Source organism: Platichthys flesus, chromosome 1 (assembly GCF_949316205.1).
Source record: "Platichthys flesus chromosome 1, fPlaFle2.1, whole genome shotgun sequence".
Taxonomy (NCBI): Eukaryota; Metazoa; Chordata; class Actinopteri; order Pleuronectiformes; family Pleuronectidae; genus Platichthys; species Platichthys flesus.
Window position 1 is genome coordinate 15,943,401 of NC_084945.1, and position 62,806 is coordinate 16,006,206.

The 62,806-nt window shown below is 41.7% G+C and overlaps 5 protein-coding genes across 6 annotated transcripts; 1 reads left to right on the top strand and 4 right to left on the bottom strand.

Moving 5' to 3' along the window:
* The first annotated feature begins 5,171 nt into the window (after nucleotides 1–5,171).
* cstf3 (cleavage stimulation factor, 3' pre-RNA, subunit 3) lies at nucleotides 5,172–17,047 on the top strand. The gene is made up of 20 exons (XM_062386867.1): nucleotides 5,172–5,367; nucleotides 6,172–6,276; nucleotides 6,459–6,554; nucleotides 11,030–11,062; nucleotides 12,201–12,298; nucleotides 12,399–12,465; nucleotides 12,554–12,588; nucleotides 12,677–12,803; nucleotides 12,896–12,973; nucleotides 13,073–13,235; nucleotides 13,621–13,730; nucleotides 13,844–13,960; nucleotides 14,051–14,269; nucleotides 14,361–14,463; nucleotides 14,576–14,645; nucleotides 14,735–14,930; nucleotides 15,022–15,172; nucleotides 15,321–15,415; nucleotides 15,535–15,595; nucleotides 16,444–17,047. The coding sequence occupies exons 1-20, from the start codon at nucleotides 5,341–5,343 to the stop codon at nucleotides 16,641–16,643; spliced, it is 2,151 nt and encodes a 716-aa protein (XP_062242851.1). The 5' UTR covers nucleotides 5,172–5,340; the 3' UTR covers nucleotides 16,644–17,047.
* Nucleotides 17,048–17,660: 613 nt separating this feature from the next.
* Nucleotides 17,661–28,614, bottom strand: depdc7a (DEP domain containing 7, paralog a). Of its 2 annotated transcripts, none has more exons than XM_062386869.1 (9): nucleotides 28,476–28,614; nucleotides 22,177–22,639; nucleotides 20,695–20,825; nucleotides 20,399–20,591; nucleotides 19,581–19,801; nucleotides 19,326–19,468; nucleotides 19,120–19,245; nucleotides 18,764–18,842; nucleotides 17,661–18,656 (listed from the first exon to the last, which is right to left on the bottom strand). In XM_062386869.1, the coding sequence occupies exons 2-9, from the start codon at nucleotides 22,629–22,631 to the stop codon at nucleotides 18,433–18,435; spliced, it is 1,572 nt and encodes a 523-aa protein (XP_062242853.1). In that variant the 5' UTR covers nucleotides 22,632–22,639; nucleotides 28,476–28,614; the 3' UTR covers nucleotides 17,661–18,432. The 2 variants fall into 2 exon arrangements, with proteins under 2 accessions (XP_062242853.1, XP_062242852.1); XM_062386868.1 differs by lacking the exon at nucleotides 28,476–28,614 and adding an exon at nucleotides 27,345–27,424.
* Nucleotides 28,615–32,227: 3,613 nt separating this feature from the next.
* Nucleotides 32,228–44,047, bottom strand: qser1 (glutamine and serine rich 1). The gene is made up of 13 exons (XM_062386870.1): nucleotides 43,557–44,047; nucleotides 41,453–41,562; nucleotides 40,890–41,027; nucleotides 37,531–40,782; nucleotides 36,893–37,197; nucleotides 36,412–36,528; nucleotides 36,188–36,321; nucleotides 35,912–36,099; nucleotides 35,366–35,503; nucleotides 35,183–35,280; nucleotides 34,760–34,906; nucleotides 34,242–34,337; nucleotides 32,228–34,098 (listed from the first exon to the last, which is right to left on the bottom strand). The coding sequence occupies exons 1-13, from the start codon at nucleotides 43,664–43,666 to the stop codon at nucleotides 33,958–33,960; spliced, it is 4,974 nt and encodes a 1,657-aa protein (XP_062242854.1). The 5' UTR covers nucleotides 43,667–44,047; the 3' UTR covers nucleotides 32,228–33,957.
* Nucleotides 44,048–44,363: 316 nt separating this feature from the next.
* Nucleotides 44,364–49,582, bottom strand: prrg4 (proline rich Gla (G-carboxyglutamic acid) 4 (transmembrane)). The gene is made up of 6 exons (XM_062386871.1): nucleotides 48,969–49,582; nucleotides 48,408–48,571; nucleotides 48,297–48,324; nucleotides 47,787–47,925; nucleotides 47,092–47,286; nucleotides 44,364–46,275 (listed from the first exon to the last, which is right to left on the bottom strand). Exons 1-6 carry the CDS (start codon nucleotides 49,132–49,134, stop codon nucleotides 46,248–46,250), a joined length of 720 nt encoding a protein of 239 aa, XP_062242855.1. The 5' UTR covers nucleotides 49,135–49,582; the 3' UTR covers nucleotides 44,364–46,247.
* A 3,849-nt stretch (nucleotides 49,583–53,431) lies between these two features.
* On the bottom strand, nucleotides 53,432–59,410 carry eif3m (eukaryotic translation initiation factor 3, subunit M). Its single transcript, XM_062386872.1, has 11 exons — nucleotides 59,261–59,410; nucleotides 58,448–58,580; nucleotides 58,103–58,241; nucleotides 57,698–57,821; nucleotides 57,438–57,532; nucleotides 57,230–57,313; nucleotides 57,037–57,136; nucleotides 55,349–55,430; nucleotides 54,822–54,965; nucleotides 54,387–54,447; nucleotides 53,432–53,672 (listed from the first exon to the last, which is right to left on the bottom strand). Exons 1-11 carry the CDS (start codon nucleotides 59,300–59,302, stop codon nucleotides 53,549–53,551), a joined length of 1,128 nt encoding a protein of 375 aa, XP_062242856.1. The 5' UTR covers nucleotides 59,303–59,410; the 3' UTR covers nucleotides 53,432–53,548.
* Between the last annotated feature and the right edge of the window lie 3,396 nt (nucleotides 59,411–62,806).

Here is a 62,806-nt window from a genome sequence, read left to right on the forward strand (position 1 = left end):
ACATTGTGAATGGAATTGAAAATGAATGAAATGTACATTTCACTTGTGAATGAAACACATTCATGTTGTAGATTTACTCACCTGAAGCTGATAAAAACACATCCACTGGAAGTTGTTTTTTTAACTCTAGATATAGCTTAAGTCAATTCAAGTTAATGAGAAAATTGTGAATTAGTATTTTACATGCATAATATACATGATAGGAAGTAGATTCTATAGAGATTCTACATATATAGATGGTAAAACATAATTAAACTCTTTAACCATACAAATGTAGATTTCTTTTCTAATATGATCAAAACTGTGATTTTCACACAATCAAAATATCCCTTACTTCATTGAAGTTTAAAGTCACAGGTTTTGTCTCAAGTCACTGTTCTTGGCTATTTAGCTACTACATAAGTTTATTATCAATGGTCTAGATTAGAACATAGTCTAGGTTTCAGACACAGAATCTAGACTAACGATGTTCTTCATACAGCATCTTAAGACCATTAAACCGTATGTCTGAAATGATTGCAACCAGCCATACTAACAATCTGGATGTAGAAAATCAAAAACATATTTTCAAATGCATATCAATGAGTCTATTAAGTATATACTGTTACATTTAGAGTTTTATTTTGATGATCTAGCTATGGTTAGCTAGCCAGAAAAGAAGCTAGCGAGCTAACAGTTAGTTACACTACCGTTCAAAAGTTTGGGGTCACCCACACAATTTCGTGTTTTCCATGAAAACTCAAATTTGTATTTATCGAATGAGTTGCAAAATGAATAGAAATATAGTCAAGACATTGACAAGGTTAGAAATAATGATTTTGATTTGAAATATTAATTTTGTTCTTCAAACTTTGCTTTCGTCAAAGAATGCTCCATTTGCAGCAATTACAGCATTGCAGACCTTTATCATTCTAGCTGTTAATTTGTTGAGGTAATATGTAGAAATTTCACCCCACGCATCCTGAAGCCCCTCCCAAAAGTTGGATTGGCTTGATAGGCAATTCTTGCGTACCACACGGTCAAGCTGCTCCCACAACAGCTCAATGGGGTTGAGATCTGGTGACTGCGCTGGCCACTCCATTACAGACAGCTTACCAGCTCCCTGCTTCTTCCCTTAATAGTTCTTGCATAATTTGGAGGTGTGCTTTGGGTCATTGTCCTGTTGTCCAGGGTATGACATGGCGTAGCAAAATGGAGTGATAGCCTTCCTTATTTAAAATCCCATTTACCTTGTACAAATCTCCCACTTTACCAGCACCAAAGCAGCCCCAGACCATCACATTACCTCCACCATACTTGACAGATGGCGTCAGGACTCTTCCAGCATCTTTTCACCTGTTCTGCGTCTCACCTGTTCTTCTCGGTGATCCAACCACCTCAAACCTTGATTCGTCATAACACTTTTTTCAAATCTTCCTCTGTCTATGTCTGTGTTCCTCGACCATATCAATCTTTTATTTTTTATTGGCCAGTCTCAGATATGGCTTTTTCTTTGCCACTCTGCCTAGAAGGCCAGCATCCCGGAGTCACCTCTTCGCTGTTAGACATTGTCACTGGTGTTTTGTGGGTACCATTTCAAGAAGCTGCCAGTTGAGGACCCGTGAGGCGTCAATTTCTTAAACTAGAGACTCTAATATACTTGTCTTCTTGCTGAGTGGGCTCCCACTTCTCTTTCTACTCTGGTTAGAGCCCGTTTGTGCTGTTCTCTGAAGGGAGCAGTACACACCGTTGTAGAAAATGTTCAGTTTCTTCGCAATTTCTCGCATTGAATATCTTTCATTTCAAAGAACAAGAATAGACTGGCCAGTTTCACATTAATGTTCTCATTTTCTGGCCATTTTGAGGGTATAATCGAACCCACAAATGTGATGCTCCAGATACTCAACTCAAAGGAAGGCCAGTAGTATAGCTTCTCTCTAGAGCTAAACAGTTTTCAGCTGTTATAACATAATTGCACAAGGGTTTTTCAAGGGTTTTGTAATCATCAATTAGTCTTCTAAGGCGATTAGCAAACACAATTAGAACCATTAGAACACTGCTGTGAAAATTGCTGGAAATGGGCCTCTACACACCTAAGTAGATATTTCATTAAAAACCAGACGTTTCCACCTAGAATAGTCATTAACCACATCAACAATTCATAGAGTGTATTTCTGATTAGTTTAATGTTATTTTAATTGAAAAAAACAATGCTTTTCTTTGAAAAATAAGGAAATTTCTAAGTGACCCCAAACTTTTGAATGGTAGTATCGTATTGTACATATTTCTTTCTTCGCACTAGTAATGGATTGTGAAATAAAACGGACATGCATAAGATATGGAAGAAGAAGCAGAGTGAAATGAATGGCAGGTGTTCCCTAGTGAATACATTCTGTGTGGGTCATTTTTTACCCATGTGTGTAAAAGTGATGTAAAACAGTTACATTTACATTTGCTTATCAAGTAGGAAAGAAAAATAATGATTTGCAGCAATCAAAAATTTAGGATAACTTAGAATATTAAATGATAAAATGTATTTATTTCATACATTTAGCAAAGAAACACTCATGTATGAAATAACACAATAAGAGATAATACAGAGATAGTAGAGATAGCACCACCTACTGCCAAAAGGAGGCAAGTATCGTATTACAACTTAATGTTTGCATCCAGCAACAGTGACTATGGAAGGGACAAGATGAGGCGACCGATGAACGCTAAACGGGCCCCCAGAAAACGCCCCAAGGCGCATGAGGTAAAGAAACCATGACTCTGTTTCTAAGATTAGTTATTAATTTCTAATACATAATTTCTAGGTGTGCAATTTCTCAATATAGAATACGTTGTCTCAGCCCAGCGATACTCATACTTGTTTCTGACTCTAGATTGTTGAGATGCCAGACCTTCCAGCCTCTCAACTTCCCGCCAGTGCCTTCAATGTACCCACCTTCAGCTTCTCCATTTCTGCTCCCAACAATCATATATCATGTCATATCGTATAACATCTTATATCATATCATATCTCATACATCACATCGCTTCCTTACTCTCCCAGAATGTTCTTATTATTTCACTGCACACTCGCTTTTTGAGTCTTTGATGAAATAGAAAATGAGTTCACAACTCCAGCTTAATCCTTTAGATTCTAGAACAAGGGAATGGGGACATTTTGACAATTGAGATCATCTACCTATACCTGAGAACATCCTGTACAATGAAGAACCTGGATTGAACATAGATAAATGATGATGTAAAATGGAATTTGTTTAGCTATTTTAACCAGATTTATCAAGAATTTCCTTTAAAGACTAAGGGGAAGTTAGCCCCTAACCATTCATTTTCAAGAAAACATTTAAGTTCACAGGAATTTCACTGCTCAAATACTGACATCTGTTTCACATTCGACCTTCGAAATTGCAGTGGAAGTACTTAATGAAGTCAGTGTGTACAACCAGCACTAATTCCTTTTCTGTCGTCAGTGTCAACAACAGAGTGTTACCAAGGAAATGATTGGCGAGGTCTGCTGCTCAGACAGTCAGGAGGCACCCAGCTGACAAAGAAAGCTGCTCATAAGCCCCCAGTAGCCGAGAAGACCAGCTGTAAACTAATCCACCAAGAGGCCTTTGTCTTTCCCAGCCTTGACCCATCCCCATCCCGGTAACAGACAACAAACCGAAGCGCCTGGTCAGCTGTAAAGCAGGTGTGAAAACCTCTTGGTCAACCTGCTGCGTTTTGAGTAAACACAGCTGGGCAAGATAAGTTGCACCCAAAGTAGGTTGTGCATGACTTAACTTCACATTTAGACATATAAGCTTACAAGCTAACGATCCTGAAAATCCTGCACTGATGCCAACTCATATTATGAAATATGTTATGTGAGAATTGTATATATATATATCCTAATGTGATGCACTGTTCTTCCCTTCAAATGCCTGGTCCACCAAGACTCATTTAAGAGTCATACAGATATTCGCTCTTCGGTCGTTTGCTCTGGTCTGTCTCTGGTGACGGACCACGCAATTGCACTCGCTCATCCTCGTGGCTATAATTTTGTCCTTTGTCTCCCCCTGTTGGGGAGCATGGTGAAAACCATTGTGCAGTGCAGAAAAAGCTTTTGTTGTGCTGTTGCCGACACAACAATTATATATTGTGATTTTAAATGCAACGACTAAATGGTGCATAGTCTCACGCAGAAAATGTTTAAAGGGCCAAAGCATAAACATCAGGAATAAGAGTTGTGGTTGCAAAAGTGTGTCTATATTTCTATGACGACCACTGCGAGACGCCCCCTATTGGCCAAAATGATGTACTTGGTTTGCAGTCATTTATGAGTCACATGAAACGCACGTGCTCGACATACATAAACACATACACAGTTGTGTGGGAAAACAATGAAATGCTAACGTATTTGACATCATAAGTTTTATAGACAAAAAAAATGTCAATTATAAGTGTTGTACATAGTGGTTGAATACAGATGACATAAAACAACAATATTTTCGATTATTTTGTTAAAAAAGAGAGATGCTCAGAGAGATTGTTATCATATCAGCCTAGAAAAAAATATCTTCTTCACCAGGGTGTCCACTAGTACATTTTCTGCAGCTTGAAAGCCATTTATTTTCCTTTTTAGGAGGTATGGCAGCCACCAACATACCAATGCAACCCACCCAGTATTCTTTCCTTAGTTTATGAATCATTATTATTATTATACATTTTTTTAACCAGTGTTTTAACTTCAATGTATTGATATAAGTTTTTTTGTACGAAAAGTAATCATGGCCTAGTATTTTTATTCAGGAACTTAACTTAACTGTCCTATGTCTAAGTTGAATGTATTTTGACACATTTAAACATATTTGAAAAACAGTTGATCGATAATAGATAAACAAACCCAGGTTTTTTTATATATCAATACAACTAACCTGAAATTTTACTGTGGACGATTTATTGATTATTCTACGGACAAAAAAAATATAACTATTATAATATTGAATAACAGTTTTTAAGCAAAGATTGGAAATGTATATATGCCCCCCCATGACAGTGAACTTGTATATAGCTGTGTTTCTGACAGGTGGTGGTAAAAGTCTAGGTGTTTTGAGAAGATTGATATTTTATTGTGAAGGGCTGTCACCGGACGTCTTATTGTTTTTACGGTTCACGGAGCGGAAGTCAAGTTCCTCGCCATTTTGAGGAATCGGCCCGCAGTGGAGCAGCTAGCTGCTGTGAGGGCAGTGTGATTGACCCTATGAGAAGCTATGCCGATGACTTAGTTCTTTGAAAAAGTCTTCATCACATTGATATTTGATCTCTTTCACACGTGGTGTAACATTTCTACCTTAGATTACTCTTCCAGACATGTCCACCGAAGGAGCCGCCGACCAGGTAGCTACATGCAGTTCTTCTTAGGGGCCGGCTAGCCCCGAGCGGACCGCTAGCATAACCTCATTTAATGTTATTCTAGGTTAATGTTAGCAAGCTTATTCCGTTACAGTGCTGTGTTGTATTAACGTCTTCATTAGCTGGTGTAACCTAGCCTCGCTGCTAACAAGGTTTGAGGCAAAGCTACAAGTTTAGCTTTTCGTGCGCCAAATTGACTGGCTAGCTTTAGCGTTTTCATTTTCGTAAGTTGTCTAACGCTAACGTGTTTAGCCTCGTTGATATCAGCCGCATGCAAAGCTGATATTAACGTACATTTTCTGCGATTTAGTCACATTTATTAACTATAGTTTCCACTGTGTTGGATGCTAGCTACAAGGGCCTAGCTAGCCAGTGAAGAACAATTGATTTATAAGTCTAATAACCTCAAGTAAGCGTTAAATAAAGGTGGATGTAGTCTTTTGATCTCAAACTTGTAAATTCCTGTGGTACAGCAGCAAGGTATCAATGTTCTTTCAAACTAAGCTAAATTAAAAATGAAAGCTCAAGACCGTGCAAAATATACAGTATAAAATTAATAAGCTATACATACTATATGCAAAGACAGGGACAGAATGCAATGTTCATAATATAAACTTTTAGACATCCTCCTGCAGTACAGCCAGGGATTAATTGTACCATCTATCATTAATTAACCCATCCATTCATTTTGAACCTGTTGGTCCCTGTAGGCATCACGGCAACACAACCATCACTGCAGCCCATTCAACATCATAACCCACTTTATCTCGTGTGTTTGTGTGTATACAGGCGGCAGCAGAGTACATCCCAGAGAAGGTGAAGAAGGCAGAGAAGAAGTTGGAAGAAAACCCATATGACCTTGACGCATGGAGCATTCTGATTCGAGAAGCACAGGTTTAGTGACACAGAGTTGCATTCCTCGGGTTAAATAGGCAAAATGGGGATCGAGGGCGGTGCGGGTCAGTGGGGCAGAGTTTGCAGATTGATTCAGTACAGTTCGTACTTTAATTCCAACATTATTGCTCCTTTTTCGTATGTTTAATAGTGTGGGATGTAAATGCATTCTCCTTCTTTAGAACCAACCCATAGATAAAGCAAGGAAGACATACGAGCGACTTGTCACGCAGTTCCCGAGTTCTGGCAGATTCTGGAAACTATTCATTGAAGCAGAGGTTAATACTTTTTTTTCTTAAGTGTGCATGGCTTGGGATTTTATAAACATGATCAACAATGTGATTTTCACACAATCTAAATGTCTCTTACTTAAATGGAGTTTAAAGTCACAATTCTGGTTTTGAGCCCATAGACCTGACTACAACTCTAACCTGTACAGCTTTTATTTAAGTTTTTTTTACAATTGAAATCATCTCCAACATGAGAAACATTCTACAGACTAAAGGACCGGGACTGAACACAGATAAATGATGGTGTTAAACTGAGCATGTCCGACTCATTAAGAATTGTGCCTTTAAACGCAACCAAAGGGGAAATTAGCTCTAACCGTTTCTTTTCCAGAAAACTCCTTTTGTTCCCAGGATTTAAAAACAAAATACATTTTCTCTGCGCCATATTTTAAATGGGGTAAAGTGAATTTGTTGCATGTTTGGTCTGCAACAGTATTAAAACTATTTTAATGGTATTGGAGTGCATTAGCCTTTTATTCACTTGTCGTGTCTATTTATTGCCTCCTGTGTCATTTCTTTGGGGTAATTTTTATAAACAAATATCTTTATTGTGTGGCCCATTCTTTCCTTGAACCAGCAAGTCCCCAACCCCCCCCACTCCTCCTAAACATGTGACCAGCAGTGACCCATTTACCTCGATGCCACCCACAGGCTTTACTGTTATGCAGTCAGGTACTGATAGGATGATTCACTTTCCCTCGCACTTTACTTCTGCTGAAGAGCCCATTTTAAATGCATTATCTGATGCTCTCCCACATCTACCGATCACTACTGCAGCTGGTGTGTAACATTAGCTTGTGCACATTTGTACAGTGATATCAAGTATCAGCATTGAGCTTCTAGTTAAATGTCCAGTTGTAGGTCTAGAAAAAGTTCACCAATGCTGTGACTAGGAAAATGGCTTTGTGTTCAGGTTGTACTGGTTGTGGTTTGTTGTGGGTTGCTCCCCTGGGTGAAATTATCCCTGCCCCTTTTTTCTCTCGCCGTCTTCCCCCCTTCAAGATTACACAGGACAAGAAAAAGCCTGGTGTAGTATTTCATGGAACAGATGTATATGTGTCCTAAATAGAAAAAGAACACAACAAGGCTCATCCAAGTGGACTCGGCTTCCCAAGGACAGTCGTCAATAACCTCATCTGGCCTCCAGGTGGCAGTATCTGTACTTGTACCAGTAAAGCTTTAGTGACCAACCATATTCATGTTTTACCCTCCTGTTAAATTTACCTCAGGCAACAAATGCAGGCTGGTTATGTAGGTTTTAGTGAAAGATAATTCATAGATCATAAGAAAGTGCAGCAGGACGGAGAGGGAGTTTGAATAAAAGACCATGAAACATTTAATGCATCAATGCTTCATTAGTCTGGATGATGGGTTGGATGTGGCAGATTTAAAGGATAGTGTCCACCTAAATGGGAAATCAAATGTAAGATCGATTACACATTGAATAGGCACATTATACTGATCATTAAAAAGGGGGAATGGTTAAATCTGACCTAACCTGCTGATCCTTAGTGGACAGACCTCAGAAGTATAGTTAGGTGAGTTGTTATCCACAGGGAGCTTAAACTATTCTGGACACTGATGTTTATACAAAACCATTTATTTAAATTGAGTAATTGGTGCACGCTGTGGATTGTCAGTGAATTAGGAAAGGTTTTTAATTTATCATTGGAAAATTGTGCTAGAGGAAGTGGCTGGTAGCTTTATTAGCCTTCACAGATGTGCTGCTAGTAGTGAAGCAGAGGGAATGAGCAGGTGAAACTATCAGATGGTAGAGACCAGAGTCAAATTCCTTATATGCATAAACCTACTTGGCATATAAAGCTAATTATGAGCTTAATGTACTGCAAATAAGATGATTTGCTTATGTGAACATTTAGGTCTTGATTTTATTTTCAGCTTATTTTCATTGTATTTCATCTCAATCTTTTTTTCTAGCTTAAACTTAGTATTCATATTGTCCACAAATTATTCCAAAACTCAGCTGTAAGATATTATTTCAGCTTATATGCTTCTACTGCTGATAGGACTCACTGGTTATTTGAACTGGCTTCAGGCATTTTAATCACTGAGAATTGAAAAAACAAAACGGAACTTCTCAAAGTCCTTTACAAGGCAGCTGTTATTTTAAATGTTAACACTTGATTTGTAATTCTTAATGTACAGATTAAAGAAACCTGTTTGGTAAGTATGTGCGTTAGCTGTCTGTTACGTCCCCCTTTAGTCAAACTTCATTTTAAATGTAGACGTTATTGTTAGTGTGTGTGTAAGTTTCCTCAGTCAGATTTTACTCCGGCCTCATTTGCACAAGTTGCACACTAGGCAAATTCTCTTTCCAAAACCAGGAAAATCTGGAGTGTGTTTAACACTGCGTTCTCAGAAACGCCCTCTAGTGTGTGAGCGTGTGTCTGTGAGTGAAGGTTGCCAACACATGACTCAAAGCTTGGGTTTATCTCTGCTTTATGTTTGGGCCCTATAGAGTCCATTCTACCCCTAGAACAAATCCTTTCCTCCAGTTTGAAGGGTTATGTCATCACACTTTAATATAGAGAAAATATCTAGTGTTTATTTTAGGGACACGAATCAGCCTAGTCTAAGTTTCTCCATAAAAGGAATCTTGACATTAGCAATATCGTTATTCCAAATACAAATTTTTTATAGTAGTTTTCACAGCTTGTTGTAAAGTTAGTGCACAATTACAAACTTGTTAACTGCAGTTCAGAAAGCTATTAACAAGTCATTGTTTGCAATTACTGTAATCTGTTTGGATACTGTGATGGTTTCCGTGTCTTTTTTTTCTTATTTTTTATTGGATTTGGCCAGAGACATTTTCAGTGTAGTCATCTTTTACAAATCATCATGCCCTGATTTACTTTCCCTCATGGAAATTGTCATCTCACTGTTTCTGCCTCCTACCGTCTCATAACACGTTTCCTCCCCATAAGGTGTAATTGTTAAGTTTGTATTAAATTATGTACCTTTTTATATGGGCTTCCTTTATTATATTAAATCAATTTCAGTTGGTTTAAACAATCACATACGTGTGTTTTTTTTTCTTCAGTAGAATTTGTGCCTCATGATTATTTTAAGTAACCTGGTACTGAAGCCTCCTTGTAGCAGTCACTAGTAGACTAGTGTGTTAATGTAACTCTCGCGCAGGAGCTGCTTCAGAGTTTGTTAACATCTCACTTGACTTAGCAATTGTTATAAACATATCACAATTTAATTTGATGGCCTATCCATTTTTTGTGTATGATGTGAAATCACTAAGGTGGCTCAGATTTAATGGATTCTGGAAGACTTCTAACTGAGTTTACATTATACAATTTATATCATAAATTAGATATTTCTGAATATATAACTTTAAAAAAATCTCTATTAATGGCCCTACATTTTTAGATTCTGTGTTGTATAATATGTGTAAATATATTTTGTGTAAATTAGACATTTTATAAGGAGATGGATCTACACACATTATTTCTCCTTGTAATTATTGGAGATGAGCAAGTAAAGTAGGTCAGTCTTTTTCTAGAGATGATGCCCTGAAGGCTCCAAAACTGCATCACATCTTATCTTTGGAAATTATTTCCTAGACAATGTACTTTTAGTTTTCTAGAGTCTAGACGTTTTTAATTATTATTTTGATTAGTGTCATGAAATACCAAAAGAACCTTTCATTTTGAATTCTCAGCTGTATTTTTTGATATGGGTGTCTTAACATTTCTTTATATACCAGGGTAGATTGAGTTTAATTTATATTTTTAGCATTTTGTTTTGGATTATAGTCATTAATGAAGTGGAAACATCCCGCACCCTCACCACTAAAAGGAATAACATCCAGTTTCAGTTGGATCATTAGCTCACAGTTGTGTACGTTCTTAATCGCATATCTCTTTGTCATGTAAATTATGAATTGTCATCAGTCAAGTTCACCGCTGCCTTTTTACTTTGTAGCACACATTAACATAGCGTCACTGACTGGATCTCCCCTTAACATAGGCCAAAGCTGCTTACCCCATGTTATCAGTAGCCTCTCCTTTCTGTGCTGGACTGGACACTGGCTTCACCAGAAAGAAACTCATTCCTGCTGCATTGTTGACTAAGGGAACACGGTCGCCCAAGTCATCATGGATTTGGATTTAAAGTTCAGATCCTTATTTCTCAGAGTAGAAGCACCTTTTCTGTATTTTGCTAAAAAATCTGCTCTCTGATCTTTTCGTCCAGATTTTCTCTGTAACACACGCTCTCTGGTGTTTTTTCCTTCTGGGCTATGTGGCACAACCTACGAAAAAAATAAACCCCTTCTTTTTATACAAGTAATTTGTCATTCTTGTGTGAATTTCACTTTGTTGATCGTATGTGTGTACGAATGTTCACGTTGTGCATGAATGCATGTTTCCTTTATTCCCCTCAAAGTAGGGGAGACTTTTGAATTAACGTTACATTTACACTCTTATTTGCAGATCAAGGCTAAAAACTATGACAAAGTAGAAAAGGTAAGTGTCCATCACACTCACAGAAGCTGACAAGTGTTATGTCTATCCCCAGGAAGAGTTCATCTGAAAGTTTTGAATAGAATATCTGTCTTCTACCTTGGTAGTTGCAAGTGATTTCCACTACATCATGCACACACTTTTGTAACGAACACTAAAACTGTCTCTGTATTACAACAAAGTCAATGTGAAAGTCCTGTAATTTGTAGCATTGAACATATACTTCAACATTATTAATTTAAAACACAGAATACCCCAAACAAAACCCTGCAGCTGGATAAAACAAACAAACTTTCCTCAGTTTGACCTTTTAAAGTCTGAAATGACTCGTTGCAATCTGGATTTTCCCATATATTTTATAAGTTTCCAACTAATGTCATTGTGTTAGCGTGACTTATTAGGTTTTTAAAATATCTTATTTCACTTCTAGTTCCAACTTTTTATATGTAACTATTTAAATGTGAACACCGAACCAACATCTACGCTGATTTGTTCCCTCACTTTTTAAATTCACTGAGTTTGTTGAAAAAAGGCCAGTTTTGTCCAGGACGACAAAAAGGACCAACATTACACAAAAATGTTAATATTTGTCAATATTGATAATTATCACAATAAATGTCACATTCTTTTCTTTCAAGTTTCAACACAGTTGCTTTCTCCTGAGCAAAGTTGTGGTGGTAAACTCTTTATGAGCAGAGAATGACAAACATTGGATAAACAAATCAATTGAGTTATTCCTCCTCACTGTGTTTACACAATGCATTAGCAATATGTTGACATATATTGAACATCTGTTAAACTGCTGTAGATGAAAATTACATTGTGATTATAAATGATATTGTTTTATTGCCAATCAAACTTCAAAACATCAACATGCTTGTATTCATCAAACAAACCTCAAACTCTGGTCTGTTAATCTGAGTGTGGTGTAGCTCACTGGGCCACCTCTGAAGCCTGTGTAATGAAGCAGGATAACTGGAGTGAGCTAACGATGCTAAGGACACGCAACCCCCATCCCCAAAATCCTGCACACCGTAAAAAATCAAATCGAAGAAACAGTGTAGACTGGTGGTTTGATCATCGCAAATAAAAAATATTTGTTTCTGTTTCCATTGACTGTGTCCTAACATATTCCCTGCAGTTGTTTCAGAGATGTCTCATGAAAGTGTTGCACATCGACCTGTGGAAATGCTACCTCTCATATGTCCGAGAGACCAAAGGGAAGCTGCCCAGCTACAAGTAAGAGCACATGCTGCATAGTGGGAGCAGTGTGTCGGCTTCCCTCTGTAAACCTGTGTAGCACATATTGAACTGAATTCACTTCTTCTCTCACCCTCAGAGAGAAGATGGCTCAGGCGTATGACTTTGCCCTGGACAAAATAGGCATGGAGATAATGTCTTATCAGGTAAACACATCTGAGCTCTGTGTTTGTGCTTGTGTGTATGCGCTTCTTTTATCGCCTGTCACCTAACAGAGCGTTGTTCCTCTCTCAGATTTGGGTCGACTACATCAACTTCCTCAAAGGAGTGTAAGTGTTTATCCCGTGATATCCAGAGGCTTCATACATTGGTGACCAGCTCTTTGAATGCTGACACTGGGGTTTGTCGTGTCATTAGTGAAGCCGTGGGCTCGTATGCTGAGAATCAACGGATCACTGCAGTGCGGAGGGTCTACCAGAGGGGCTGCGTGAACCCCATGATCAACATTGAGCAGCTGTGGAGAGATTATAGCAAATATGAAGAGGTGAGACACGCACCCAGGCCTTGTCTTATAAGAACGTGATAGTAGTGGAGTGATTTCTCAATTTCCTAACCATTTTTTCCATTCATAACCAGGGCATCAATGTGCACTTGGCCAAAAAGATGATTGAGGACCGGAGCAGAGACTACATGAACGCCAGGAGAGTCGCTAAAGTGAGATTTTCCACACAACCGGTCACAAATCGATGTATCTACTATTAATGTCTGCTGCGAGCTGACACAGACTGTTCTGTGGTGGCGTGTTTGATTCAGGAGTATGAAACAGTGATGAAGGGGTTGGACCGGAACGCACCGTCGGTACCGCCACAGAACTCCCCTCAGGAAGCCCAGCAGGTGGAAATGTGGAAGAAGTACATCCAGTGGGAGAAAAGCAACCCACTGCGCACAGAAGACCAGACCCTCATCACAAAGAGAGGTGACTGATGTGGTCAAGAGTTATTGTGTTGGTCTTGAATTTTTTTTTAAGCTTTTAGGAATTTATAATTTGGTTTTATTAATACTGATTCTATTTGTTTTATTTTAGTTTAGTAGTATTTGTTTGTTATGCAGCCAATATTCTTTAAGTCAACTGCCTTGATTATTTTAATTTTTTTTCGCTTTTACTTGTTAAGCACTTTGTAACATTGTGCTTTATAACACAAGTGCTGTATAAATAAAGTTAGTTTTTTATATTATTATTATTAGGTCATCTTAGTTATTTATTAGACCTTAGTCAATGACTGCAGCCAGTAGAGGGCGCAGGTTCTCCTCACTCTTGATTTAGCCCATATATTCTGATCAGTGTGTGTTGTGTGTTGCAGTGATGTTTGCCTATGAGCAGTGCCTGCTGGTGCTGGGTCACCATCCCGACGTATGGTATGAGGCAGCCCAGTATCTGGAGCAGTCCAGCAAACTGCTGGCGGAGAAAGGAGTAAGAAATTAAAACTTTCACGCTCAAATTCGACTTGAAATTCACAAACACTTGCTGAGAATTTTTTTTCAAAACACTCCTATAATACTTTTCCATGTTTGTTTTCCACTTAGGATATGAATAATTCCAAGCTGTTTAGTGACGAGGCAGCCAACATCTACGAACGTGCCATCGGGACCCTCCTGAAGAAGAACATGCTTCTGTACTTTGCATTTGCCGACTATGAAGAGGTGGGTGTCCGGTGGCTGATTCTGCCGTCACCAACACGACAAGAGACCCACGGACTGATCAGCCTTTGTCTTTTCTTGCTTTCCTCACAGAGTCGCCTGAAGTACGAGAAGGTCCACAGCATCTACAACAAACTCTTGGGCGTCGAAGACATTGATCCCACACTGGTCTACATCCAGTACATGAAGTTTGCCAGGAGGGCGGAGGGCATCAAGTCCGGACGCACAATCTTCAAAAAGGGCCGGGAGGATCTGCGCACACGTCACCATGTGTACGTGACCGCAGCCCTGATGGAGTACTACTGCAGCAAGGTGAGGACACGCATGGCCACACGACAAGTGTTTGTGAAAGATGTGACTAGAATCAAACCTTTTTCAAACTCTTTTTATTTCCCCCCGGCAGGATAAATCAGTGGCCTTCAAGATCTTTGAGCTTGGTCTAAAGAAATATGGAGACATACCAGAGTACATACTGGCGTACATCGATTACCTCTCTCACCTTAATGGTAGGTTGTGTCAGTTTTATTAACTACTAATTTGTAAATCAAACACACAAAGGTCTAGTAATGGGAAATAAATATGTGACTTATTTTGATTTTCTGTCTTCTCTCTCTCCAGAGGACAACAACACCCGGGTCCTCTTTGAACGTGTCCTCACCTCAGGAAGTTTGTCACCAGATAAATCAGGGTAATGTCAAGTTTGAATTAAGTTGCGTGTGTGTGTCGTTTTTTTTAAGTCGATTTAATTTGAATGTTAATTCTTCCTCCGCTCCTCAGTGAGATCTGGGCTCGGTTCCTGGCGTTTGAGAGCAACATAGGCGACCTGGCCAGTATCCTGAAAGTAGAGCGCAGGCGCTTCACTGCCTTCAAGGACGAGTACGAGGGCAAAGAGACGGCTCTGCTCGTAGACCGATACAAGTTCATGGACCTGTATCCCTGCTCGTCCAGTGAACTCAAGGCCCTCGGATACAAGGTAGTTGTCATTACACGTTCGGACCAAATGTTTAACAGCTCAAGCTTCTTTGTTTGCATGATATTAATAGATATAGTGTTTGTGTGCACAGGATGTTTCTCGTGCCAAACTGGCAGCTCTGCTCCCAGAGACGGTGGTGACGCCCTCTACACCTGCACAGAAGGACGACGCTGACCGTAAACCCGAGTACCCCAAACCCGACACCAACCAGATGATCCCCTTCCAGCCACGTCACCTCGCCCGTATGTACCCCTGAGCCGCTCGCACGCTGCCCCCGATAAATCCTGCTCATCACCGTGAAATATTAGTCTGAACATGCCCTTCCCTTCTTTTCTCTCCTCCATTGACCTGATTCCTCTTTGATGTATCTGTTTGCCTTTCTCTCCACAGCTCCAGGTTTACACCCCGTCCCTGGCGGAGTTTTCCCAGTCCCCCCGGCTGCTGTCTTACTAATGAAGCTGCTCCCCCCGCCTACGTGCTTCTCCGTGAGTCGCATCAGTTCAAATCTATCAGGCTCATATGGTGTATACCAGTAATGAAAGGAGCAGGGGGTTGCTTTCTGTCTGCTTGGACTCAAAGAGTGTGTGACTGTGTCTTTCTGCAGGGTCCCTTTGTTCAAGTGGATGAGCTCATGGAAACTCTTCGGAGATGCACCCTTCCTGACAGTAAGTAGTCCATCAGCGCTTCAGACGAATCCAGACCACGTTTCCTTTGAGCCGCATTGACGTGGCTCTGGTGATGGTAATGTCCATCCGACGGCCCCTTCAGTCACAGGGTTTGCAGGGTTCCCGCGGAGTCTTAAAAAGTCTTCAATTTAATAATCTGAATTTTAGGCCTTAAAAAGTCTTAAAAAGTCTTAAATTTGATTAAGCTAGGTCTTAAAAATGAATTGGATTAGGAAGCGACTTCGCGATAACTTGCATTCCAGTAAATATGCTTTGAGGAGAACACCCAGTGTGTTGGTGAGGATGATGTGAGGACTGTATATGAGGAACTTATCCTTTTAAGCCGGTTCTGATTTCCAGCTCCGCTCCAGGTGTGTCTGCTAAAACACGGCTCAGACGACTTCTCTCTGTTAATGCTCCTTAATGTGGAAACAACACAGTACAACATATGCCTATGAAAGGCCGGGCAGGATATGGGTTGGAATACGTGTGGTTCTATATTAACAATATACATCCTTATCTATCCATGCACAAACAGACAGCAGTCTGCGTCCGACGGACAGCTGTCTTCTTCCTCTCTGTGCACAGTTCTGTGTACTGTTATGTTAAGTCATTGTTGTGTTGAACAGGAATACATTTACTTTGCAAGTAATTCTGGGACTTATTTCTTCTTTCGTAGTACTTTTCTAAGTGGTCTTAAAAAGGTCTTAAAAAGTCTTCAATTGAACTTGTTAAAACCTGTAGGAACCCTGTGATTGGCTAAACACTGGTCCAAAGTAAGCCTGTAGTGAAAATATGATACTGCCCCCTACTTGACATATTACTGATGCATTTGTTTGTCTCTTCAGATGTCGATGCCGCTGTAGAGCTGATCACTGGCAAGCAGCCCGACGCAGGAGGCGAGGGCAACGGAGCCATTGAGAACCACGCTGTTGCCAAGTCACTAAAGAGGCCTAACGCAGACTCTGACGAGGAGGATGACAAAGGAGCTGTGGCTCCGCCCATACACGACATCTACCGCTCACGCCAACAGAAGAGGATTCGATGAAGTGACTACAACCCACGGTGAACCTGACAAGAATGTAATCTTAATAGCCGGTCATATGGGGTTTAACGTACGTATCCATGTTTCTGAGTCTTTTCTTACAGATCTGTTGATTTCTCTTCAGACGACAAACATTCATAAACACACACACACACACACACACACACTCTCACTCACACAGACATACACACAGTATGGTCACCTGAGTGTTCTTGTGGGGCTTTTTTTGTTATGTTAACAGTTTTTATTTTTAAAGACTGACCATTATACTGTAAAAAATTTTAATTCAATCATTGATTCAGCCGTTTTGACCCTGTGATCTTCCAGCGAAGGAAAAGTGGAGTTAAGGTTTTTTAGATAACTGGAGGAAACACAGTTCATTTCAATAAAAGTGAAAAAGAATTCAACTGGATTTGTTTGTTTTTTGACTTGACCTGTGTTTTTTTGTGTAATTGTCTTTCTCTGTAACTGAATTAACTTTTTATAAGGATTTCATGTAACCGTGATACTGAACCAGGTCCGATCATTACCACTAGATGGCAGTCTATCCCCTCAATGGGTTACAGTTTCTTTTTGAAAACTTAACTCTTTATTTGGGCAAGCATATTAACTTTTCCATTTAAGCTATTATTAAAACATGTTTTATTGCTGTAAAAGCGGTCCAGGCAGATCTTCAGCTGTGATAATCTCTTTACTTGAAAATAATATCTCCTACACAGTGAACATGTTTTATTATTAGCCAGCTGTTCTTTTTCACATTGAACTGATCACAGGATTATTTGTCCACCCAGCACAGCCTTTGTTCTGGGTGAGCGGCTGCTTATCTCACCTCTGAGCCAACTCACTGCCAACATTATGGTATAAAAGTGTTTATGCAGAGCACTCTGCATTTGGTAATCTGTCATTTACAGACAAATGTAAAAAAGAGAAACAAGTCAATACATCAGGTTTTAGCTTCTGAATAAATAACATTTAGTAGAGCTCTCAATCAAGACTATCTAGAAGCAATTGCTTGTTTGTTCCTTCTCACTCTTGTTTTTTCTCTCCAGTAGCAACAAATCTAACTGAACATAAAGTCCACAGCTCTTCTTGTGTTAGAGCATAAAGTTCTGCAAAATATCTCACGACCAGGAACATTTGTGGACATTGTTCTCTTTTAATCAGACAATGCAGCAAAGGGTTTTAAGTCAAAAAGAAAGAAAGAAAAAAGAAAAACTTGCTGACATCTGTTTTGTAGCAACAAACACAAAAGCCCAGAGGGATGATTCTCCTGAATGTCTCTGACTGTTTGCAACAGCACATCAGACTTTCAAATTTCCATCACATGGCTCCACAAACCATATGAACAGGCACGTTTTCTTTTTTGAAATTGCTACCACTGTTCCTATTGCAATAGCACAAAGAATATGTCCATGTAAAAGTCCTGTGCAGACTTATCCTTACTGGCTGCAGACGCAAAAAACGCCATCAAGACACAGCGCAGTGCAAAAACATAAAAAAAAAATAAAACTAATGCCAGATTGCATTTTGTCATTCTGGAGGTTTCACGGACATTTCATGTTAGTGTCCTGCACCAAATAAATATCTAAAATATAAGACAAGTAAATATGTCCTTAAATATTGCAGCTTATTAAGAGTATCTTTTCAAACTTCACATTCTTTTTCAGTAGCTTTAAATATTTACATGCCGGCTAATATTCACTATACCACCAATCTTCACATCGGCTCCTCTTTTTACATGTTTATCTTTTTACATTATAATACATGACCTTTTTTTTTTTATATACATTTTTTACCGTAGCAACATGTTGATACTGGACAATCTATTTCCAAAATACTGAACAAATATCTCCGGATGGCCTTTGTAAAACTGTCCCAGCAGCCGTCTCTTCTCTCTGATGGAGAGTTCCGTGTTCTCGTGGATCGTCCGCAGTAAAGACCAAAGCTCCTCTTTCGTGGTTTTTTGTGTGTTTTCTGAAAAGGCCTTGGGGCTCAACCTTGTGCAGAACGTCGTTCCTGCAGTGAAGAGAGGTGGAGAAACAAAAATGAAATGTAAGAAGAAAATCTTTTTCCAAAGCAAAGGGATTTCTACTAAAATGGAGGTAAACGAGACCTGTGCAAACCTGTTATCATGTCTGGATCTTTCCCTTTTACAATGTTTGTGATTCTGTCGCTCACCATCTTGTGCAGAGTTACAGGAATCTGGTGGAAAAGAGAGAGAAAAACCTGTTAAAACTCTCCTTATTTCGACTGAACGATCCAAATCAATATGAATAGAATTGTGTTAAATTTAATTATTATGTTTATTTCATTTCAGTTTGAATTATAAATATCTGATCTCTGATTGGTTGCAAGCCTTCTTCTGAACATCCTGTGTTAACAGCATTTTTCCCTCCCTGTGCCTGAGGTCTATCGCAGATCGTTGATTGTGACGTGTCTCCACACGTTCACATACACACAGTAAATGAGTAGCGCTCACTTTGAAAAGGTCGCAGTGGTTATCCATCATGAACAGAACCATCAAGTCCACCTTTCCTTTGGGGAGTCTCCTGCTGTAGACGATGGCACTCGAGAAAGACCTTTTCACCGCCATTCTGTTCTCAATCTGACGGAGAAAGGTTTAGGGTTAACAAAGATCTAACAGACACATCTGCAGACGCACACAAGACGCGCACAAGCTCTCACCTCTTTGTGCAGTTTGACCTCTTGTAATCTGGCTGCAGTGGCCATGAATCTCAGGAGTCTGCGAAGCTCCTCCCTGCTGCGAGAGTCCTGCAGCTTCAGGCTCAGCTGCAGAGCCTCCAGAGCCTGCTCCCGCTTGCCGTTCACTGAAAAAAGACCAAAGGAAACACAAGGATGAAAATGCTGCGCAAGAGCCAAGCAGCCTTCGTGTTTAGAGTGACACGGGCAGGACAACACTGAACCAGCCCCCCCACTCACCGAGTAGCTCCGAGATGCCCGAGTGGATGTCAAAAACGTGGTTGCTGAGGAGCGGCGGCTGCTGTGTGTGTCCATAATGCTGAGCCAGCACCTCGTACAGCAGCTTCTTACTCTGGAGCAGGTCGTTCGAGCAACCGGCCAAACCTCGGCTGACCTCCACCACCAGTTCATCAGGCAGGAACTCCAGACAGTCCACGGCCCCTGACATCCACTCATCGGCCCTGAGGGAGAGGGAGAGGGAGGGTCATGTTAGCTTTGGATATTTACTGAACTCAACTGCTTCCAGTAATGCAACATAGATTTTGTCATTTGCAGGTAAAAATACATCTAAATAAAATGATTTGTTTGGAAGTAATTACACATAATTATTGGTATAAGAAGCATTGTAACATCATAAGAGATAGATAGATAGATAGACAGACAGACAGACAGACAGACAGACAGACAGACAGACAGACAGACAGACAGACAGACGAATGAGATGTAAATTGATGTGTATGATTCAAACCCACACATTAAGTACATGTGAAACAGAATGGCCCCTGTCAGGTTTATATTGTTTACTATTGGATCATTATTATATGTGTAATTAAATTTGTTGTTTACTGATGATGTGTTTTTTGTATTGGACATATTTATCTCCCTTTAATTAGTAACTACGCCTACACAAGTCAGCAAATCTTCAAGTTAAATGTCCCTAAATAAATAAATACTCAATATATATATATATATATTTGTGACATTATTAGCTGTGAAGCAGTTGTCTAAAACAGTAAATAAGGACTGACAGATGATAATAAATATGTTCAAGGACTCACTGGGCTTCACCGAAAGCCTTGAGGACCTCTCGATCCAGGTAGCTCGATGTGTACAACAGGTCCGGGTCACTGTCCATAGTGTGCAGCGGAGGCCGAGATGCGTCCTTGCCCTCCAACAGGTTCTCCAGCAGGGGGAGCTCTACCAGCTGCAACAGCCTGAACACAGCCTGCTGGTGCCACACCTCATACACCACTGTGAAAACACAGAGCTAAATGTCATTAAGGGTCAAAGGAACACAGAGCCTGTCCTGTGTTTTCACGTCACACTCTCCTGTGTCTCATCAGGGAGGACTTACGCTCTTGCGAGAGGCCGAGGTTCATCATCTGGGGGGTGACGGTCGAGCTCAGGTTGAGGTTTCCCAGCACGTCCTCCAGTGACTTGTCCGTGTTAACAGGGGAGTGGGTGGAGTAGCCCAGCACCTCGTGTCTGAAGAGTCATAAAACAACAGCAATCAGTGGGAAGTTAGGGAAAGAAAGAAATGCTGAAGGTTGCCTAGGACCTGTGACTCGCTTTATATCTGACAAAATAAATGCTCTATTTCCAGCATCAAACAATCTCTGATGGACATTAAATAAGCCAATTGAAAATTGATTCCTTCTCCGTTTACTTGGAATTATCCCCGTGAAGCCCTGACTGGGCCCAATGCTGCGAACAACAGAAGCCTCATTTTAACTGTTTGAGCACATGGCTCCTCTTTCATCTGCCATTAGGCCCATCCGACTTTCTCTGGTGTGGCCTGGTGCTGTCACTCTTACAACAACATTGGATCAAAAGGGGAACAAACAGAAAGTGCTGGCCATGTGTTCGCCCCTCATCAATAAAGCCTGTCCTTGCTCAGAGCTCTACAGCTCCCCCCCCCACACACACAACTTCACTCAAGAGAAAGAGAATCGCCTGAGTTTATAGAATATAATATATAACAGCCAAAGTCACCACAGTAGTGATCAGTGGATGGAGTCACAGTAGCGAGCTCCCGCCATTACATGCACTCAGCCAATCAGGAGTCAGCTTCAGCTGTCGATCAGAACTTTTCATTATTTCCTTTCAGTTTTGCAGCTTCAAATAACTGATCAAAACCAAAAATACTGGGAAAATGAAAACTTTGAGGATCATTTTTCCATTTTCATGCTTAAGTTTTGGTGTTGCAAACAAGCAAAACACAACATTTTAGCTTGTTATCTTTCGTGGCACTTTCAAGTGGATTTGTCGCCTTTGTTACCAAGCTAGTTTCTCCCATATTCCCCCTTTGTGCTAAGCTAAACCAGCTAGCTGCTAGTGCTATCAACTTATTAAGCATATTGACAATGGACTTACAAAGCAAATTCATTTCTTTTAATATTTGGCTAATTCTGTTGTTGTTTCAAATGAAAGTTGCCAAACCGGTGACTAGCAGGACACTAGGTGTAAGCCTATAGTCCTGCCAGGGTGAGCGCACTATCATGCAAGATTAAAGAAAGTAGATCCATCCCTTTAATCAAATCAGCTCCAACAAAATCAACTCAAAGGAAACTTCCACCAAGCTTCAATAAAGTTGGTTCAGTAGTTTTTGTGAAATCCTGTTAAACACAATCCAATAGAAACACACCGAAACAAAAGGGTTACTGGAAGTGAATAGTATCAAAACATGACTACATGATGGCAGTTCAAGAGTCACGTGTCATGCTTCACTAGTTTTCAGAGGCCACGCTGGATTTGGGATTAGCTCCGGCCATCAGGAGGACGGAGAACAAAGCGAATCAAAAATGGGATCTGAAGATGTTGTGACAAGAGTCTGTACCTTTCATGTGATGGACTATAGCTGTTCTTGTTCCTGTTCATGCTCGGTGAGTCATAGCCGCTCTCGATGGTGCTGGTGGAGTGAGAGTTGACGTCGGCCAGCGATGATGAGGAGGTGGTGGTCGGGCTCAGGAACCTGTACAAACTGAAACTGCTGTCCTCAAACGTCGCTCGCTTCTTCTCCTTCCCAAACACTTTAATTCCCACCGGCTCGAACACCCTCGAGTCCATCAGGGCCTGGCAGAGACGGACGGCCTTGTAGCGCGGCACGTCCTCATCGCCGAAGAAGCGGTTCAGGGTGATGTGTGCCAACACCACATCCACGGCGTCCGAGCCCAGGAAGCAGTCATGGTAGGACTTGAGGTTGTGGCGCCGGCGCTTGACCTCCACCTGAGTGTGGAGATTGGAGATGATGCTGCTCCAGATGTAGGTGGCCCGGAAAGGCTTCCCAGCCATGACTTGTCCTGATGGAGGAGGAGAAGAGAGAATGACTGGATGGAAGGTGGAAGGTGGAAGGTGGAGGCGGTCAATAAAGAGAGGGTTGAAGTAGAAGAGATAAAAGTCATAAACCGGCCGGGAAAAGAATGAGAATCCTTTACATTTCATGATGACAGTTCACAAGATGCAAGAAGTTATTTGTGGCACAGATTTCGATGAAGTGGACGAGAGGACTAGAAAATTTGTCAATAAACAGAAAAGTTTAAAATCAGTTAATCATATAAGTCATTCTTCAAGAAAATCTGACAGATACTTCTTGGGGTTTTACGTCTGGAAATTTGATTAACGATTGTTGTAGGTCAGACTGGAGGACATAACTCGGGCTTTGGGAAATTGTGAGGGACATTTATATATGTACACATGTATATAAAGAGCATTTACAGCCACACATACTGCGCACATGAGGGGAACTTTACAACACCACCCATTTGCCTCCACAGGCAGACGCCATAAAATCCCTTCACAACTACCTAAACTCTCCTAATCACTCATCCTTTTGGCGATCCACTTGTTATTCCACAATTGACTTTCTCAGCTCTGTCTATTGTCTGAGTTTGCAGAGAACGGTGCTTTCTGTCTGCACCGAACACACACACCCTGTCCTCTGTGTAATGTCACATACTTAGAATTCAAATTTCCGTTAATGTACGTGGGTGTGACGGCTAAAGGTCCGGGATCAATGCAATCTAATGGGGGGGGGGGGGGGGGTAGCAGCCGGACCCAAATCCTCTTTTGAGGAGGCACGCTTGTGCATTGCGTATTGACAAGCTTACTTTTAATTTGATTAACACGATTAACACTTAAGAAGCAAATACTGCAGTCTGTGTATTTAGAGGAAGTAATTGTTGTGTAACTGTGGTCGGAGACACAAATGATTCCCGCATGTTACCTTGTCTATTGTTATTGTGCCGAGATACCACGTGAGTTGAAGGGTGCGGCCCTCGTTGTTGTGAGAGAGCCCCGTGACGGTCCTGCTGAAGATTCAACCCCGTTTAAAACCCTTGGGGAAAAAATATGATCCGGAGAGCAGACATGCATGTTTGGATCTCCCACAATCAGAGTTCTGACGTCAGTTGGCGTTCACAATAGACGGGTGTTCAGAGACTTGCAGAGTCACTCGCTGTAAGTTCAAGAAAACAGAAGCATCAAATGTGCCTGATTTTCTTATGCAATCGTTCCACACTTCCTGCTCCACTCAATCTCACAAGGAAACAAAGACAATGATCACACTGTGAGCGTTCTCCCACTAGAGATACAATTGTGTGTTCCTGCTGTATTTCCCACTGCCGGGCTGCGTAACAGGCAAGTAAAGCAGTACCTGGCCCATGCACTCAAAGGCTGACACACTAAACACACTTTCTCAGCATATTTCATCTGCCAGTCTGTGTTGGATATAGGTCTTTGTAGGATTTGCGGCATTCACTGTAAGCCAAGCCGGACCGATGACAGCAGATGAGGGCCGTCCTTTGGCGAGATGTTGCTGTGGCTTTTCATCTCACAACAGGAGGCATTTTAAAGCCTGTTGAGCAAATGCAACGGAGAGGATCTGAGAGATTCACAGAGGCCAGGGGCCATAAATCAGGCACCGACAGCAGCAGCAGCCAGGCCGATAACACAACATGACAAATACAATTACTGACCCATCTGTAAAATGTGACAACAAAACACCCGGGGGGGGTGTTACAGCTTCGAGCATATGTTTACCCACTCGTTTCGAGAAAAACTACAAAATGCTCACGATGGGAGGAGAGGAAGATGTGATGATGATCTACTGATTAATGAGATACATCTAAGTCATACTGTGCGTCCCACTGGGGGAGAGAATGGTCCCGAACTGGGAATTTGCAAATCAGGGAAGAACAACAGAGGCTGGAGCAAAAACACACATCAGCTGTTTGCATCAGTTATAGGAATCAGAAAAAAATATAATCTGGTGACACAAATCATTAAAGTATTGCATTCCAAGCTTTGAGGAACTCAAGTTTGAAAATGCTTCCTTAGAATAAATGGAAGAAGAAGTCCATTAGTCACTGTATCATTTTAAACTTACTAAAATGCAGAATATCACCGGAGCAAAATACTTTTGGACCAATTAGCAGGAAAAACTTAATTATCAGAATGAAATCCTTGACGTGGAGTTAGGGCAGGGCCATCTGGAGCGTCCCACCAGGAGGCCGGGATTACCAGTCACACTATAAATCCGGATCTGATCAATATCCATTAATGCTTGTTCAAAAGGTTTAAAGAGAAAAAAAGAAAAGAGAAGAAGTGGAAGGTCAGGTGCGGGTCACAACAATCCTGGGAACCCGGCTCTGCTCTGTCACCTCTGGTTGCGTGCACCAGCCAGAGATTTGAGGCCAGTTTGCATAGCCGACGCCGGTCTCCTTCACCGGGCCTTTGGCGCGAAAAATAAAAAAAGATCTACCCCACAGATAGACAGACTATGGTGGGACAATGCATGTGGTTCAGTGTGGTACACCAGTGCAGCGGGTGTTTGCACTCATCAGAGTGGGTAAATAACCGCAGAGGGAGCACAAACACAGACACACATGGGAATCTCCTCCCCTGTGAACATGGTGGTTGCAACTCAAACACATGGGAGTGATATTTACTAAGATGTGTCGTGCCAAAAAGAAATCATTCGGCAGAAACTGATTTTCAGCGTCCTGGTCAGGCAAGCTGTGTTTATGCAGTTTATAACCATCTAAAGCTGCTTTCATCAACGAGTTATAACTTGTTCGCATACACCCTAGTAATAGTAAAGGTATGTGTTGATGTAATTTTAAAGGTACTTGTACACTGAAAACAGGGAGGTGTTCACCAACTTTAATGCTTCAACTTGTAATAAAACAAATAAATCAAGTTTGCTCAAATTAATGTTAACAAGATAAACAAACTCACTTGATGACATTAATTAAAAAATTGTATGTGTAATTACTTAATTATGCAATCCTATTATTTTCCATGTGTATATTTGTTTGGTAGCCTGTGTCTAACATCCTTTAAAATACATGAAAGCTATATTGGATGTTAATATGATTTAATGCTAAATTATATACAAAATAAAGTTATTGTCTTTTTATATGCTCCGTGTAAGTTTACCTCATCCTCTACATTATGGCCATCCAGTCCATTTTACCACTTTACAAGTATTTAACACAAAATACAAAAAGAAAACCAATGTCTCTGGATGAAAAAGCAGCGCAATACATGTAGTAGACACGGACGAAGATGTCAAGAGAGTTTCTGTCGAAAATGTCGAAAATGTTATTGTGCTCTTAAGAAAAACATGTGATCTCTGCAGCGGAATTCATACGTTAACGACCTGACTCTACCTGCTGCAACACCCCTCGTCTGAATGCTCCGGAGAATGTGTTGTTGTGAATGTGTCTGAACGGAGAATTTCCCTCTGCCTTCTCATGTGTGGAAGGTAAAGTCCCGAAATTAGTCGGGACACAATTCTCCGGACCTTTCCCCGGAGTTGGTGTCTGAAAATGGCTTATGTGAGAGAGCAAATATCCGAGCGAGAGGCTGCGGACGTCCTCCAGAGTTTCTCCTGCAGGCCCCCAAGCATTAAAAGATGGACACGTTCCGAATGAGCCCATGTGGGAAAACAGCAGGAGATCCTCCAGTAGATTCACGCCAGCCAGTGGGCAGAGTCATGACATTTTGCTAACACGTGATGGACGCAAAACAGAAACAAAGAGAGAAACTATACAAATACATCAGGATGAGAAGAACGAGTCGCTGCGTTGATCGTGTGTCAAAGGCAAAATCCGGAGAAAGTCCAGGTCCAATTGTTTGGACATTTCCCGGCGATCATATCTGAGAAGGTAACAACGTTCAAATTGTCCACTTTACGGAGACTGATCACATTTGGGCATGAAGCCCCTGTCTAACCTGCAGAATGCACAGGTGAGGATTTCAAACGATGGGGAAAGAAACGCACTGGGGCCCTGCTGGACCAATGGCAGCAGCAGGTCGTGGTTAACAGCCTGTGGCAGATCCCTTCATTCTCCTCAACACGCTCAGACTGGTGAGATTAACAGATCGAGCCTCAGCACTGACACACGGTGGAAGTCGAGGGGCTCGTGGGCCCTCATGAATCTGAGCCCTCACATCCCCAGTGAGTGTGTGTGGTGGAAAGATACACATGGTGATGACGATGATCCGGTTCTACCTGTGTTTTCACATAACACTGCTGCAGGCTGCATGCTGCTGACTCTGCACCCAGCACGCTGAATTTCACGGAACTCAGACGGTTATCTAGGTTCATTGATTTGTCCTTAAGTGATCTTAATTATATAGTCAAATGTAGTATGAAATCTTTATCAAATTTGCCTCCTAATGCTGTTGTTATACTTATAGAAAATATGACAACATGGCGAAAGAAAGGTGAGATAAACATTCGGGACATATTTGAAAAACACAGTGAATTTACATCCACTTTTAAATGAGAAAGTAATATAATAGTGCCTGATATACTTCCCTTTCTATAACAAATAACAGCCTATCACCCAAAGTCCCAAATGGCACCTCACATTTCTACTCACAGCCCGAGAGTCTCAGCCAAATCCAAACCATTTCAACAGGTTAAAAAGTTCAAATCAAATATCCCAAGTACAAGCAGATAGCAGCAACATCTATATTTGATCAATAAAGTTGTATTACCTGGTGATCGGTGCATTCAGACTTCGTCCAGTCCCTACATACGCACACACGCACACACACACACTCTCTGTCAGATCCCGTCCATGCTCTGCAAGTCCCGACGTGACGCACGCAGCTCAGCACTAGAGCCAGCCACCGAAACCGTCCCCTCCCACTGCGATACATTATTCATGCCAATCACAGCCCCGCCTCCTTCAGCCTGATCGTGAGCGTCTCAGTGTTTATCAACTATCACACTACAGTTTCTATAGCTGAGACTGTAGTTACAGCTCGCTTGATAACAAAAAATAATCCAGGAGAGGCTTAATTTCCAAAGCATGGCCCAGGTAATTTTTTTTAACACATGAAAACACGTGTCAGGGGAATATTCATCTATGAGAAAAATAAACAAATTTAGAGTTTCATATTCAAAGTTCGATATTTTCAGATTCGATGTTAATTTGTTTATTGATGTAAAGTTAAACTGTCAGGAAACAACCTTTAACTTACCCACTTCTACAGCACACATTGTTTGTAAATCTGATCTGATAAAGACCAGGAATGTTTAACTGTGGGGAGGAGAGGAAAGAGGAAAGAGGAAAGAGGAAAGAGGAAAGAAAAGAAAAGGTGAGGAGAGGAAAGAGGAGGTGAGGAGAGGAAAGAAAATTAGAGGTGAGGAGAGGAAAGAAGTGGACAGGAAAGGAAAGGAGAGTAAAGAAGAGGCAGGAAAGAAGTGTAGAGGAGAGGTGAGGAAAGAAGGGGTAAGGAAGAAGGGGATAGGAGAGGAGTTGTCACATCATCACCTATGAGAAATCAAGAAAAATAATTTCTAAGATACAACGTAACCACCAAAGTCAAAAATGTCACCTTAGAAATATACAGTCAGCTCTGGATTCCTCCTCCGAGAGAATAACTCACCATCAAATGCTATGTGTTTCCATCTTCTTCGTAACCAGCCTGGTGCAACGTTCACCAATGTATACACAGTATTTAGAAAAAAAAAAGGAAAAATCTCACAGAGCCCCTATAACCAACTGTTTCCTTTTCCTATTTGGCGTCACATGACTGCAGGTGCCTCATGATCAGCAGCGGCGCTGATCTTAACCCATCACATCAGCAGTCATCGTTTATTAACAAACAACACCTCCTCACCTCACATGAGCTGTGATGTGATGACACCGATTTCCCTGAACCTGGCCTCGCACCTGGAGCCTTCCGTCTTCCTTGAAGTGTAATCCGACGAGGGAAAAGCAGTAAGTCGACACTGTGAAGCCGAAGTCGGTCACCGGCTCAGAGTGAGACTGAAAGGAAGACAGCTATTATGATCATGAGGCACAGGCATGCTGCGGGTGAGGCGTGTAACTGGGACAAACCGGTTTGATGGCAGTCCTCTTCACCTCTTCTTTAGAAAAATGCTCCTTCCCCACCAGGTGAGAGAGCAGAGTCAGGACCTAGAGAGAATAGTCACAATATTACATACTGTCATGGACTTGAGCAAGGCAGGTTTCACCAGAGCAGAGGTTCCGAAACTAGAGGTCGGCATCACCTGGGAGGGTCACAAGACACCAGAGGGGGGTCGTGGAAGTCAAATCAAATTCAAAAATCAAGTGTTGTTTCCTAGTATTAATATTACTACAAATAGTAGATATCTTTAAAATAAAGCCATTAAAATAAAGCAATATCTCTAATTTTCTTTTTATATGTTTCTTCTAAGGTTTTAGAGCTATATTCAAATGAATGTGAGACATTTGGTGCAGAATCGTTGGGTCTTTGGTGGAGGTGTGCTCTCTACTGAGTGCTATTCAAGCTTTTCTTTTAAACAAAGTAACTCAAATCAACACCCTTTGTATTCATCAACCACCACTCAGGATACTTGTCTCTATTAGTTATTTTGAAGGTGGGGGCCTGAAATGTCAGTGAACCTCTGCTCTTAGGAAACAGCACATGAGCATGTGTGCAACTTTAAGGAGGGACTCCACTGACATGAAATACTACTCAGTCCTTGGTGGAACTGAGAGGCAGGATGGTTCTTATGAAATATGCTGCAGCTGCATTATGGGAAATGTAGGATGCAGTGTATTTGGAGGTTAGCCCACACTTCAAAGTAGATGTGAACATTTCACAGCTCCTGCTACACAACCACTACTAGACTAGACTACAAAACAGAGATGGGTGCAGGGTCAAGAGGCTGACCCTGACCTGTAGTGTCCATGGAGTCGGGCTGGGGACAGTTGCTGCATCTCTCTCCTGGTGGTAGAGAATAAAGGCTTTAAATGCACCCAAAAATAATCATTTAGGATAGAACTGAAAAGGATTTTGTTGAATTACATGTATGGGTCAGCAGAAGGGAAATGGATATCAAAAAAAAAAAAGCGAAATCTTTAATTTCTGTATTGGCAGTTGAAAACGCCTCTTTCATAAAAACTGATGATATCATATGTGAGTTTTAAAGTCATTCATTTGAATTCAGTCACATGACCAACCCTGTCTTTATAGTTAGAACCAATACATAAAAAACCCTGAACCGTGACTTCATCAGAGCTCAATGAAAGTTTTTGAAGAACAAACATGAGCAGATTAGCTCTTTTTTCTCAGCTTCAATAGGTGACGTTTTTTTATATTTATACAGTTCTCATATCTTTGTATAACAACGCCAAGCCACGCCTCTGAGCTCAGTACCTTCAGGTTTAAGGTACAGTGAGACGAAGCCTTTGTGTGGAGCCGAAACTGGTTTTACCAGTGTTCAGCTGAAGGAAGTATTTAGATGATCTGGTATTTTGTCAACTGGTCAAAAAAGCTGAAGGTGTCATTTCAGTGACACAAAGAAGGGAAGAGAGAAAGAGAGAGAGAAAGAAAGAAAGACAGAGAGAAAAGAAAAAGAGAAAGCACTCTCGTCAATACAATCAAACTCTCGTCTGCAAGGTCAAAGCAATATTTACTCTCCTTTCACTCCGTCATATGCCTGGAAAGACCCACACTTTTCCTTTTACTTCCCCTTCATACTAATCGGTCATACAATGTTATCCCAAATAGTAGTTTGTTTACACTTAGGATAATAATATGATAATGATATCCTGAGGAATTTTCTCCAGGATGTAGCTCTCTCTCTCTAAAAAAAAGAGGAACTGTTCTCACGCAGGTAGAGAACTTTTCACTGAAATTCTGAGAAACCAAGAGGGCACTGGCGGACATTTGATTGGCCCAAGAAGTGCCCCTGTCCCTGTGCTCAAAGCCATGCAGAAAACAGTAAACAAGGAATTAATCGTCCTGAATCAGTTTGGACATATAATCGTCCCCTTTATGGCCCAGATTTAGATAAATCAAAGATCTTCCACTGCTTGTTGTGAAAAGTAAATAGACAATATTTGTATCAGTTTTCTAGTCTTATCCATCACTCAGAGCAGCACGAGTTACATTTGCCAGTGTATTCACATTGGGGCAACTTGGGGGTTTAGTGTCTTGACCAAGGACACCTCAGCAAGCAGACCAGACGAGCCAGGGATCAAACCGCTGACATTCTAGTTAGTGGACGACCCACTTTACTTCCTGAGCAACAGTAGTCTCAACAGAAAGGGGACACAAATTAAACCAGGAATATGCACATATAGTTCTGGAGTTAATGCTTAGTTACTTCCCACCAGTGCTAAATACACAGATCCAGATGTGGAGTCATCAGTGGGATGTGATACGTGAGCAGCTGCCAGACTGAGGAGGAATCTAAACTCTCCTCTTTCACAGAGTTCTGCTGTGTAACTGTCTACTTGACTGCTTACAAATGGCTTTAAAAGTGCACCATCACCACACAGCACACTAGTTCTCAGTTGAGGGCATTTCCAAAACCAATAAGCTGTCAGTGTTTCAGAACGTGTCCCTTCTCACATCCTCACGCTGCCTCGAGGGTGCTCTCGGTCTTTCTCCCACACATGCAACGATGCAGTGCATTAAAATTCATGATGCTTTTCATCTGGAGAGCAGATGTTCAGTATCTGTCCTCACCAGTCGTGGCCGTACTGGAATCTCAATCGCTCGCCTCACTGGCCGTCCTCCACCCCCGTGTCCTCCCAGTCCAAAGGACAGAGGACAGAGGCTTTCCTCACAGAACTGTCGCTGCAGCACAGAGACACGTTTGTAGTTTTGTTCCACGGGGGGTGTTTGCCAGTAATTTTTGCATTGTGGACGGCCGGGCTGGGCAATCATATTTTATTCAACAGGCCCAAGAGCCTTTCAGATGACACAATGTCTGCCACCCATTCACAGTGAATAGTTTGGTCATGAGAACACGGTGGGCGAGCATCACGACATGTTTCCCTTTGACCTGCTGTCTCGTCCCCCAGAGGGACACAGGCCAATATCAACTGCAGACTCCTACCAGCAAATAAATGGAACCCAACCAAATCAGTAAGGTATAGTTCTGAGCAGGACACATCAGTGAGGAATGATGGGGTCCCACCCCCTCTTGTTCACTCCAACACGAGAGACAGCAGACAATAGCCGAGGTTTTCCATCAAATCTGGTTTTACAGAGCCTTGGATCCACCTGCAGAATCGGTTTTGACCCCTTTCCCACTCTCTCTTCTCACAATTCAGTGTTGTCACTGAAAGCGAAATGCTTTAAATAACTAAAAAGATATATGGTGTAAAGGAGCGAATCATATGTACCAAACTACCCTGGTACACAATCATATCCTCTACTTTCTAAAATCCAACAGTCTTCCTCGTAAAAAAAAATTTAAAGAGAGAAGTGTCTGTGCATTCCATTTGCACAATAAAGGGAATGATTAGTATTTAGATAGGCGTGTTCTAGGTACAAGGTTAAATATTTCTTAAGAGCATGGCATGATTGGACATAAAAGGGCAGATTGTATTTCTCCGCCACAGTCCAACAGTCATGAAACCACATTTAAATTCACTAGATCCTGATTTTTATTTGCATTTGCATCAAATTACCCACACTTATGTATAGCGGTCCTCTTAACATGACTGATTTGTGAATCTGCTCCGACAAACACTATCTCATAATGTTAAAGACAGTGAAAAGAAATCCTGGATCCACAATTGAACTAGAGACAATCTTTCTTAAGTCATGCCCTGCCCCGAAATGTTATGGAATCGATTGAGTAGTTTTTGCGTACTCACGCTAACTAACAAACAAGCGAACGCAGATGAAGCATTATGTTCCTGTGAGATTTAAAGAACATATTAACTTTTACAGTTCCCCATCATTCAAACACTTCACTTGATCATATATTAGGCCACTTTTACCATCTTCTTATGATTCTGGACAGTTGTACGATGCAATGTAATTTCATGGAGCAAATACTGAAAAACAAACATCACCCCTTCCCCTTAATGTCGTGATTCGGCGATGAAGAAGTACTTTGCAATAGTCTTTGCAATAATGTGTTGTATACATGTAGGAAATCCCTCTACGCTATTACTCATGTGTAATCACAGCATTTTGTGAATCTAGACCGGGTCAACAGACAAACAGGCAAAAACAATTGCCTAATACATGCAGCACTTTATTTACAAACTGCATCTTTAAAGAACAAGATCACTTTGATAGCATACAACTTGTAACTGTCCAATAAAGAGTCAATTCTTTTAAAACCGTGGGAAAAAAAGTGTCATAAAAAGTGTAGTGAACATAACAATATTTACTTCTGTGAAAAATATATATCTATTCGTCAAAAAATGTGGGCTGTCTGTTAAGAAGTATAAAGACAACAATTTTTCTCATTTACCCTCCAATCAAGGTAATAATAATTGATTAACAAAATTTATTTTTTATTTTTTTTAAAAGCAGTGCTGGAACTGCAATTTCCTTTGCACATCTTATAAGCAAAGGGCTGTGTGAAGTGTTATAACTCAATATAGATACAGTATATAGTTACTAGATTCCTCCAAAGGAGAATTGCTGCAGTTCCCACCTCCCTGCTCTTTTATACAAAATGTACATTATATATAAGTTGGCACTCCATTATAAAATGGATGTTTTACAGTATATAACTACGGTTATATAATATAGAGAGATTTTTTTTTTTACAATATATCAACTCTGTGTATGAGCCTACTTATCAAATGATTGAAGGCTTGTTAAAACTGTAGGCGATCAGATTCTGCTTCTTTTTATTTGCTGTGCTCTATTTCCTTTGCCAAATGCTTTCTATCTAGTGCATACTTACTGGTTATAATCTGGTATTCAGCTAAAAAAAATGATTTATAAAATTAGAAATCTATGAAAAGAGCCCAATAAAAGTGGGCTTTTAACTACAAAAGCTACAAAGGCTAGGAGAAGAAAAATGCAGAGATCTTCCAAAATAGTCCCCGGACAAGTCCTTGTCCTCTGTGGATCAGGTTATGGCTTCCTGCTCGGACGCAGTGATACAGACCATAAACTCTGCTGCCATCCCACAGTTGGCCTCGTTCCACTTTTGTACCACAGACCCCTGAACGTCTTTCAGATTAGTCCACCGACAGGTCCCTGATTAAAATCTCTGAGTGGCCGGAAGGAGAGGTTCACTCCATCCTTCTCCGCTGCCACTCTGAGCTGGAGGCATCCTCTTCTTCTTATGTATTAGACTTAGTGTATTTAAGTCTTTTTTGATGTAGAAATCAGCCCTGGCGGGGATGGATCATCTGCAGGCCTGCTGCACTTGATTGATAAGCTCTCCGAAGCGATCAAATAGCCCCTCAATCCAAGCACCGTTCTGCAGACACTGCTGTGCGGTCTCTTCCTGCCCGAGGTCTCCTGTCTGCAGCCGCAGAGATGCAATCTGAGAGAGGACAGAACAGTATTAAGTATTTATCAAAATTCCATTAACCGACTTTAATACAATAAAGGCAGAGCAGAATAATAAGCATCTGAAGTCAAAGCAGAAAAAAACAAAGAGTCGACGTGTGTAAGACGATGTCTCACCTCGTCCTTACACATGAGGTATGTGTGGTACTTGTAATGTTGTAGAGAATGGTACAGAGAGAACCACTGGGTTTTCTGCTGGTCCACTGTGTATTCCTGGAAAGAGGAAAAGTTAAGTCTTAAAAACGCTTTTCATTTTTCTATAAGTGTATTAAAAGAGAGCATAACAGGAAAAGGGACACAGTGGTTAAAAGCTCTTAGAAATGTGAGAGAAGCATAATGGTGGCACTGCGCCCTCTGCTGGACAGATAAGTGCAGACAGAATTTTACCATAACATTGGCTCCCATTTAGACCTGCTTGAACATTCGTCTCTGGTGATTCAGTCACCAATAGACAACTTTAAGTGCGAGTCAGAACACACTCAAGACACACGGAGGGAACATTTAAAATTGACTACTCAGGTCACATTCCGAAGTTGTCTGGCCAAAGAGGTCACCTGAGATGCATGAGGCGACTGACTCTCCCAACAGATGTGAAATGATGAACATGGAGCTCTCCACTTGTTTTTTTGTCTTACTTGTGGCACTTTGTTAGGCATCTTGTAGGGCTTCATGGTCTTCTTGTTGTAGGCCCGACCACTGAGACGCACCTTGAAGGCAGGAGTTTCCCCATCCTTCTTCAGCTCAGTGACCACTGAGATCTCTGGGAAGCTGTCAAGAGCCGCCTGAAGACACAGAACAGTCATGTAACACAGCTTCAGACACTGTAGTTAAGGTCCTGAGAGTTATCTTTCCTTTTGTCATCAAAATAGATCTAGACATGTTTTTACTTGTGTGACCAGGAGGTGAAGGAGAAGACTGATGTCAATATTCGCCTTGTGTTTGACAGATAATTTATTACTGATTTAGAAAGTAACAACTATCTCTACTCGCTCTGCTGAGATTCTCTTTTCCATTAATCTCACAACAAAACATAAATGTGTAGTTCCGAGGACACCCACCTTGAGGACTTGACCTATGGGAAGTTTGTGAAGCAGCCGTTTCCTGTTGTCGGTGATCATCCCGTCCACTCTTTTCATATGTGGCAGCAGCAACTCATCTGAAACATGACAAGTCAGATTTTACCCATTATTAAGTCGCCCTCGCTGAGAACAGCTTGTTGTCCAAAGAGTAAATCCACTCACCTTTTGCCTTCTCAAGTGCCGTCATTACGTCTTCGTCTAAGACAACGCTGATGAGCAGTTCCACAAAACTCTTGAACGTCTCCCTCATAGCTCGAGTGTTGAGGATCCGTGAAGCAAACGGCACCGAAGGGTTTAACTCTAAGAGTGAGAAGATCCAGAAGATGTTTAGATGTATCGAAACCAAGGCCTCGTCCACGTGAACACACAGTTGCCCTCATTCACTTCCTGATCGTGTCATATCAATCGCGACGTGGCTACCAGCTGTCAATGCAAAGCTTATCTAACCCAGACTTACACAACAGCTTTGCATCTTTTTCAATCCAGACAAATAAATCCCTGTTCTTACTTTTCAGCACATTTCTCATTTGTAGAAGTTAAACAAGAAAATCTTCTGTCTAGTTAGACTGGCATTTACATGAATTGTTTATTTGTTATGCATTTTCAGGTGTGCGAGTCTGGACTAGATCTTTTTTTTTTTATATAAAATGAAAACATATTAGCATGAACAAGCTATATTTAATGAGAAATGTCAAAGGGCAGCTGTACCATTATCTTCACCCCCTTCCTCTGCAGATGACCCTGAGGCCGTGGGGGAAAACTCCTCCTTCCATTTCCTCCTCTTCTTAGGTGGAGGTTCTGCCCGTGGCTTAAGGTGCTTGGGACGAGGCTTTTGGCTCTGGGAGACTGAGGAAGCATTCGCTGTCAGGCCCAGTAAAGTTTTCACCTGAACACCCCTGTGTGACAGAACCGAGACCGTTACACTACAGACAACACACGTTTAAAAAACAAAAACAATTTCAGCTGTCAGTCCTCTTGGCGTACCTTAGTGAGTTCATAGGCTTGCAACGTGGCTTCCGACTACAAACTCGTACATACTCCCTTTTGTTCACGGTGTCCAAAAACTTCACATAAACCCTCTGGTACATGGTCTTGGCGTCACCAAAGTATCCAAGATACTACACACACACAGACGTAAACAAAGGTCATTTGAATGATCAAATACTCTTTCTTGCATATCCATGTGTATTACTGCTGTTTTAACTTACACTGTTTGTGGCTGAGAAGACTCTCTTTCCATCTCTGAGTTCAGGCACAAATTTCTGCAGCAGAGCCTTCTGGACCTTCCAGATGGCCGGAGGCTCACTCCCCACTCCCATTGTTACCTGGAACCAGGCACATGACAGAGTACAGGACAGGTTTCAGAATGCAGCACAAGATCAGGTTCAAGATAAGCGAGTGTAACTGCTCCAATTTGAGCATACATGAGATCTTAAATGATTAACTATTCCTAATTTGGGGTGGAGCAGCTGGCGCTGCAGGGAAAGCGCAAGTTTGGTTTTTAGCAAATAAGACACCTTCAAGGATTGTTCAATTAAATAAGTGCGACTACATCAGGGGGTGATATAGTTGAGCTCTGACAGGTCAGTCAACATTGATTTCATGTTTAATGATTCGTCTATAGCTTTACTTAAAACTTCATGTTCACAAGCATCCATTTTTCCAACCCATGCTGTTGACCATTCGTACCTTCAAGTTTTCAACGTCCTCATTCCGGACGACAAACTCATCTCTCTCCCGGTACATTCCCTCCCCTCCACTGTCCGACAGCTCCTCGTCAGTCAGTCCCTCCATGGCCACACTCATCAGCTGCACAGCCACCTGTCCCGGGGCCATCTCTTTGGAGTTGTCTTTAGCAGCAAACGCAGCCGCTCCCATGACAGAGTTGGTTGCTTGCAGAGGAGTGGTTACCTGTGGGAAACAGGTCTCTTTGACAGCGTGCTGCATGATGGAAGATTGATCTGGTTTCATCATCGGACCAGGGATTGTGTTTTCTGGAGAAGGGTTGTAGATGCAACATATGAATGTGTTGAAGAAAAACGTTTTCTGAAGTGAAATGACTACTGCAGTGGACAAACATGTAAATAATAAAGACATTTCAGAAAACATTTAATTTAATTTTAATTTACACTGCATTATTCCAATTCACTTCCCCCCCAAAAAAAAGCCTTGTGGTATTTGTTGCAAACATCTTAGGATATGTTAAAATTTTCTAAATTGAAATAAAAAAAAGAATTGAAAAATAAGTTATGATCATTAATATAAACAATAGTAGGTTGATGCTCTGGTAACATAAAGAAAGGCTAGATGTGTGTTATTGTTATTACCTGCCCTTGTTTTCCGATCTGATGACTCATCCAGAGCTGAGAGTGCTGAGCTAATGCTGTTCCTCAGGGCCTGGTTCTTCCCGGTGTTCTCCTCCTCGTCTGAGCTGAACGACGGCAGCGTTTCCAAGTTCTTTTGCAGATCTTCATCCAGACGTTTCTGCTGGGAGCTCGCTGCTAGTGGTTCATGTGAAATCACAGGCCCCGGCAGAGTCTGCAACTTGGGTGGCAAAGCGGGCAAAACACATGGCAGTGGTTTGGATGAGGTGGACAGCTTTCTGGGTCGACTTATCGTTCGCGTAGGACTCGGAGAGTATTGCTGCTTGGGGCCAGATTTTATGAAGTCAAGGAAGGAGCCAATGAAGCCGGTTTTGACCTCTGGCTGTTTCTCTTCCACCTCACGAATCTTCTGCCTGATTCTCTCCTGCTGCGGACAACCATCAAATACGCTGTGTGAAGTAGATGGCGAGCCGACTTCACTGCCCCTGGAGTTTTGGCGCTTTACCATCCCACTGCGCTTGGCCCCTCTGGACTGTCCACTGTCCTCCTCAGGACCACCTGGTTTGGTCAAGGACTTGAAGCGAGCCTTCTTTTTGGGGTAGTCTTCTCCGCCTGGGCCCTCAATATAACCATCCTCGGTTTTAATACACTTGAGATTATCTTTGATGCTGCTCTGTAGACCCGAGGGATCATACAAATGGCCACCTAAGTGATAATCATTCTCAGAGCTTCCTCCATCTCCGTTTGAATTAATGTCAGAACTGCTGACCTGAGTGTCTGTGGCCATCTGAGGTCCATTTAGTGTCATGGTCAAAGTGTGGGAGTTATTGTTGGTGAGGATCGAATGTTGTGCTGAGGAGAAAATAGGTGACATGTTCCTTATATCCACAGTCTGGAAGTGTCCTTTCGTATCAGCGGCACTTGCCATCACTGCCATTTCAGCCTCGGTGGAGGATGCAGCTTTGACAAAGTCTTGTGGGGTGACGCCACAGGCTGCGACTGTTGCAGCCAGGATGTCATCAACATTCGACAAAATGTTTCTCTCATCTGCGAGCAGCATAGATTCAGGGAAGCAAATGGAGTTGAGAGCAAAGTGGTTCTTGGCATCGTTTGACTGCTGATTTGCCGAGTGGCTGTAGTGGTGTTTCGAGGAGTCAGGGCATCCTGAGCTCTGCTCGGACACAACTGTGCCCTGCTGCTGACTGTGGGGTTCAGTGCCGTTGGGACCTAGCAGTTCCCGATCCATCTGGAGATACTGGACCTGCAATTGGCCCAAACCTTGCTGCTGTTGGATACTTTGTACTGAGACAAGCTTTGAATGGTTCTGACCCTGGTGGACAATGGGCTGCTGAAGCAAAATCATCTGGCTGGGCTCGAGGAGAACCTGAGTGTTGGGGACGGTGATATATTGGGTGTGGGCTGCCGGGATGTGGCTCTGGGATTGACTATGATTCTGGTGGTTTTGTTGATGTGGCTCAGGAGATTTGAGTTGGAGAGGTACATGTGAAGATACAATACTGGAGTTTGCCGTTTTTAAGTTTGCATTGTCCTGAACATTGGTGCTGATTAGATGAATGTGCTGTTGGTTGAGGGAACCCATTCTTTCATCCGTTACTTGCTCTGTGTGTGTATGACCCAGTCCCATGAGCTGGTCATCAGAGCGGGAATTGCTTCGGATAACACTTTGCGTTTTATGATGGTCATCCATTTTTGAAACAACATAGATGACATTGTGAGCCGCCATGTTGTTCTCTGCTACCGATGCCTCCATAGTTGCCTGGTGGAGAGCCTCAAGGTCCTGCATCGGTAGCTCTTCAAGTTTGTGTTTGCCGTACGTTGGCTTTACATCCTGTATAGAGGATCTGATGTTATTGTTTAAGGCTTGAGCAGATGAAGAGAAGGAAGGCAGTGGTGCAGACAGAACATATTTATGTTGCTGGGAGAGAGTGTTGTGCGTTTTACCTCCCACTGAGGATTGCATGAGAGTGTAATCCTGTGTAGAATTGGATGCAGACAGACTCCGAACACATGTGGGTGGGTAGGAGGAGTTAAGGGATTGGTTAATGGATTGTACTGTGGCAAAGCTCTGAGAATGAGTCACTGAAGGTTGCCCCTGTGACTGAGATGTAAAAGTCACATTAGGAACACCCTGAGAGTGGGATGTTGGGTAGCTCTCTGAGAGAATCCCCTGACACAAGCCCTGGACTTGGGCTCCGTACTGGACCTGCTGGTCCTGGCTCAGGCTGGGACTGGTGGAGTAAACAAGTGTCTGACTGACAGTTGCCACATTGCCAGAGTGGCAAGAGAGAGAAGGCAGGGTCTTGTAAAGGGATGACAGTTTGTCTGCAGTGGAAGTGGGGGTCTGTGACTGTGTGTGTGGGATTATGTAGGTTTGAGACAAACTGTTGGACATTAGGCTCGGTAGGTGGAGAGACTGCTGATTAGAAATCACTGAATTCTGGTTGTGGCCTGGGGAAGAATATCGCTCCGGAGACCCACTCGGCAGCTCCGCACCCCCAGAGTGTGGAGCTGGTTTGGCAGAGCAGTCTTTAGCCTTTGGCACTGACGTAGTCGAATAAGCTTGAGTTACCAAGTCTGTTTTAGGCTGCGGAGTGCCATTGACCCCTTGAGATGAATTTACTCCTGTGGAAGGACTGCACGACACTGGAGTTTCACGGGCAGGGTCCTGCTGGTAGGACACATCTGCTTCACTGCCAGAGACAAAGTACCCCGATAACGAGTGCTCAGAATTGGGCAACTGCTCTGAGGCTGTGTGGCTGCTAGAAGGCCTCTGGTGGTGTTTGATCACACTACATTCACGCTGAAGAGCTCTTTCAATGGAGCCGGAAAAAACAGTGGTTGCGTAGGGCTGTTGGGAAGGCACGGTAGAAGGGAGCAGGCTGAACTGGGGTTGCAGGAGGTGGGGGGCTGACTCCTGGGCTGAGCGGTATGTGGAAGACTGGACAGGCAACGTGGAGCCCAGAGCAGGGGCAGAGAGATGATTGAAGGCCAGGGAAGTGGGAAGCACGGTCTGGCTTGATTTGAGATGTAGGAGGGGGTCGGGGTGAGAAAACAGGCCATTGGTGGAGGTGCTGAAGGCTGGATCCTGGAGAGCCAGGGATGGGTTGGTAGCATAACTCCTGGGAGGGTAGGCACCAGTGTGCTGATAGGATGACAGAGCAGCTGGAGAGGGGAAGGTGGCAGTGGAAGGCAGGGCACCAGTCAAGTACAGCTCCGTGGTGGAGGAGTTTATACCTGCGTAACAAAAAAAAAAAAATCACCAACAGTTTTAAAATTGTTCTTATATTTAATTACTTTTTTCAAAAATAATTAAAAGACTGAGTGACTGGATGTGCTCTCACCTGCAGGCCATGATGGGGGTCTAAAGGGAGTAAGTAGTGAGGCACTTACAGGACCAGCCTGAAGGCTTCTCGACTCCATGGCTGACAGGAAGCTCATGATTGAGGTCTCAGGATTATTACTGTTTGAGTCAAGAGCTCCTGAAAAGCAAAAGAGGGAGATGATCACTGAAAGACACTATGTGAACATAGATCCCATGTCCCAAGTAAACAAAATCAACATCTTAAAATATAGTTCACCTTAAATGAAAGCAAAAGAAAGGTTATACTCTAGTGACATTTACTTAAACTTTAATAAATGAAAGCAAACAGTCGGCCTCAGATATCTGCCTCTGAGACGTCTCCACCAATAAAAAGGGGAAATTCCTGTTACGTTTTCAGTGGGGTTTCAACAATATAAAAAAAAAATCTTATTATAATATATTACAATCATGAGAAGTCATTATTTAGGTGTTAATAAAAATTATGTCACTACAATAGCTAATTTATAACAGTAGGCTTACACATTTAGCCTAATACACAAAACGCAGCTTGCGTGATTTGAATATAGAACATCTATAACTCACCTGCTGCAACAGGAAGCTGTGACGTAGTGTAGGTGGGAAGCTGGTGGGTGGAGGTGTAGCTTTGCCGCTGGAGGAGCTCTGCATCAAGGTGTGTTGCACCATAACTGGGACTGCATCAACACACAATCATACATGTCAGCTAAAATTCAGCAGCAGAGCACCAAGCTTTATATGAACAAGGAAATCCAGCTCATGGAAAGAAGCAACTCTGTCTTTGACTGGCTGCTGTCTCCTGAGTAACAGCTGCAGGAGGCCCACGAAATATTAGCAGAAAACACAATGATAGCTCGGATTAAGTTTTTGGGATAATACGATAGTGTTTGCCTGAACCAATTAGGGGAAATAGCAAGTAATAATTGTATGTATGTTATCATACTTCTTATTCTCCTGGGAAAATTTATGGGAAACAGAAATTAAATCACTGGTAATCAGATCCAGCCAATCGGATCTGATTCAGCCACAAGGTAAACATCCGAGGACACAAAGCTGAGGGGGAGTTATCTGTTTCTACTTCTGGTCCCTCCAACTTAAATGCCCAATCACATTTTCATAAGAAACTTTTCCATGGTTGTGAAATTGAACACATCATGTTATAACAAACCCTAATTTGTTCAGTTGGGGTCCAATGTTTGAGATCACCTTCCAGGACAGTGGTCAGTAGGTGGTAGTGAACTAGCCCAGATGACGACTGATAGCATGTGACGATTCATTTTAGTTTACCTCCTCTTGACTTTGCGCTTCATCCTCTTACTTTTATGGTAGAATAACTAATTGTGTGTTGCACGGGGTCGGGAGGAGGACAGTTGTGATAAACTACAAAGAATATGGTGAAACAGCTTTCTGTAATTATGCAAGTTGGAACAAAATCCCGCCACATGTTAGAAACGCTCTCCGTCAACATGTTTTTCTTTAAAAAGGATCAAGTCTTGTTTTTTCGATCTTAATTAGAACTTTTCACCATTCATATTTTTAAATTGCAATCTTAATATGACTTCAACCCTTCATTGATCAACATTTCGTTTTTTTTAACATCTTTTATTGTGTTAAAATGTGCTGTTGCTAATCCGCCTTTGTTCTGGTTTACGTAAAGCAGGGGTTTTCAAAGAAGGATCCGTGGAACCTAGATGTGTCTGTTCAGGGGTCCAGGACGTGCACAGGTATCTCTGATGTAACTGGAATCGCTGGCATGACAGCGGTTTTTGAAGGATGTTTGTTTTGCACCTTAACTCTTGTTACACGTTGTATCTCTCGTTTTTCTACCTGTTTAACTGGTACTTTGTTTGTGTTGCTGCCGGTCTTGGCCAGGACTCACTTGAAAAATAGTTTTTTATCTCAACAGGACTTTGCCTGGTTAAATAAAAGTAAAATAAACTTAGTAAAGCACCGTAAGCTGCATTTTATTATTATTATTATTATTATTACTACTATCATTATCAATAGATCTACTTTTGAGTACTACATGCTCACTGCTTGTGGACACCATTATTTTACTACAATTTGGACTTTAATTTGACCTCTTGCTGTAGCTGGAGTTCTGTAACTTTGGTTTAGTTGCTGAATACAGTCCGTCAGTTTTATTAAACATTATATAACAAATATATTTTATATAATGTTGAGTCAGCTACGGTCCATTAACTCTTCATAAAACAATAACAGTGGCACCGAAACACAGAGGCTGGGACACGCCGCCTCAGAAAACCCCAGGAGCTGTGCACCACTAACGTGAAGAGCCATGACTGACATGATTAGCACTGGTGGCTAGTTGCCTCTGTTGTTTGGGCTTTACTGGCACCTGTGGGGGGAGAAAAGAGGCCGACACGATGCTAGCTCGAGCTGCATGTGTCACAAACGTGACACCGGTCCGCAGTTTTCCTAACTCTGCCCGGGGGCCATGCTGAGGGGACGGTGTGCTAGCATCGGTGGGCGACAGTGACGGCGGCTAAGAAAACACTGACAACTCAGAGGCAACCCCGCTCGAATTCAATAAAACGTGTCCGCAGACAACAACCTGGACCCCCGCACTTTATCTTCCAAGGCCCCCCCTCATCCCCGAGCTTTCCTTCGGGAGGGTGACCCGCCACCTTCCCGCTTTATCTCCCCTTACCTCGGCTTGATACTAGCTGCGCTGCGGTCATAGGCCCAAGAAGCTACGGTCTGTGCTGGTGGAGCCAGCGCGTCCGCGAAGCTGGAGGTCGGGTAGTTCCTGTCCATCATCCGGTGAAGGAGTCGCTTCCCCGACGGAGCTTCGTGGAGCAGCGAACACGCATCGTAGCAGTGACGGCGGCGGCAGCACGCGTCCGACACCGCTGGTCGACCGGGCAGAGCAGTCCGGTCGGAGCCTCCGTCAAGGCTGCGCTGTGTTCGACTTTAAAAAAGCCCTTTTCCTCCTCGGAGCTCGTCAGTGTGAGTTCACCTCCCGTCCCGTGGAACCGTGGAAGCCCTGCATGGCTTCACGTACCCATGTCAGTAGGTTTCCCAGGATGCACCGCTCACTTGGGCTGCAAGTTTTCTACTTTCCCTTCCTTCCACCTCCGAGCTGGTGCGACTCCCACCTGCGTGTTTCCCAGGATGGTTCCTGACAGACACCAGAACCACCAGTCTGTAGCAAAGTGGGGAAATAATAACGATAATGTCAAGAATGAAAGTGGTCTTACCATTGCACTGTTATATATGTACATTCTGTATACCTAGTTTTTAATCTATATTTTGTATAGCTTTGTTTTTTTCTATATATTTTTACATCTTATATACTGGGATACCTTGCTGCTTTAACACAGGAATTTCCCTTTTGGGATGAATAAAGTCCATCCATCCATACAGTCTTGGGCATACTCTCATTTAGCTCTGGTACGGCTGGGCAATAAAACAAATTATACAAACATAATTTTGATAAATAACAATACAACAAAAGTTCAACTTTGTAGAATCATTTATTTGTTTTTTTTATCTTGATATAATTTTTGGTCATACAATCCGGCCCAAACCCTGATGAATAAATCAATAATAAAAATAAACAGGCAAATGAACTAATTTTTTACAGGCCCTTCTTTAGAAATGTGTAGAATAGTTGATAGCTGTTCCACTTTGTGAGACCCTGAAATGACTGAAAATAATCAGCAGCTACACTTTATTTTGGTAACCGTTTGCCATCCTCGATAATAAATAGAGGTAAACATGTCAATTTCTCAGTATTGGTATTCACACAAGCGTTCAAACAGTATCCAAAATCTTGATATGGGGTTTAAAATCCTTTGGCCTGCAGCTGCTGATATTTCTTTAATGCATTTTATTTGTGTGTTACAAGAATTTTGATTAAAGAAGAGACCAAAAGAAATGTCATCCTAACATCACCGTGTCCTTGTCAGACAATTCAGGACATACATTTTGACTTTAAAAATAAGATTTATTGATTATTTATTTCAACCCAGTTAAAATTGTGCATCTCACGTGAAGCTGTTGAAACATGTGAACATAGTCCTCAATCATTTTAACGACAACCGTAAACATTTTACATACAGATGTGTTCAAATCTGATATGAAAACCTCTACGAGTCAATGTTCACACAAAAGAAAAGTGACATAGGAAGGTTGCTTCGGTGTAAACTCATTATACTTCCAGGATCATGTCAACATCAGCGTTCCAGTTTGCACAGTTTACAGTTGAAGAATAAACCACGTTTTATCTAATGTGGATGAGAAAATCCTGAAAATTACAAAATGTGTAAATAGCCACATACAGCTCTCTTCAGCTTGCACACACACATTGACAATCTCACATACAGTTGGCAGATGAGACGAAAAACATCTGGAAAAGACTTTTTTTTGGGCTTTGGGTCAGCCTAAACCAACGAGGCTTCGGCAAATCCTCATGTCATGATGAGACTTTGGTGAAGGTGAGCATAACCTCATATTTCTGCATTGTGTAATTAAAATGACTCATTCCAGCTACAGCTAATTGAGTGGCTTTGTTACACACATGCTGAACATCTGTTCTAAGTGATACTATCTTGTAATCACAGCAAAAATGGTCTTACTGTAAAAATTGTCCTGAGGAAATGTTATAAAACCATCTCTGAAGAGTTCATAATACATTTATTAAAACCAACCACAAGACAGATCATGAAATTAAAACCTTCACATATTAGTAGAGCAGTCTCATAATTATATAAATTTCCGACACATTATAAATTTATAAAGGAACAAAAAATCAGCACATGAAAAAAAAAAATCTAACTAAAACATTTGTTGATACACAGCTATAATTAAAGTAAACTTTAAAAAAAAATCTGTTTTTTTTCATTCAAGTGAACCATGACACCATGTTTTAATTTTCCTTCACAAAGAGACAGGAAACCATATGACAACACACCAGTCTTTCTCAGTGATTACCATTAATACTTAGTGTAATGAAACCAAACCCTTGTCTTTCGCTCAGAATCTTGTATCGCAAACAACCACCCTTTAAGAGAACAAGTATTCCCTCAATTTAAAGCACTCATGTCCAACACTGTACTGATTCTTCCTTTTCATTTTGACAAATACAGCAGCAAACTGAGTAAAATGTGTTATAAAGCTCATTCGGCAGAGGGTAGAGGTTATGTGACTGAACCCACAGCTGAGGAAATAGTATGTCAAAAAGAGAGAAGATTGCACTTCCAAGGTGTGTGTGTGAGTAGAAAAACACAGGTTAATCAGAGCAATTAACAAAGGGCATAAGGCACCATTTAAAATCTTGTGATGATTAAAACATTTGAGAATGATAGTTGTATTGTATTGCTTTTGATTCCTGAAGGTACTACCGCCGGATGCTTCCAGGGCGTGACCTAAAACCAGAAACAAAGAGAGACGTTATAAAAACTAACGATAAAATACCTGTCAGTGACTACAGCCTGCATTGGGAATGAATGTATGTGTGAGTGGAGAAGAGGAACCTGAAAAGTGAGCTATAACACACGCTGGAAGTATTTAGACACTGCTTTGCTCTTCAGGTTCAGAACTACAGCAAATTCAACTGCTTCAAAGCTCAGTTTAAACTTAAATAGGTTTAGGTCAATATAAAAACAAATATGTGTGAAGCCATGTTTAGACATGACCTCAGGGTATACAAATCGGGGTACTGGTTACCGACTTTACCCGCAGTTTGACGGGCTGCATCTTTTCAGTATTACCAACCCTAGCTTTAATGATCCATGTCTATTTATGTCTATAGAGAAAGAAAAAAAACCTCTCAATTGAATTTCAATGAATTTGTTTTCACTACAGTCTTTCAACTTTGAGAAACTTGTCTAGACTCAAAGGACAAGAAATGTCCGCACACCAACCAAAGTTCCCACAAACCTTTCAATGAACTCACACGTAACATTTTGGGCCACTGAATAAAGGGCTTGTGCCCAAAACATTAAATAAACCTTTAAAACAATTAGTATTTATATAGACCATTAAATACATAGCGTTAAAAGCCCCTTCTCCAGGTCTGTGCCTAAATCCTTATCTAAGAGATCATTTAAAACGTAGTGGGAGCTTCAGCTGGTGTACGGACTTTTTCTTGTCTTCTGGTTTTGTTTGGTCCTGTCCAGCACCTAGTCCTCATAAATCTGGATGTGTGTGCAACATGTAAACACAAAAGCATATGTAAATACCCAGGATAGGGAGGAGGTGGGGCGTCGTGCTGTCCACTTTTTGCAATTGCCTGCTCGTAGGAAGGCAGCCCGGGGGGGACGATCACCTCCATAGGGAGTGGTGGCCCAGGTGGCTGCACAGGGTTTAGGGACGCCTCCTCTAGCCGGCGCATTATTAGAGAAGCGTTAGTCCTCCCAGTGCGAACCCGTATGGAACTGTGAGAGAAGCAGAGACACACACGTCATTCACCTGTGACCTACTTAAAGTATTGAGGTTGGTGATAACCTGGAAGTGATAAGACAACTGTGGGCAACAAAATATACATGTTAGGCTCCCGACCTAGGGTGGTACCTGGTGTGGCAAGGGCCAGAAGCATGTTAGTAGAACAGGTGCACAGCCAAAATATTGAATAAACAGAAACTTAATCAGGAAAATTTAATTTGAATTTGAATAGGTAATGACTACAGAAAAGTAACAGAGAAGTATCTAATTATACTGTAGAAACTGAATTTAAGCTGTCATAATATGAAAATATCCTTGTGGAAAATGTATGTTTTATTTGACAGTATATAATACAAAATGTTTAGCTTGTTGCTTTATTCAAATACTGGGGTGTAAGGTACAAAAGAGTTGCACAAGTATCTACAGACTTGAAAATACTGCTGCTAAAAAGATGGTTGTATGTCTTACTGGTAACAAAGACCCTCCCACTCACCTTGACGGGCTGAAACTATCTTTACATTTGCCATGGCAGAAATACCAAAGCAGGAGGCCGATGACAACAACGGCCACTCCAGCAATAATCAGGCCCACCAGGAGAGACGTCACATCCACGTTCGGGCGATTGTCCTTAGCTGTGGATCATCACAAAGCACAGAGCGTAACAGGACATGGCTGAGTTTGTCAGATAATATCAGTGATATATACTGGATGTAATAAAAGTACCCGGCTGAGCAATACGTGACTGTTCCTCTTCCTCATCTGAAACTAGTTTAATTATTTACAGTAGTATCTCTATGATGTAAAAACAAAACCACAAGACACACAGTTTCACCCACAGTTTCAATCTGAGCCACTGCTTGAGTTGTATACCAAGCATTTGTTTTTCCAAAGTGATGTTGCACTGCTGAATAAGTGGTGAAACTGGTTTGGGAAAGCACTAAAGTTGTACTTGCCAAAAAGTGTGCATTGAGCAAACACCCACTACTCTGCGTGGCTTTCTTACCATCGTTGTACTTCTTCCAAAAAGCGTCCTGTAAAACAGACAATCAGTATCAGTACGGACACCTCTGCTCTTTGAGCTCATTCAACGTCCCCAGAGGGTGCATCACTTAACTGTATCCGGGATGTTCTCAAACACCTCCCTTGCCTCCTCGTAGTTGCAGTCTTCTTCATGACACTCCCTCTCCAGGTTACCGGGGACGAAAATCTCAAAGTCGAACCGATTGAACAGCAGCTGGCGACCCAGGAACGAGTGGGCGTCCCCCTCATCTGCGAACACTGAGACAGACGCACAGGGTGGATGATTAGATTGAACCAGATCATCTTTATTAATCCTCATTCGCCACCAAATACAGACAACAAACACTAACCGTCACCTTTACAGTACACATAAATATAATGCAAACACCCAAATAAGCTATTTGAGACACGATGCACATTATATTGTTCATTAAAATTAAAAGTAAAAGTATGAATGTGGAACACTGCTGCATCACTGAATGAGTCTGTGAAAACACAGACCCCAGGTGAGTCTGGGCCAATCACTGCACCAGAGTCCTAGATAATGGATTATCAAGGGGATTGATTGATAAAGACACCACAAAGGGGAGGGTGGGGGGGGGGGTGATCAGTGTATTGATTAGGGATGATATTAAAATACAAAAATCATTCTCACCTTCTTGGTCCTGGTCTTGTGTGGCGAGCAGCCTCCTCGTGCAGGCCAGATCTCCACATGACAGCAGCTGGAGGAGCACGAGCGCTTGAAGCAACATGGTGGCGCGTGCACCTGTGCGCGGGCACGCGGTGCTGCATTCACCGACAGGGTCTCCTCCTGGGTCCATCTGTCGCTCAGCCTTTAACCACACAGCGACAAGACTCCCCTACATGACCTGTGGAGGGTAGGGGGGCGGCTCTGGATGGAGGGAGCGCGGAGAAAGCGAAAGCGGCGAGATAAAGGAGCGGCGGGCAGGTACGTGCCACGGCCTCGATCGGACGATTCAGGAAACGTTCGGCGATATTCCCGAAAACGCCCCGGTGGGAAAAAGTTGGACGCGGCAGAAAAGATGGAGCTGGTGGACGGAGGGGTCCTCGTGTCGCCACAAAACAGCTCCGGTGGGGTAGAGAGGAAGAGGAGCAGGGGGAAGGTGTCCCCGTCTTTCTTGTGTGTGTTGTTGACTCCCAACAGATGTGGCCTCTGAACTTCACTTCCTACACCACCTGCGCAGTCTCGACCAATCGATCGCGTTTACCTGGATGACTCGAGAAAGGCTGCATGAATTGCAAGTGGACGCTAGGTGGCGGCTGGCACCAGGGAAGTGGAAGGTGCATGACCAGGCAGGAGTGCTCAAGGGGATCGAACGCGCGTCAGCTGACCTGTGACTCACAGCCCCCAGCTGCACTCCACCCTAACTAACACCTCATCATCTGCAGGCCTCTGCTCTGAACCACACGTCACTTAAAAAGCTGCCCTTCACCTGCGAGCACCACAGCAATTTGTCATTTAAAGATTTGAATGGGCACTGACGAAGTGGATGTGGGGGACAGATTGTTGAGGTGAAGTTGTGACTGGGAGGATGCTCTGTTGACCGGGGCGGAGGGACACTCAGGGTGCGGTGGTCCCGTCTCAGGCCATCGTTCCACCCGAGTTCATTACCTCTATGTTATTTAAACACTGCTGCTGTCAACTCAGGACACTTGCCCTGAGCAAGAGCAGAAAGCAAATGTTTTTGTCACCATCTTGTGGAGAAAATCGAAATGATGAGTGTATTAATTATGTATAGCCTAAATTCATACATGGGAGTAATATTTAATTTGTAAAGCTCAATAGGGAACATTAATTTCCTCTAAAAGGACAAAACACATCCACATTCATATAAAATCCCCCTTGAGAGAAATTCAAATGAGGCATCTATTCTCAAAAAGGAGTAGGAAGAACAAATCACATCACAAGTCATAGTACCTGATCAAAATGTAGTCACTGTGTTTATTACGATGCACACACAATATCTACCTAACCATATATATATATTGTATGGACTTAATGCTCTAATATTTATGTATATAAACAATAAAACACTTAAATAACTTTTAAAGAGGCTACCATGTAATAGTTTTAGTTGGTATTGGCTTGGTTAAATGTAAGTTAAATTCAACGTTATAAAAGACTAAACATTCCCTGTCACTGTTCGGTTCCTCTGCAGACAAACTCTGATCTTTGTTGTGTTGTCTTTGTATTTTCCCCTGAAGACTCCACGAGTTTGATTTCTAGCACAAGGACTGTTCTTTTATAAGCAGTAAATCTAACAACATCTCTGAGAGCTCGGGAGCCGGTAACTGCACCACCGTGGACAGGCCTTGTATGGGAAACGCTTGAGTGACGGGCTCCCGAGTGATTTTGAGATTTTGAGAATACGTTGCATCTGTGCTCTTCCCCTTGCAAAGAATGGTGACTACAGCAGTTTCACAGACATGACAAAACAGCAAAACATGCAGTAACACAAGTCCAAGATAAAGTTTCCCATTCTGCTCAGCGAACTATCGTCCCCGGCAGTGTTTATATTTCACACTCTGTGTAAATAGTCATATCTGTCTCCGAGCCTCCGGGCCTCTTGCTCAGTGTTTATGTAAAGCAGAGATAGGATGCAATTGAACATTATCTCACTGACTTCTGGATGGTGCTAATTGAAGGGCAGCGAGAGTCCCTCTCTTGTACTTGGCTACGTCTCTGGACACTGTCAGGCTCTCGGATTTCCCCAGAGGAATGTTGATATGAAGAAAAGGGGAGAAGTAAATGAGAACTTCCAGACTTTACCTATATATGATGTCAGATGATACAATATACTATAATATTCAAGCTAAGATGATTAATAGGGCTTCGCTGCAGGGGAATTCCCAAGCTAACGCAGCGAGGTTTGTGCTCGGTGTGACCAGTAGCATGGGGAGTGTTCAGATTCTGTACTTATGGTTCACAAGTCCATCTTGAGACAACAGTCAGGTTCTTGAATGAGCACTGAGATGATTTGTAGTTTCTTATGGTTTTCCTCCTGTTCACTATGTTATTAATAAAGATAATAATTATTTTATTCATGGAGCAACGCAAAGTACCAACACAAAGTACAAAGTGCTGCACAGCAAGCAAACAATAGGTTAAAATACAAAGTCCTTAACATGCAGAGGGAAGCAGATAAATAATAATGTTAATAGTGATAATTATGGAGATAAAAGAACAATAATAACCTTCTAAAAAGTACATTTGTAGTCAATCTGTCTGTTTCCATAAACAGTTTTTATTTTATTTATTATTTTATCCTTTGTCACTGTAGTTAGATGTCCCTGCGGTACAATGCGTAACATGACTGAGACAAGTAGGAACATTACAGTCTAATAAATAATAAAAAAAATGGAATGGGGCATTAAAGCAGATGAGTATATGTACAGTTATATTAGACAGGATTATATTGCACTCTGAGGATTTTGTTGCATGGTCAATTTTTCTAATCAAGTGCAATAGTAATAAGGACAATTTACTGAATAGATTCACTTTTGGAAGTTTTCTATTTGATCTGCTTAACTCAAACATTAGAGCCAGGTTCATTCAGCATTTATTACATTGCACTTTCTGAATCATGTCAACTTTTTGTCACTTATCCCTTAATGGCCGCCTGAATGAACTGTAGTGATAACACAGCTTTAATGTGAAAAATAGCACCTGACTGTGGTTTAAGGACTTTTAAAACTCCACTTTTTACATCGTGAAAAACCCACCCTCATTTTTTTCATGACTGACCAATGCAGACAAACCTTTACCTATCTATGATAAGAAAGGGTCATAGTGTTTGTGAGATACACCATCCTCCACACACACTATTAACATCTGGTACATCTCATATCATGGACCATCGGCTAAACAGTCACTTAAAGCCAGTGAAACAAATTAGAGACAGGGGAGAGGGCGCTCACTGTGCAGCTCGGGTGAAGTAACTGAAAAGCAACTGCTTGCTAAGAAAAAGGAGCCTGTGCGGAGAGATGGAAACTGAGATATAAAGCTTTACAAACAGTGTGTTAAGCCCCGGTCACATTATTTGTCTCCACCTTGCCACCAGGCCACCCGTGCCGTGGTGAGGTTACGCTCCTGAGAATGTGTTGGGTGATTTACACCCACTGATAAGAGCTGGAGATGTTGCTCCCTGCGGACAACTGGCCAGAAGTGAGCGGTGAGCCTCAGCAGACCTCCGGTGCGATAGGAAAGAAAACAAATGTACACATTCACTGATGATTTAATCTGGTATTTCAGCAGCAGGGTTCGAATAATAAGAAATGACCTGGTACAGATTTGAACAAGTTAAACTGATGCTTCATTAGTGTCAAAAAGTGGGTGCACTGTGGATTTGGGGTTCGGGGGGAATCAAAGAGTACAATCTCAGTAGTCTGCACTTTGTCAGTTGGTGGTGATTTCATCACAGCCCCCAGAGGGAGAGAACTCCAACAGACCCCTTTTTACACCTAATGCCTGGGCCATATATCATGAGAGTTCACATCCTCGTGTTCTGGCCCGCTGCCTGAGAGCAGATTAGTGCAGGAATAAATGGCACTTTACTCTACATCAATAGGAAAAGTCCCTGCTTTTCCACTTTTTTCTGACACATCGAGAGCGAGTGAGTCACGCTGACTACAGCTGAACAGTATCTATAACCCCGTGGACAGTTTGAAACTTTGTTAGTGGCAGTGAATCAGCCTACACCACAAGCTTTGTGTGGATGCTACAGTAATACAGCTCTGACCTCAGGCAGACAGGGTCATCAGAAGTTCACATTGCTATTGTCACTCCTCACGTGTTCCCAGCAGAGTGACCCTCCGGCTGCAGGACATTTCTCACAGCTCATCTAATACCGGCACGCTGTCCTTTAACTGAAAGCAGATGTGGAGAGCTGCTCGAAAACAAGCCCCCATTAGAGTCAGTGGCATCATGAAAATATGACAAGTTAAACAGCCGTCTGAAATGAATGATTACACAGTATCTGTATTTCCCATTAATGGGACAGAAAATCGTTGGCGTCTCAAACTTTGTAATTATTCATCAAACCCGACGCTGTGTGCTGGATTAATTCAACATGGAGTAAAGAAAAACTCAATCACAGGTGATCTCCACTGTTCTTTTATTGAATGAATATAAAAACTGATCATTTCAGTCTAGGAATCTGGGAGGTGGAAAAGAAGAGAGGGTCAGGCAGTCTAGACAGCTGGGTTACGGTGGAATTAAGCAGAGGGTGACAGGGCCTGCAGACTGGTCTTGACATTCGCTAGGTTTGCCTTCCAGGAGGAGAGGCTCTCGGACAGCTGCTGCCACTGCTGCTTGCCAAAGGTGCGATGTGTGCTGTGGCTAATGGGAGCCAAGACAGAAAAGGAAGAATATTAAAACGGATACAAATAAATGCAGACCAAGGTCGTGTCCCTACGCTTCAGAGAACTAAAACAGCAGTAGTAAATGTAACTGTGGAAAAAGATATGATGAATGTATTCTGTATGATATCACAGCCATTTGGAGGCCGAATCGAATCACAAGAAAAACAGTGGAATGTTTCATTGTACAATAGTTTTTCTAGTTTCAATACAGAAGCAACGAATTTCTGCAGACCATTTAAAAATAAAAGCATATATTCCTTGACCATTACCACATACTAATTAAACGGTAAATTCTTGCAGCCAAGTATCAGCCTGAACAATTAGAGAAGCAAGCACTCCCCGGTCCAGCTCCACATCAATCTAAATGATGTGGAGCTGGACATAAAGCTTCTTTGTGTGCAGAGAAATGACAAGCCCTTGATAAACAGAAAAACATTTTATAAATCTGAGGAAGATCAATTATTTGTTATACCTCCTAACTGTGCCTAAACCATAAGCATTATATCAATATAAAATGGATGTCTGTTTTATTTATGAAAATATATGATATATACTCCAGAACTGGTGTAGTACAGTGTGTAGTTTGTCTATGAAGTACTTCTAGATTGGTACCAGTTACGGATGTTACTACAGGTAACATAGATCTTTATTACAGCTAAGCCATGTGTGATGGTTTAATGGAGCTTCATACCTCACAACGACTTTCCGCTGCGTCTGGTCGATTTTGCAGTACACCATCTTGGTCCGAACAGCTAAAAAGACAAAGTGGACAGGAGAAGAATTATGAGACGGCCAAGGCTCTGACAGAAAGCACTAAAAAAGTCCCACAACACGTAAGTGCTTTCAGAGAAAATGCACTTGGAAAATGAAACTGAAGAGGAAGCTAATCCCCATCACAAAACACTAAAATGTGCTATTTTTGCTTTATGACACTTTTTCCACTGAGGTTTGTAAAGTCAAACTCGTGTCCCATCATCTCCACCTCATTCTTTAGTGGAAGGTGGCAGTAAATGAATGACAAAGAAAAGTCAGGCAACTATTCAATCGCTTTCCTTTCTCTTTCTGCCGTGAGAAACTAACAGCGTGCTTAATAAGGGAGGACAGCAAAGATCTATTTGAGGTGTACCGTCAATGACAAAAGCCTCAACGTCATCTGGTCCAATCTGCAACTCCGTCTGCAGGGTGTCAAAGGAGAGTTCCTTGAATTCCACCGCCATGCCCATGAATGTCAGCAGACGCATCTTGGCCATGTTTTGCTCGTGAGACAGACCTGCAGAGCAAAGTGCAGGGATCATTAAGCACCAAACAGTCACAGTCGATTACTCTCCACTCTGGGAGTTTCCCTGTGATAATTGTTTCTACATTTAGGAGCAAGCAGTCAGGGAATCTACTCATTAACACAAACATCCCTCCACACGGTCTGTTTTGAGAATCCATCCTACACATGCTTTTAATTACACCTAAGCCTCGATTAGTGAGAAAGAGATACACTGCTGACACACACGCATTCCTGCACAGTGTCAACACAGCACTGCAAGTTTGCTCAATATGGAAATATACAAATTTTTCGCCATTCATCAAACTGTATAAGACTTTTGAACATGAAGTGTATACATATGCATCTGAAGAATTGATCAAGTTATGGTTACTTACCAAGAGAATCAATGAAGTCTTTGTTACTCTGGTAAAATTTGACATATGATACTAGTCTGGCACTGACAAAGATGGTCAATAGCTGTAAAGACAAAAGGAGAGAGGAACGGCCATTAGAAGACTTGATAATCACAATAACATCAACTTTGTATTTATACACATTGAACATATATAATAATTAGTGCTGTCAAACAATTAAAATATTTAATCGCATTCGTGTCATAGTTAACCAAAAATGAATCGCAAATTTGTATCTATTCTTAAAGTCCCTTCATTATTTTTTTCCGTTTTAATGCTCTTATCAACGTGGAAAAGTGGATTGGATTGCTTTATGCAAATGTTTTATTTTATTGAAAAACTAAATTGCCAAATGGGGCCATACAAAATAAAATTATAAAGTTCACATTTCAGGTAAACAAGGACTCAGTCTATAGTGCAGTTAAACTATGGCTTAATATTTTCTTTTTTTCAAGTTTGCTGTGAACATAGCAGTCAGGCCTCTTATTTCAGAAACAATGAACCGTAACAGTTAAGTTACCGATAAAAGGTAATCCTACTACTTCTTTGCTTTCAGCCAGCTATTCAAACAGACAAGCAACAAAATAACAAACAAACATAATACACAGGCAAGTGTTGGCCTACTTTGAAATAAGTTAAACACAGAACTTTGCAGGGCTATTCGAGTCCTCCATATTTGTGGAAAATGTATGAAATAAGAAGTACCCTATTTTGAAATAAATAAAAACATATAGCTGCAGCCTAATAGTTTAATAATATATATTTTATTTGGCTAATATTAAAACAAGAAGCGAGAGCAGGTCAGACTGGAGGCGAACACAGATACTGAAGCTCTGTAGAAACCAACTGCAGCATCTTCTCTGATCAAGAAGCTGAGGCGCTGAATATTTCCATAGTTAAGAAGCAATCAGTGAGCGGCTGCTTCACATGACCGAGCTCTGATCTCACTGTGTCTCTCTGAGCAAGTAAGCGGGGGCGGAGCCCCTGGACCGGTGCACTATCTGCGCGCACCCACACACACACCACTGGTACTTCATGACGGCCTGATACGATGATGTTTTTATAATGATTGTGATTTAGTCAACCACCAACATAAACCGTGTGTAACACCGCGAGAGCGTGAGTGTTGGCAGCTCTGCGGTAATCTTGCGAGAGAAAAATTGGCGTAGTTAAAATGGGTTTGCGTTAATGACGTAAATAACGCTTTTAACTAACAGCACTAATAATAATATACATATATACATACAATAACCATAGACAATTAGAATAAACATCTCACTGGCTCTCTGCAAATGGTTTCATCCTTGATGTATAATGTACTAAACTATATATAGCTTTGTAATTGATACTCTATTGACCCTAAGAAACTGCATACATTTGAGTGAAAATACTCCCCCCCAAATTGTGTCAACCTGCTCGGTTGATTATGTGAAAACCTGCTACTCAAAATTCAAACTTATTAAGTGACATTGATATTGTTGCGATGACTGATGGAAAATGTTGCTTTAGGAAACAATGTTTTGGCGCAGTTAAGGGGCCATGAAAGGCAATATTGCGAAATATGCAGAAAACAAAATTGACAGCACATAGATTCTGGGGCAAAATTACTGAAAAGGCCTGTAATCTCTTTTATACAACCTGTAAAGAATCACACATCCCTCAGTACTCACATCATGGATTAGTTCTCCCTCCAGGAAGCGAACAGGTTTCAGGGTGAGCAGGTGGTCAAACAGGAAGGTGTTGGGGTCTTTGAGAGCACGGACGATACATCTAAATCACAAAGCACACAGATGGAAAGTATGATGAATGTTCAGTACATCAAGGCTTAGAGACAATTGTTAAAAACAAGTTCTACACACTTACTTGTGGGCATCAACGCGTGCTTGTGAAGCATTGTCTTCTGTGTAACTTCCCAGCAGCTCAACCATCACTTTGGCTGCCGTCTCACTAGGAAATGAGGAAAATACTGTGTTGTAAACGTTTCTTTCCCACATTTTAATTCACCGATGATTTACTTCTGTACATATCCAAACATGCATCTCCCCAAACACCTTACTCTGTCAAAATGTACCTTTTTTTGCCATCAACCAAAGCTTCATACACCAGCCTCAGTAGCGTGTGTTTCTTCTCTGTGTTCAGGTTCCAGTCAACGATCCACTTGCGCACCTGATATGGGGCAAAAACATTTAACAAAAATCTGCTACATAAGCAAAATTACAGCCCATGGACATGTGTCCAGTTCAATAAAAAACACTCCTTATTTAACTTTGTCTGCAGCAAAAAAGATAAATGAAAACAGTTTTTGCAGGTGATCATGATGAAGAGTTATACCTGATCAAGGTCCGTGGGTATAAAGTTGATGGCATTACATGTTGCCGCCACCTTGATGAGACCACAGAAGACGGTATATCTCACTGGAGTGTTCTCATCCATGCCGTGGAACAGGTTGCTCAGCCTGTAAGAAAAGAGTTATCCATTTTCACAGAGATTCGATTTTCTATCAGATTGGTTACATGTTTTGAGATTTGTTTTAGCTGGAGGATAAAGACTTTGCTGCTTCTTAATGTTCATATTCGTATCAACTACAGTCAAATTCCTGATTTAATTCAACATCAAAACAGTGACCTAAATAGTTTTCTTAAAGAATGTATTTTCTTTTGACCAACGTTTCAGAAACAACACAATATGGAGGTGATGCTGAAAGTTTTTTGGGGCGGGCAGGGTGACAGGACTCACAACTGCATCCGGAGGGAGGGTCTCTCTCCTTCACGGAACTTCACCAGCTTCTCACAAAGAGTTTCAATGAGAGCCTCCTGCTTCTCCGTCTCCAGGATCAGCAGCAGAGACACGATGCTGTTCATCACACTCTCTACATCTGCAGAAAGAAGCAGGAATTAGGCTACAGGGAAAAAATTGTTATTCATCCAGGTGAAGTTTTAGAAACGGCCTATTAATTAAATATTCTACTTTATATGTGGCACATATAACTTTGTCACTGCAGGGGTAACCCTTTGCACCAATGTGTCTTTGCCCAACATGAATGATGGTGGGTTACACACAGGGGTGTTCATCATCGCCTACCTTTATCATCGTCCTTGAGGCAGACGTCACACGCCTCGATGATCTGAGCCAGATCTACATGGAGTCCACCTTCAGCGTTCTCCTCGGAGATCTCAGCTCCTTTGGCCTTGATGTAGGCTCTCAACTCTGAGGCCTGGACACAATAACATAATCAGCATTAGTGGATAAATAACAGTCAATAACACAATGAACGCCAAGCCTGACGTGTATGTACATGAATCAGTGTGTGAGTATTGTAAAAGTGTAATACTAGCAATGTGTTTATTAATTTGGGATTTACTGTGAGGTTCTGTTTTAAATCACACGGACAATTAGCTGCACTCAAGCTACAAGGGAAGATACACATATTCATATATAAACTATTAAAAATGCTATAGCTATAGTTGTCCAGTAAGTGCAGAGCTTAAACTGTTTAGCAACGTTCCCTGCTTTGTTTATCTAGATGTGAGGCTACGTTGTTAGCATGTATAGCTATCCTAAAATTACAACACTGAAGACATGCTACTCGAGCGGTGACAGCGTTATCCGTTAATACAGTGATTAAATAGCGTTAACTATCAACTTTTCTATACAAACACAAGCTAAGCGGTTCATTTATTCACGCACTTGCTCGAACCGACTTTCCACATATGTTACCTTAGCAGCGTGCAGCTAATAATCAGCATGTACCTGCGTACTAGCGGTACATACTAGCGGCTAGCTTATTAGCTGGCTAGCCTGCTAAGCTATCTGGTTGGACAGTTTTCTTTTTCTCGACTTATCCGCGGGCAAAACACGGAGCAGAGAGAGTTTTTAAAGGAAAACGCATCGTACCTGGTCCTCCTCCGTAATGTCGATAAACGCTGGGACGCTCATGTTTGGTGACTTTGTTTGAGCCCAGATGATGAAATCCACGCTCTCACCACGGCAGAGACCTGAGCGGAAAAGAAAAAGAATCACGGCCGGTGCAACTCTTCCTCTTCCGGGTGAAGTTGTTAAAGCGACAGTAACCACATCTGGAATTTACTGCGGAAGTATTATTGTATTAGCCCCTCTCTCCAAAGAGAGCCTTTTAAAACTTTATCTTTTTCAATATCTTCCACCGTTATAATTTACAGTTTTCTATTAATATGTTCATTTTATATTCATTGTTGTTATCCTCTATGAGCTGCACAGCTTCAACTTGTGCTTCCCCTTCCTTCAGAGGTCAGACAGCCTCATAAATACATTTTATCACCTGACTTCCAGCAACCCAGCCTAATATTTCATTCTTTTTCATCCGGGCATCAATCTCCTCTCTGGCAGATTAACCCTGGAGGCCTCGAAACGAGAGTTAAGGCCGACAGGTGAACCTGATCCCGGGGAGAGGTTATCTGATCGAGCCGTGAGGACCACCATCGCAGGCCTGGCCCGGAGATCCCCGACCGGAAACACAGTCGGTGTCATAGGGCAGCGCTCTTCCACCAGACACCCGCTGACCCATGGGTGCACACTCCCTCTGTGCCAAGTGTGATCCTGTCCATTGTGACCATGGCAGGTCATGTGGTGATTGAGGTGAGGGAGGTGAAGAGGGTAAGTGGTGCAGGAATTCACCCCAAAACTCTGGAGTCAGGTTACTTAACATTGAGGTCTTGATACTGTAGAGTGTTTCCCATTTCCAAGCTGCGCGTCACCTCTGTTCACCTGTCACTAAACTATGTGTGTTTTTGGGTGAATTCCTACAACGAGGAGAAGAATCATGCTATGTCATCATTTCTCGAAAGTCCTGGTGTCATGTTTTCCTCTTCGCAGTTACAGTCAGGGAACTGATGTGTATTGCGGCCACTAGCACAAATACCTTAAAATAGTGCGCGCGGAGGGGAAGTGACTGGTGCAGTGCTTCCTCATAGTGATAGTGTGAGGCTTCATTCTGTTAGGAAGGCAAGTGCCTGGTACTGAGTCCCACCCTTGTATGCTGTCATGGCAAAGAATTTATAGCTGCTTCTCCACAAGTGTGCTTGTGTAACTCCGAGGCTTTCATTATCTGATTAACAGCTGTTGTCAAGTGCCTGGTCTATTTCAAGTCCAGAATAAGAGCATTGGGGGGGCTTGGAAGCTCCAGGTGCATCGAAGAGAATTTGTTTTTGTCTTCTTTAAACGCTCTTTAAAGTGTTTTGCGATGCTCGATAGCGTTTTTAATATTCACGGCAGAATGTCCTGAAAGTAGCATGGATGTTACAGAAAACCCTTTTATCTCCTCAGAGACTGTACCTGGTACATGTATTAAACTGGGATTTAGTCGGTTTTATATCCTCCTAAATCTAGCTTGGCAACATAGACTTCATAATGTACATGCAGACATTGTCCTTGTCACTTGCATTGATCTCTGGTGGGTGTTAATGTTGGCATAATTCACTGGAAGAGTATTGGTCATTCTATTTATATTGGTTGTGAAATCATAACAGATGCTGCCTAGGCAAATTTCCATCATCTTACTTCTGCAACAAAGGGTAATGTCTCATGATCGATACCAATTCTCTTACACTTCTCGTTTTTTCTCTGACTGGTTGCCATTGGCTTATATTTGGGTCCACAAATTATTAAGCATTTTTACTATGTAGAAATACTGTTAACTTATATAGATTTTTTTTTAACTCCCCTTGAGTATTACTTTATTTCATGCTGTGGTCTCAGGAAACCATTTAAAAAATAGAAAAATGAGACTATACTAGCTCTACTTTATAGGGCATTTCACTCAGATAGTAGTTTATTGGCTTCACGTTACTCAGGCTAATGTGGTCTAATACAACATCTTGCAGTAAGTCATACCTTAATTAGTAATGGTCCATCTCTGCTGTCATTTTAAAGGATTGTAGTTTGTGGGGTGGTTTAGCTGTGTTGCATTATATTGATGAGTGTTTCTTTTATGGGCGGCCTGCTGATTCAGTGGTCAGCCCTGTCGCCTCACAGCAAGAATGTTCCTGGTTTGATTCTCATTTATTTCCTCCTGGATTTTTTATTCCAGCTTCTTCCCACAGTCGAGGGTCACCCAGTCAAGACATGCAGATTGTCCAGAGTTTCTTGTATTTGGTCCAACTCACTAACACCAACTAGTGTACCTTAAATGACAGACGTACAATAGAATAATGGAGTTTAACAGCAACACAAATTACATCCCCCAAATACACAATACACTTTCAAACAAAACCAAGTAAGCCAAAAGACCTAAAAGTGTTTATGTTTTAGGGCTAAGGTTTGGAGGAAGTGTCCAAGAAGTGAATGTAAGTCAATGCAATGCCCTCTGGGCGTGTGTGTGCATGTAATTGATCCCACCTCAGTATTTATTTGTCTATATTCCTTCCTACCTCTATATTAGTCTATTAAATGATTATGTGGTTATGATTTTTTTGTAGGACAGATTTTTTAATAAATATGGTAAAAATCTCCTCTGTGTATGTTTTATTGGAGATAGCCCAAGTTGTTCCGGAACTGCTGGCAAATCGCCTCCTCAGCCTCCTCAAAGATAAATGACTGTGTTAAGAATACGTCGAGCCCAGGTGTCTGCTTTTTCCATGTCAGCCGGCCAAGTGGTGAGTATCCATGTAAGCCAGTCTCATTTTCATCATCCAACATGGCTGCCTACCTTCCACCCACTAATTGTCAGGTTCCCACAGTTCGGCCTGCTTTCATAATCTCTGAAAAATCCCCTCGCTCGGGCTCATCTATCAGTCACTGACCTTGTCAGGCTGCATCGCATGAGTAACTTCACTGCTTCCCTCGGCGGAGTCAATGGCTTGTTAATTACTTATAAACCGACACACCGTCCCCACACACGTACACACACAGATACAAGAAAACAAATAATCAAACAAAAGCCAAGAAACCTCAACCAGAAGTAAGTCCGAGACGTGTAAAGTCCAATGATGGACTTTTGTGGTTTACTGCTGCAGAACTATATTAAAAACATTTGATCAGTTGTTTTGATTTTATTTGATTAAATGACCATAATCCAGTATTTAATATATTTCAATTCCTAAACTCTTCATCGGTAAAGAATAACTGATTCATTTTTTAGAACAATTTATGGCCAAGTACTTTGTTAATTAGTTAATAATGAGAGAATAATGTTTCATACAATCATGTCAGATCAACGATTGCAAGGATTTTGCTACTTTTCTGTATCACTTTAGTGCATTGAAATTATCTTCTGTTGTTAGGACAATATAAGGATTTTGATAACCTCACTCAATTTTATAGACAAAATGACAAATTCATTTACCATCAAAATGTTTGACTAACAAACAAATAACAAAAAAGTTTCAGCTTTGAAAAAATTTCAGTCCTGTGAATGCTAAAAACAGGAATTGGCCTTTAAAACAAAAATTGCTCTATCGGATCTTT

What these genes read in the sequence shown, in the direction of transcription:
- cstf3 (XM_062386867.1), top strand. Translation starts at nt 5,341, where the DNA reads ATGTCCACCGAAGGAGCCGCCGACCAG. An exon ending in AACTATTCATTGAAGCAGAG is followed by an intron (nt 6,555 to 11,029) that starts GTTAATACTTTT and finishes TCTTATTTGCAG; the next exon opens with ATCAAGGCTAAAAACTATGA. An exon ending in CCCCGCCTACGTGCTTCTCC is followed by an intron (nt 15,416 to 15,534) that starts GTGAGTCGCATC and finishes GTCTTTCTGCAG; the next exon opens with GGTCCCTTTGTTCAAGTGGA.
- depdc7a (XM_062386868.1), bottom strand. An exon ending in AGGTCAAACTGCACAAAGAG is followed by an intron (nt 19,246 to 19,325) that starts GTGAGAGCTTGT and finishes TTTCTCCGTCAG; the next exon opens with ATTGAGAACAGAATGGCGGT. An exon ending in AGATCCAGACATGATAACAG is followed by an intron (nt 18,657 to 18,763) that starts GTTTGCACAGGT and finishes TCTTCACTGCAG; the next exon opens with GAACGACGTTCTGCACAAGG.
- qser1 (XM_062386870.1), bottom strand. Translation starts at nt 43,666, where the DNA reads ATGATGGACAGGAACTACCCGACCTCCAGCTTCGCGGACGCGCTGGCT. An exon ending in GCAGCTAGTATCAAGCCGAG is followed by an intron (nt 41,563 to 43,556) that starts GTAAGGGGAGAT and finishes GTGTTGATGCAG; the next exon opens with TCCCAGTTATGGTGCAACAC. An exon ending in ACCTCATGTGTAAGGACGAG is followed by an intron (nt 34,099 to 34,241) that starts GTGAGACATCGT and finishes GTCCTCTCTCAG; the next exon opens with ATTGCATCTCTGCGGCTGCA.
- prrg4 (XM_062386871.1), bottom strand. Translation starts at nt 49,134, where the DNA reads ATGGACCCAGGAGGAGACCCTGTCGGTGAATGCAGCACCGCGTGCCCG. An exon ending in TTGAGAACATCCCGGATACA is followed by an intron (nt 48,325 to 48,407) that starts GTTAAGTGATGC and finishes TCTGTTTTACAG; the next exon opens with GACGCTTTTTGGAAGAAGTA. An exon ending in CCACCTCCTCCCTATCCTGG is followed by an intron (nt 46,276 to 47,091) that starts GTATTTACATAT and finishes TTCTGGTTTTAG; the next exon opens with GTCACGCCCTGGAAGCATCC.
- eif3m (XM_062386872.1), bottom strand. Translation starts at nt 59,302, where the DNA reads ATGAGCGTCCCAGCGTTTATCGACATTACGGAGGAGGACCAG. An exon ending in ACATTACGGAGGAGGACCAG is followed by an intron (nt 58,581 to 59,260) that starts GTACGATGCGTT and finishes TATTGTGTCCAG; the next exon opens with GCCTCAGAGTTGAGAGCCTA. An exon ending in TACCCACGGACCTTGATCAG is followed by an intron (nt 57,533 to 57,697) that starts GTATAACTCTTC and finishes GCCCCATATCAG; the next exon opens with GTGCGCAAGTGGATCGTTGA.